A 72089-nucleotide genomic window follows, 5' to 3' on the forward strand; every position below is an offset into this window, starting at 1 on the left:
AGGATTGTGAAACAAAACCCATTCAAAAATGTGGGGGAGATTCACAAAGAGTGGACTGCAGCTGGAGTCAGTGCTTCAAGAACCACCACGCACAGACGTATGCAAGACATGGGTTTCAGCTGTCGCATTCCTTGTGTCAAGCCACTCTTGAACAAGAGACGGCGTCAGAAGCGTCTCGCCTGGGCTAAAGACAAAAAGGACTAGACTGCTGCTGAGTGGTCCAAAGTTATGTTCTCTGATGAAAGTAAATTTTGCATTTCCTTTGGAAATCAAGGTCCCAGAGTCTGGAGGAAGAGAGGAGAGGCACAGAAACCACGTTGCGTGAGGTCCAGTGTAAAGTTTCCACAGTCAGTGATGGTTTGGGGTGCAATGTCATCTGCTGGTGTTGGTCCATTGTGTTTTCTGAGGTCCAAAGTCAACGCAGCCGTCTACCAGGAAGTTTTAGAGCACTTCATGCTTCCTGCTGCTGACGAACTTCATGGAGATGAAGATTTCATTTTCCAACAGGACCTGGCACCTGCACACAGTGCCAAAGCTACCAGTACCTGGTTTAAGGACCATGGCTTCCCTGTTCTTGATTGGCCAGCAAACTCGCCTGACCTTAACCCCATAGCAAATCTATGGGGTATTGTGAAGAGGAAGATACAAAACGCCAGACCCAACAATACAGAAGAGCTGAAGGCCACTATCAGAGCAACATGGGCTCTCAGAACACCTGAGCAGTGCCACAGACTGATCGACTCCATGCCACGCCGCATTGCTGCAGTAATCCAGGCCAAAGGAGCCCCAACTAAATATTGAGTGCTGAACATGCTCATACTTTTCATGTTCATACCTTTCAGTTGGCCAACATTTCTAAAAATCCTTTTTTTGCATTGGTCTTAATTGATATTCTAATTTTCTGAGATACTGAATTTGGGACATTCATTAGTTGTCAGTTATAATCATCAACATTAAAAGAAATAAACATTTGAAATACATCAGTCTGTGTGTAATGAATGAATCTAATATACAAGTTTCACTTTTTGAATGGAATTACTGAAATAAATCAACTTTGTCATGATATTCTAATTTTATGACCAGCACCTGTATATGTAATTCTGCTTTAAATGTTTTTTTTATTATTAACTATTTAAATTGAGGCCTGATGTATTTTCACATTTGCTCAATCACAATCAAAGGAATTATCAAACCAGACAATTATCTAAAAACATTATTCTAGTCTTAGTACTTTTAAAGCTGAATGTAAAATGATAAACAGTTATTAATGTTTTCTAATTTTTTTTTCAAAGTCCAGAAGTCACACACTTTGCTATGCTGAGCCCCAATTTAACTTTGCTTAGTCAGAAAGGAGTATTTGATGGTAGTCTGCAGAGACATTTTGCCAAAAAGAAAAAAAGAAAAAAAAGTTTTTCTTTTGCCCTCTTGAATATATTCTGTGCTGATGACAACTATTCAGGACTTAAATTGTTCAAGACTCACTTCTGAGCTCACCAACCTAAAAGGCCCACCAATATTCTCATCAGGCTGATCCTATATTAGGGAAAAAATAAAATCAGATTTCTGGCCTTTTTCTCTATTTGTTCTGAAGCCACAACTGACCTGTTTAAATCAAAACCAAATTCTGGGGCAGGGCTTATTATCGCAAACAGTTGTAATATTTGTGCTTTGATTATGATTTTGTATTTGGTAAGATAGTAGGACATCTTTTTCACATATACAGTATATGTTCCTATAACATTACATAAAAATGTTAAGATGGTTCTATTAATTTCAACCAAATGAGAAGTCAAGCGAAAGGACACCTTTTATTGCCTAACTAAAAAGATTACAATATGCAAGCTTTCGAGGCAACTCAGGCCCCTTCTTCAGGCAAGATGTAATCATTTTAATTTCAACCAGTAATCTTTCATTGTGTGACTTGTACAATAACGGTAATAATTATTAGGTGTCTGACAGAAAAGTGAGGATTCATTTCAGATATATTAAGAATAGCCAGCTTAATGTTGGATAGGATAACACTTTTTATTCTGGATTTATGAGAAAACAACAAAAATATTTTTTCAGCAGTAAAACATTTACTTTAAATGTCAAAAATCTTATGAGAAGTTATATGCCAAACTACTAGCAACAAGCTTTCAGTGTATGATATACAGATGGCTGCTAGAAACAGAAAAAGTAATGGTTTACGGAGAAAAGATCATTTTCTGAATTATGAAAGGGGTCACATGTATCAGTGATGTGCCACTTTTCTGTTCAGATAACATGAATGATTTTGTTTCAAATGTTAACTTTACTGAAGATATTATTAACCCTTTGCACACAAATATTATCTGTAAAATGGCAAAATCAATTGTTTTAAAACTAGTGAAGAGTTTTGTTATTGGGAAGGACCAAGAGAAGATGCAATTCTGAGTATCGACCGAAAAAAGATTGTGGAACTGTTCGTCTTTTATTCTAGCCATTTCTGTTTAATTTAAAGTAAAACACTTACATACTTTGAGTATTAGCATATAAATCAATCACCTTGACCAATGTTGGCTCCACCATCACTTACATTCCTGAAGTAAAGTGGATGGGTGAATGGATGGATGGATAGATAGAGACAGGCAGGCAGATGGCCGGGATGCCCCTGCAGCATATGTTCCGGGGCAGCAAGCATGGGAGACCCAATACCTCCCCCTGGATGCTAGTTGGCAGCCTCTCTAGGTTGCAGCGGTGCCTCACACTCCCACAGGGCTTCATGAGAGTTGGAGTTTGGTGCAGCCCTGTTGGGTTCCGCAGGCTCCGCCAGGGGGTGCTGCAGTGGCAGCTGCTGGGCCCTTGTGGGCAGTAGTTTCGCCACTCCCGGAAGTCGGCAATCAAGCACTTGGAGCACTTCTGGGTGCCTAATAAAAGGAGCCAGCAACCACCACTCAGCAGCCAGAGTCGGGAGGGAGAAGATGAAGCTGCCTAGGAGGAGTGGAGGATATTTTGTATCTTTATTGGTGTTTGCTGTGCTTGGGACTATGTACTGCCTGTGGGACATGGGGAAGACGCGCTGTGCTTGGGACTATGTACTGCCTGTGGGACATGGGGAAGACGTGTGCCCACAGGTGAAGAAAAATAAATAATAGTTTTATTTTTACGTATGCCTCCGTGTCCAGTCTGTGTCGGGTGCCTATATACTGCCTTTCCCAATAGACAGATAGATAAAGCAATTACAGGAGATAAACATAATGCTTAAAAAATAGATTTTTCCTGTTTTTTTCCCCCAAGTCAAATGCAAAACAATGATTACATATGTATTTTGTACATAAAAGAATAAATGAACAGTTTGTCTCTTAGAAAGCCCTGTGGTACCCTGAATAATTCAAACCATCTTGCAATACCTTTAAACATATTTTTTTACCCCACTTATTAACAATTGTCTTTTCAAAAACAGAATCACAAGTGCCCCTAAATGAGAAGAAAGTCCAAACTTAACAATGCGGATGACCATAACATAAAAATGTTATATTGTACAACTAAAAATTGAGCAATTAAAAATAGCCATTTATTTGAAGCCATTTATTTATTTATTTGTATATATAGTGTAGTGAAAGCGTGCACGTGCAACTTTTTCAACAGTTCAACTCCACTCAGAGGTCTTGGACATAACATAAGCAGCACACATACAGTATGAGGGCAGCTAAAGTCATGATGTTTTGAACATTTTAATCTTCATGCGTTATATATATATTTTTTTACCACTATATAAAGACAAACATTCAGATCCTCTTAATACTAATTTGATTTCTCTGCCTAGTGACAAAGCTCTCAGCACTCCAACTACGCTACTGAGCTCAACTCACACCGTTAATGGAACAGAACAAGGACTGAAATATCACGGACTATCAGGTCATTCTAAAATATACTAAAGAAATCTATTCCATGTAAGAACTTTTGATACGGAGACACTGGACTCTGGAATGCCCACTCACTCTGTGCAATGCCAAGTCCATGATGCAGACTTATACTTTTGTGAAAACAGGACAACAGCGCAGACTATTTATAAATTGAGCCTTTGTTATTGATACTAATCTGTCCTGTTCAATTTGGCTGCTCTATGGGCGTATATGTGTCAGTTTAACACACAACCAACTAGTTCGAAATGGGATGCACTGGCAGTAGTTTAAGGAGAAAGGAAGGTGCAGCCAACCTACTGTATGACTAAAAAATGCAACTTTCTTTAGCTTCGTAAGTGTGGTTTGAGAGAACGATAAAACGGCATCCTTTATGCATGTATATACTGGGACATTTTACTTCTCTTATATGCCTTTCAACAATTATCGTAAATTGTGAAATACATTTTCTACTGCACCCATTTATGGCGTATGTGTAAAATGGGAAACAATTTACCTTGTGAATGAGAATAAATAATGTGAATAATGTGAATTTCCCATTGGGATTAATAAAGTATCTATCTATCTATCTATCTAAACAGCAACCTAATACAAATGAATGGCACACTTATACATTTCTTAAATTTTACAACAATCATACTGGAAGTAAGATGCTAATGCTACATTCGTCTAACATTTTACCACACGGTAAGATAGCTTCTTGGAGGAGACAGAAGAAAATACTTACGTTCCTCATACTGCACCTTGCCAGGCGGACGATAGCAACAAACTGTAGGTAAAGGTCGAGATGTCACTCCTTGGGCAACCCTACAGTTTACAACGGATCCCACCTGCTTTAAATACAGTGCTGGATAAAACATCCTCCTTAGCAGCATGGTCAATCATGAGGCGAACGAGATGTTACAGAAAGTGTACTTCAGACAGTAAACGAACTAATACGTATGAAAATACATCACAGATTAACACGCGGTAGCCATGCTTTTTCAGACCCGACTGCCGCACACAGATTACATCGACACGCACGCGCACGCGAATCAGACTCAACTGTGCAGAGAACACGATGAGCGGATGACGTCAGAGACTTGCCTGCGAAAAGGTGGGTGAAGGACGTTAGGCTCCCTTGTCATCTTTGATGATTTTACTTAACTGTATGTAGTTTTAGTGTAGTTATTCTACTTTTATTAATTTAGGAAAATAATTATCCCAGCATAATTATCCCATAAAATATGATATAATTTTTACAATGAAAAAGGATAAATTGCTAATTATAAACAATAAATATGGATTTGAAAGAACAGGCTAAACGAATCTTGCTAAATATTATTTTAAAGCCAATAATGATATAAACAAGTGATTTTATCTATGCATTTTATAAAACTTGTTAACACATAGAGCTTCAAATAGACAGAACTATTGTAGAAAATTAATCAGTAGCCCCGCATCAGCACATCACCTGATAAGCAAAAGCATTGTCAAATTACAATCTTATAGATGTAATAGTTTCATATTTAATTGAAATATAAAACAACAACTGCCAATGCATTGTGTACTGTGTTTGGTCATAACAGTCCAGAAACTATAATTATTTTCACTTGCACAATTTACTGGGTAGCACTGCCACCTCCCAGATCCGATGTGCTCAGTTCATCAGTTCAGATCCCATGCCTGAATGTTGACTGTGCAGAGTTTGTGTATTCTCAGGCTGTCTGAACGGGATTTCTTCTTCCATCATCAAAAGGTATGCATGTTAGGTTAATTTGCGATTTGAAATTGTTCCTGTTAAATGTGAGTGTGGGCATGTGCAAAAGTGACTGGCTGGAACTGGCACCCTGTCCCAGCCTAGTTCCTGCTACCGTTGCTAAGATGGGCTTTGGCCTCCTTACAACCCTGAAATAAATTAAATGGTTTGGGGAATGTTATGTTATTTAGTTTAATACTAGTCTTTTCAGATGAATGGTTTGGTTATCTTCAGTTTTGTTAATATGTTCATTTTTTTCAGGTTAAAGTTGAGTTTACAGGATATTGGCTGTGTGTTACTATCCACTACCCTACCCTACCTTACCCTATCCACTGCGTGTTACTCAGAAAGTAATCTCTAAATATTTTAATGAATTTACATGGCTCTTCCGGTCTCCGGGCCAAGACTGAAGCGTAAAAGGAGAAAGATGAAGCAGAGGTCCAAGTAAATTCATGCCATTCTACCCTGTTTGCAGGGCCTGATTAACCTCTGGTTTTAAAAGCTTATGAAACTCTGACCCTTTGATTTCATTCCTTTACAAAATGTTCAGTCTTTGGGTATTAATTTGATATGCCACAATAAAAATGTATTGTACCAACTCTGAAGGAGGAAAAAACATTTTAATTAATATTTTAGACATTAATTGATTGTCGCAGTCTCACTCCTGAATACCTGCAATTTTTAAGTTTTGCCATTGGTATCAGATTTGCATATTTTAAATTTGGGATGACTGGTTGATGTAAAAAGGTACCAGTTTAGTTATTCTGTTATCATTATAATGTTGCATGTGCAAGATCCTTAATATGATCCTTCATTTTTAAAGGCAAAATGCAGTTTTCCAAAACCTATCCTGGAAGCATCAAACACCACTCACAAAGCAGCCTATTGTCTATTGTGAGGCACTCATGAACAGTGTTTTTATTATTCTTTAGTTTTTCCTAAAAAGTTTAATTTGTATCAACATAGCATTCTCAAACTTGCTGATTTCAATTTAACCTTGTAGATTGCCAGAGCCTATCTTGGTAGCAGTGTGCACAATGCAGGAAAATAGTTAGCATTCTGCAACAGTGTAATAGTCTACAGAGGAGCTGAAATCAAAAGTTATAAGTACTATTTATTGGCAGTAATTTTTTATTGCAGTATATCCTTTCTATGTAATGGTCGCACCTCTTAGTTGTGATATGTTGCAGTGAGAACAAAAACAAATCATACAACCAATATAACTATTAAAATTAGCAAATTGAATGGTCAGCACGGTGGCTGCTGCTGCCTCGCAGTAAGGAGACCTGGGTTCGCTTCCTGGGTACTCCCTGCGTGGAGTTTGCATGTTCTCCCCGTGTCTGCGTGGGTTTCCTTCGGGTGCTCCGGTTTCCTCCCACAGTCCAAAGACATGCAGGTTAGGTGCATTGGCGATCCTAAATTGTCCCTAGTGTGTGCTTGGTGTGTGTGTGCCCTGCGGTGGGCTGGCACCCTGCCCGGGGATTTGTTCCTGCCTTGTGCCCTGTGTTGGCTGGGATTGGGTCGAGCAGACCCCCGTGACCCTGTAGTTAGGATATAGCGGGTTGGAAAATGACTGACTGACTGACTGAAATTGAATGTAATGGCTGACAGTGGGAATATTATATGAAGGATTTTGAAAGTACAGTTGCAGCAGATCTACAGTCTTCACTTTCCCATATGTGTTTACATCTTTCTGGTAGGTCTTTAAATACACTATTTTGTAGTTTGGGCTTGATTTTCAAGTAAGTGTTTAGTTTTCCAATATTATCTTTCTCATTTTACTTACATTAGCTCAAAATTACATTCCTCCCTCAATTCATTATTTAAAAAGCATTTTTTACTTTTAAGACTGCAAACTCTACTGCTGACCTTCCTCTGACTATGTCTAGCAACCACTTAACAGGATTTATAGTTCTATTTCAAAACTGAAAATTATTCCTACCTACTGAACTGAATACAGAGTATTTACCATATTTGCCATTAGACCCATTTATGACTTTGACTTTTAGCTATTTAATATAGTTAAGCGCAATTTGCTTAATTTTATTGTAAATATATCCTCTAGAGAGTAAGATATTTACTCGTCACTATGGACCCATGGATAGTGTACAGTTTTATTATTTTGTAGCTGGATTGCTAGATTTCTATGTTTCAAAATACACTGTCAGTAAGCAACAGGATTATGAAAACTCTTCGTTGTCCCCACTGATTTGACTTCCTGCCCAACAGAGAATCTTCCTCAAGTTTCAGTTACATTCTCACTTAGTTCAAGCTTACCAAATCTATGTGACAGTTGAGGTTTAAGCAATTTTTTAACTTTTCACATTGAATACTCTTTCCATTGTGGACTGTAGAGGGTGCTCATGACCCATCTCAGAATTCTACTAATGCTACAGGAGGCCAAAATACAACAGAAAGAGTAATTACAGTAAGAGAAACTGGAGAACACAAAAGGATAAAATAACAAAGGCCTATGCCCCTAGGTTCACCTACAGGAATAAGTGTCCCTATCCACCCCATAGGGAGGCTGGACCTCTAACTCACTGCATATTCTCACTCTGCCTGCAAACCTTTCCAGAAAAAAAAACAAAAACCACTCTAATCAACTTTACCTTTCAACTCCTAATTCACCAGCCATGTGGAGCCTCTTACCACCTTCAAGGACCTGGATGAGATCACAAAGCTTAGTTCAGTGAGGGTAAAATCCATCTACCGGCATCTGAAGTTTCCTCATCAGGGATATTTTGTGGGAAAGCCTAGATAGGCTGTCACTGACAGTGTCCTCTAGGAAACACAATATTTTATGTTGGAGACACAAAACATGATCTTGTGGCTTGGGGAAACTATCAGAAGTTCCAATATTTAATCTATAGCACCCCATAAGTCGCACCTCTTGTTGACCGGACTGTTACCTGTCTTTACACCACTCATTCAGATTATCATGCCCACTACATGCAATGAAAATCATTTTGATGTGCGTCTAAAACTACAGGCTAAAGAAACATTGCATTGTAAAAAACTGTTCTTCAATCTGATATACTTACTTTCTTTTGATCTTGCTTTTATGTTACACTGCACAACAATTTTTTTGAATAGTCTTGCTTCCTGAAAAGTTTTTGCTGATTGTGACAGGTTCCTACTGGATATGCACCAAAAAAATGTAGTTTTGGTTTTACTGCATCATGTAGGAACTCTGAGAAATAGATATTTATATGTTTACTGACAATAAAGTATTTAGTCACGTTTATGTTTTGCATAATCTATTAAATTCAACAGAATTAAAAGTGTTTTGCTCCTGATTTTCTTTTGTATTGAATGTCTGGTGCGGCGGCACGGTGGCACTGTGGGTAGCGCTGCTGCCTTGCAGTTAAGAGACCTGGGTTCGCTTCCTGGGTCTTGCCTGCGTGGAGTTTGCAAGTTTTCCCCGTGTCTGTGTGGATTTCCTCCAGGTACTCCGGTTTCCTCCCACAGTCCAAAGACATGCAGGTTAGGTGCATTGGCGATTCTAAATTGTCCCTAGTATGTGTGTCTGTCCTGTGGTGGGCTGTCCTGCCTTGCACCCTGTGTTGGCTGGGATTGGCTCCTGCAGACCCCTGTGACCTTGTAGTTAGGATATAGCGGGTTGGATAATGGATGGGTGTCTGGTGCATTACGTTGCAGTGTCCAACAGTAGTCAGCAAGCATTGACGGATTCCAGTTTCCAGCATTGACTGGTATCGTTTCTCCATCGTAGCAATGTCCTGGTGAAACCTTTCACCGTGTTCATCACTGACAGCACCAAGATTTGCGGGAGAAGAAGTCCAAGTGTGAGTGGAGGAAATGAATCTTGAGTGACATGTTGCACTTCATTGTCTTGTATGCTTTGAGAAGTTTGTCTACCTGCTGAATGTAGTTTGGGGCTCTGTAATTGCCCAGAAAATTGTCAACAATGTCTTTGAAGTCTTTCCAGGCAATTTTTTCCGGACCAACTAACAGATCTTCAAACCGCTTGTCATAACTTGTCTGATCTGGGGGCCAACAAAAATGCCCTCTTTGATCTTGGCATCAGTTATTCTTGGGAACATCTGTCTTAAATAACGAAAACCTTCACCTTCCTTGTTCAGTGCTTTCACGAAATTCTTCATGAGTCCCAGTTTTATGTGAAGAGGAGGCAAAAATATCTTTGCCAGGTCGACAAGCGATTCATGTGCCACATTTTCTGTCCTGGAACTAACTTTTTACAGAATGACCAGTTCTGTCAAGAATAGTGTGACTCTTTGGCACGGCTGTCCCATTCACAGAAGAAACAACAGTACTTTGTATAGCCGAGCTGCAGTCCTAGTAACAGAGCAACGACTTTAAGATCTCCACAGATATTCCAGTTGTACCTGCTATACTGGACGTGCTTCAGCAACAGTTCCATATTCTCATACGTTTCTTTCATGTGTGCTGCATAGCCTACAGGTACTGAAGGATAAATGTTGCCATTTTGTAGCAGAACAGCTTTCAGGCTTAACATTGACGAATCAATGAAGAGACGCCACTCTTCCGGGTTGTGATCACAACCCAAGGCCAAGAACAATCCTTCAATGTCACAACAGAAACAGAGACTGTTGACTTGTGCAAAAAATTTGGTTATATCATGATGTCCGCCTCGAAACACAGACATTTTCGTACCTGGTGACAGCAAACACCATTCCTGCAGTCTCAAACCCAGAAGCTCAGCTTTCGCTTTTGACAGACCCAAATCTCTGACCAAATCGTTCAATTTCAGACTGTGTTATCAGATATGGATCGCCTGATGAGAACGGTTTAAAATCCGGGTCAATGTCACTGTCAGTACCCTGCATTGCATTGGTGGTTTCAGAATTGGAAGACTGTTGTCATGTGGCACGGGTCTCATTGCTGAAGGCAGATTAGGATATTCAATTGACTTCTTGTTTTTGGCAGAGAAACCAGACACATTAGTCAAACAGAAGTAACAGTCCGTCACATGGTCTTTCTCTTCTTGCTATATCATTGGAACAGCAAACGGCATCGTCTTTCGAATGCCTCTGAGCCAGGCTCTCAGACTGACAGAACATGTCGCACAGCAAATGTGAGGTGCCCATTCCTTGTCTTGATCACCAATTTTGCAGCTGAAATACAGATGATAAGCTTTCTTCACAAGAGCAGTCATCCAACGTCTCTCAGGCGCAAGTGTATATTTTCCACAGATATAGCAGATTGTATCGCGGCTGTTATGACATTGACGAGACATATCGCCCAACACTAAAACGTCTATAGCATCAAGCTTACTTACTGTTATATTGTTACAGATACTATACTTTACTATACTGATACTATACATACACACTGACTATCTATATTAACCAAATGAGCAGGATCGGTGTATGCAAGCCACCTTTATAGCATGCTGAGACAGCGTCAAGCTCGATCAGACCTGCCCAGGATGTCAACTTCCACAGAACAGCTTCCAACCTGGCCTGATTCCATACCTGAACATGCCCAGACTGCACAAACCGTTGTTGATAAGTCACTAACGGAAGCGAAAATGTTTGGATACAAATATAAGAAAAAATCATGACAAAACTGAAACGGTACATGATGGGTAAATTTTGATGTGATATTCATGATCAGCACCCAAAAATCTATAAGAAACACTCAACAGTGTTCAAGAAGCAAAAACTCTGTTGTGCAGTGTTACCTTTGTCTTCATTGAGCGACTATCCCATTACTGTTTATATCTTTTTTATGTACTTGTTCTGTATTTGTAATTGCTGTAGAAAACTTTACAAACTCAGGTAAAATATTGGACCAAACCAAATGTAAAATGTACACTCAAGTGTATTTAAAATGTTGAATTTATTGCATATATCACAAAACACACTGTTCACAGAAAATAAAAAGCTTGCCAGGCTTCTACATGAGAACTGAGTAATTTAGTCGACATGTGCCAGGTTTTTTTACACAACAGATGGCAAGCAGTTTTACTGTTTCCATAACAGCCTGTTCAATTTGCAACTTAAAAGAAAAGCATCACAATGCAACGCCATTATTACTGAATAAAATGCAACATTAATTAATGGAACATAATTATTGAAGCAAACAATATACAGTGTATAAAAACTCCTTGAGTTTTTATTCCTGCCCCATAGAGGAATTCACAATAATTGACAATGAAGCACAATTAAAATAACACAGCACACAATTGAAGCAAATATTAAGAATTCCATTGTTTTAATAGGGAAGTTAACCATTTCTGATGTACAGTCTCATTAAAATACTCAGCAAGGCTTGTACTGATAGTTCAAACTGTATTATGTAGATTTTCAATATATGGTTATGTTTCCTGGCAAAAAAAGTCTCACCCATTGATATCCATTTTCAATACCACTCTATTTAAAATGTTCCAAAAGTTTGCATTACATTTACATTTTTCCTCTTTTTAAAATCTAAATTGTTTCAAGAAATATACTGACATGAGGGCAAACTGGGTTTCCAATGAAGGAAATAGCAAGTCGATTGATAGTATGCACTCCAAAGGGCGTCATATACAGTAGCTTTTTACTTTTGAACACATTTAATGCAATCTTAACATTGTCTGGAACAGGGGACTATTGTGGCAGCATTGGGCATAAGTTAGGAACCAAATAAAAAATTGGGGTGGAATTTCTTTACAGATTATACCTACGTGCACACACACACACACACACACACACACACACACACACACACACACACACACACACACACACACACACACACACACACAGTAGGCTAATTAAGAGTGACTATAGTCTATCACAAATGTCTTGGGGATGTTGTTTAGAAATTAGAATACTCATACAAAAATTCTTTCAGAGCATAACAGAACTGAGACGTGAATCCAGCAGTGCCATTAACTGCTGCACCACTTTTCTACCCTGCTAAATACATTTACAAACTGTAACGAGTAAATATGAACGAAGTAAATTTTGAACTGCTGAAATGGTTCATGAGAAAAAAATTACCAATTTACAAGACTTATGCAGCCACAAGGGAGAATTAGATTTGTGTATGTTGTATGTAAAATTCATTTTGATATTTTATGGCTTTCTATGAGAAACAAAGAGAAACTTATTTAAGTATTTTATGTATTTTGTTTTACAGGCAGTGTGTGTATACAGTAAGTGCTGGTAAGTTTTTATTACGAGTCCATATAATCAAAATGGTCATCTGTCCCTGTAGATAATAATATTTTTAAAAATATACATTGAAAAGAAGCATTTTCTTAACTGTATTGATTCATTTACCAATAAATGTAATGCCTCAGACAAAAACAATGATCATCCTCAACCAATATTCCAATGCAATGCATTGTTGTGGTCTGTGTATTCAATAAGCTTTGCACTCTTATAACCTGCTTATGAATATTATTTTTTCATGTACAATATATACAATACTATTTACTACTATTACTACTTACTATTATCATTACTATAATATGTTATTGTAATTGCTTATGTTTTTATTATTTATTATAAATGCTTTATTCTTCTTTCTTATTAAACATTCCTACTTTTTGTTTTATTTATAATGATTTATCAGTCTTTGAGAAAAGTTATTTCTTGGGCTCTGCCAAGGGAAACACTAAGGAAGCACCACATCTGTTGACTTCTCTTTCCTAAGACTTTTGAATATCTGGCCCTCCATAACCTTCTACCATCCAGACTTCTGCACCTGGAGAATATAACAGCACCAAGAGCATGTCACCTAAATGCTGCGTTTTTGTCTGTCCATTTTTAGCGGAGTTCTTCTGGAAGAACCTGACTGTGGATTTTATACTGAAAGACTCTTTTAGGTAACCTAAGTATAAACTTATTATTTGTGCAGTGATTGATATTTGTTGTTGCTGTTTTTTTGTTGATTTGAGGTGGTACTATAAGCTGACTTAACATTCCACAGTGAAGTTTCCAGCTAATACTCCCTGCTGGACAGAGTTACTCTTGTCTTAAATTTAAAAAATGCATATGGAGGTCTTTGATGTGAATGAAAGAGACACATTTATGCTCTTACTATGTTTAAATGTTTTATTTTAGACCCACAGTCCAAACCCAGGTGCCAGGTTATCCCTCCCTAATCATTAATCAATCATGTTGAGAACTTAGGAAACTTCCAAGTTAACCATCCAAGGAAGTTTGTAGGATTTGGTTTTTGACACCTTTCAGAATGACCTAGTGTTTTTCCTGTAGGCTAGTGCTCATATACGGAAAGTCTCATCCCAGGTAAACAGTCATGAAATTTATACAGAAATTGCACAGAGCTCTTGGGATCCCCTTTTCCATCCACTTTTACAAGTGGAAAATGAGGCTATAAAATGAAGCAAATGGGGCATAAACCCATGCAGTTTAAAAAACATACCTCACTTAAATAGAGATATTCCAGACCCAATTCCATTTCTTGTTACTTTTCTAATCAGAACCACTGTCAAAAAATGTTCACTAAATCAGTAAAACTTTGTCATAGTTATTTACCATTGCACTATTCTCTCCCTTGATGTCAAGTTGTTTTATGCATATGTGTTGTGACACGTGGCTCTTGTCAGCAATTTCATGGTCTTGGATGAATTGTGTGTTGAAAATTGGAAGTTGTCTCATGCTTAAACTGGCTTAATCCAATGTAACATTACTGGATTTCAGAGCATATTCCAGACACACTGGGAACAAGGTATGAAACAACTCTGGACAGAGTGCCAGCCCATTGCAGGGCCTGCTTACAAACACAGGCCAGTTTGAATTTGTCAATTAACCTAACACACACACCTTTTGCACGTGGAAGGTAAAACAAACTAAATCTCACTCAGACATGGAAAAAACATGCAACTCCATATGGAAAATGTCTAGGTGTTAGATGTGAACTCAGAACACTGGATCTCAGAGGGAGGAATGTTACCCACTACACCAAGGTGCCAATTCTAAAAATCAGGCATCGATAATCATTTACTACAGTTAAATAAAGTAAGAATGTTACTGGGAATATTAAAGTAGAAAAAGTGCTCTTAATGAAAATCATCCTGCTTAATGACTTATAGTACTGCTTGATGACTTAAATAATGGGATAGTCTCATATAGTACAGTTAGTCACGATTCTGATGAATGTCTTCTCAAGACAAATCTGGTAAAATGTTTTCCTTTTTTCTACACTTCTTTCCCATTTTATTAATCTTAGTTCATGCACCACATTTCTTATCAAAGTAAAAATGTTCACCTAGTTTTGCTGTATTTCATAACTGTTGTCTTCCATATACGCCTACAAAAAAACTCCCTTTATTCTGTATGTTTAATTATATTTATGGCACTTGAAACAAAAATTGAGAATTTGCATTGGTTTTTCAGGGACTGGCAGTAGCTATCCCACCTTAGAATGTGTTTATTAATTTACCTTTCAGATAATTAACAGCTAAACAGTAGCACCATTTACAAATGCAACATTCTTTAGAATTTTGTTATGATATACTTTCTTGGCCATATTCTTTAGTTGTGAGGCCACGGAGAAGTGGAAAGTCTTCCCAAGTTAACTCAGGATCTGTCAGTGAGTTTCGCTCATCTGCACAGGCGGTGAAGGCAGATACTTCTCTGGTGTCATGGAACCACATGTTTTCATAATGATTTGGGCTTGTCGGCACGTCTTGCAGCAGAGGCTGTGTTGAGTCACTTCTCGTGTAGGAAGGTTGGAAGGCGTTCTGTCCTTTGTACCCATTGAAGATTACTGTTGCATATTGTATCACACCAGAGTTGTTATCGGAATCCAGACTTGTAACTTTAAAAGCGTTGTTCAGTATCATTTCATCTTGACCACAGCCGTGGCTCTCAGACTGGAGAGCTTTGTCTTGTACTGTGCTTTCAGTCGCTTTTGTAGAAACATCTAAGAAGCTTAGTTTTGATAAATTCATAGAATTGTTATCTTGCAGTTTAGTCTGGTTAGTGTCAACCTAATGGGAGAAAATGACATCTGTTACAGCTTAGAAAACACAATTTGACTTGTAAAGACGATTTCTTCTTCTTTCCAACGTATTTAATTAAAAGAAATTTCATAATAATTTGAATGCTCTGTGTTATTCCTTACAGTGAGTCAATAGCTGATTGTGAAATTTTATCTTCTGTTAAAATTTTACATTACTGTTTCACAGTGATACTTTACCTTTTAGTTAATTTACTGTAGTCTTTGTGGAAATGTATTTCTGTAAAATTCATAAACACATTTACTATCCTTATATCCTGCTGCTAAACACAATTAAATTCCTCAGCTGGCCTGATTAGATAAACTCTTATTTTTCATAATCTTTTAGTTTTGCCTCCTTGTATTATCATGCTTTAACATATAATGTTTTATTCAAGCCGAGATTTTAAATCCTGAACTCATTTTAACAGCTGAAAAGATTATTTAGGTGGTAAATGTGTTTTGCTTATTAAATTAATTTTTACCAGTTCTAATATTTTGTGTGATTAATTTGTTAGCAATAATTTGCCAAGATTTTGATGAAAAGATGTTTAACAGGATGTTAGATGAATTTATTAACAATATTTGATTCAATTTCTGCAGTATGGCAAACACACTAAAACAGATGCATGTTGTTTGCTCATTTACCATTGCGCACAATGTTTAGGATAGCACAGTGGTACAATGGTTAGTACCAGGAATAAGAGAAACAATTGAGTTTTATTTCACATAGCATAGCGAAACACCTGTTTATTAAAACGATACAGTGGTACAATGTCAGTGCGTCTGTTTCGATCACAGTATGTGTTTAGGATCCTTTGTTCACCGGATATACCTCTCTTTCGCTGTGCGTCATGCTGCTTTTCTTCATTGGACATTCTATCCCTTATATTCCTCTGTCTTTGTGCTTTGTTTTGCTTTTGTTCATCAGACATTGCAGCCCTCTTGTGCACGCCAGATACTTTGTCATTTTATATAGATAGACCAGGAACTCGCTGTGCTACCCATCTTAGATTGGTTGAAATCTGAGTAATCAGTGTACACCTCAGCATTTACATTTGCCGTGCACCATGTAATACATATGTCTCTGTTATATGAAATTTGGTATGGGATTCATAAGCATTGTTAATGTTTTTGATGCACCATTATTTCCTTAGAACTAGGGTAACAGAAAAACTGCAACATTCAGCACAATACAGATTAAATTTGAACATGGCAGATAAGGACAATTACAAAAACAAATGACTTAAATTGATGTGGCTGTGAGGACATAATAAAGACAACATAGATAGGAGAAAACATATCTGAGGTGCCCCTCATCCCTTAATGCCCTAAGCACATGCTTATTTTACTTAATGGTTAATCCAAGGATGAGGAACTTAATATCACATGGGTAATGTTCTGAACCGAAATAATCTTTCGGTGCCACTGCTAACCATAGTAAAAAAAGAAAAGAAAATGGCAGGTATGTAAAATTAATATGTTTAAAGTAAAAATGATTAAAATTACCCTCTGTTCAGTAGGGGTCCATTTGGAAATGTTACTGTTTGCTGGATCTGGTACAGTAGGCCAAAAACTCAGTTTTAACCTGGAGAAAATACACATAGTAGCAGAACTGTAGATTACTGAATGACATACAATATATGAGAAGACTAGACGTTAAACTAAATAACATAACAATCTATTTTTGGAAGTCTTTTTTCTATAACCGTCTTGAGCTCATAGTGCTGAGGATCAATGAAGCTTCTGGCCCCAATATCAGGAAATGACTTTCAGTCATCAGTCTTATGGTTGACTGGCTGTCTGGTTGTCAGTGACAAAGGGAACTCATCCTCCTTCGTGCCTTTTTGCTTACAGTCTGGCTGTGGTCGACTGCCCTTTCAATTATGTCATGCAGGCTTCATTTATTCATTGCTCATGTTTTGTATTTTATTGTTCCTCAAAGAGCATTTGGAGGTGTTTTTATTTTTTAATTATATACATCATGTTTCTGTATCCATTTTATTTATTTTTTTCAATAGAATTTTGATCAAAAAAACATCCTGAAATTCTGGTGTTGGCTGGGGTCAGAGCCTAATCTGACAGCACTACATTTAAAGTAGGAAACAGCCCTGGACAGGACATTACAGGGTCAAGTTTTGCACACACTCACGCTCATCATGGGACAAATAGGAATTGCTAATCAATCTAACTAACCAGCACACCTTTGGGCATGTTAGAGGAAAAATGGAATAGGATTTATTTCCAGGGTGATGGATCTTTAAGGTGGCTGTGATACCAAATGAGCCACCCGGAAAATTAAACATGATTAAAAAATTATTTTGTAAATGGTAATGTGTCCATTTAGTATCAGTGGGAGAGCTATGTAAATGTTACAGCTTTTGAGACACTTCTATTTTGCATTGCACATAGATGTACTGTACTTTGATTAATCTATGTTCTCAAATATTATTTGATAAAATTTTCATGAACTTACTGTCTGTGATTTATGAGGCAAGCAGATGCCGCAATTATAAGGAGCAGTACAACTGCTATGCACACAGGTATAATTGTGATCAAAATGCTCCCATGATCTAGAAAAAAAAAGGCAATGAAGAAAATGAAATTTAGACTAATAAGAACAATTCAAAAATGTTTCTATATTTTGCAGAAAGGCCCTCCCTTATCAATATTACCCTTGGCTAGTACTCTTTTTATCAATCATAGATCAGACAAAGCCAATGCCAGCCCTTTAACCATGTTACCTTTTATCATACTTTCCTGTGCTCTTTCTCTCTCCTGTTTGGGGATATGGCAGATTTGCATTAAGATTACTGTACATAACCATAATTGGCTCACTAATGTATAAATTGTGCATTGTGAAAATCAATAAAAAGGCAAACTACACATGTTTTCGGCTTTCTGTATCTTTCAATAATGTGCTTAAGGAAAATTATTACAACATTCAAAAAACAAAACAATACATTCATCTTTGATTTTAAATTTTCTTTATAGATTTGTAGAGAAATGAGGCAAGTTTCAGGATGAAATGGTACATGGCAGGAATCGACTCTAGATAAGACAAGCAGTTCAGTAACTAACTAACAAACACACACACACACGCACACACACACACACACACTACTCATCTGTGGGCAGTTTAATGTCACTAGTTGATCCAGTGGCATGACTTTTGTCTGTATTAGGAAACTCACTCGGACACTGGGAGAACATGCCTCATCCACACAGAAGACATCCAAGCTCTGAACTGAACCAGAGTCCAAGTATTGTGAGAATGAAATGCTGTCTTTTTGTCAATAGATAAGACTTCAAATGTATTTTATTTAAGCATTCATTAAAGAACCATACATGAGTTCAATATCCTAAATAGTACAATATTAAATAATCCATTTAATTAATTTAAACTTCGTAAGTAATTGTTTAGCATGATTAATATTGTAAACGTGGTCCTTTTCTTAATTAACCACATCTAAGTGAGACAGAAGACTTTGCTTGCTTGACTTGATTCAGGACAATCACTTACCAAGCATATTTGTGTTTATTGATTTTATGGTCCCATTAATGCTTCCTTCAACTGTGCTTGCCATTATGAAAACCTGGTATACTGAGGAACTGTTCAGATTCTTAATGATCAGACTCCTTTTGGAACCATCAACAGTCACATCTAAAAATTAGAATGGAATAAGGACATTTATTAACTAAGAAATCATTGTTAAAGACTTGTTTATCTAAGGGATACCGGTCTTTTGATGCATAAGGGTACAGATAAGGATATATTTTTGATTAGTCTTCTGTAGAATATACCTGCTATTCTTACTTGTTTAAATGTACAAATGGAAATGTTATTTGAAATTTGATAAATTCAGGTGATTAAAACCACTGATCTTTAACTTATACTCGATGACAGATATGTTGTATTGTTCAAAATAGCTTTTACTCACGTGACCATTTGCCGTTTTCTGCCCAGTAGAATATGGTGTAGGTCTGGATAAAACCATTACGGTCATCAAGTGGTATTTCTTCCCAGATTAGTTCTGCATGAGATTTCCCAATTTCACCCACTTTTAAATCCGGGGCTATCGACGGGGCTGCAATTGAAAAATATTAAAACACATTAACCTTTGATTTAGGCAGCAGATCCCACCTGTCTTGTGTTAGAGGTCACAGTATGTGTACAGTATATGTGATTTATAATATTATGCTTATCTATCTATCTATCTATCTATCTATCTATCTATCTATCTATCTATCTATCTATCTATCTGTCTGTCTGTCTGTCTGTCTGTCTGTCTGTCTGTCTGTCTGTCTGTCTGTCTGTCTGTCTGTCTGTCTGTCTATCTATCTATCTATCTATCTATCTATCTATCTATCAAACATAATGTAGCAGCACTGAGAGGTTGAAGGAGTTTCAATTTAAGCAGAGATTAAGTGGTGACATGACTGAAGCGTTTAAATTTATAAAGAGAATAAGTAGGTTCATAGGGTCCTTAAAGTCATTTGTACAGAACACAGTGAAATTCTTACATGCATGTGCAAAGTAGCTTGCAACATATCAGAATGGCTTCCTCCTATTACTTTAAAACAGATGCGTGTTACTTCAGGACATCCTAACCAAAAAAAAATTGGGCAAGCTAAAGGGTGTGTGATCCGTAATGTGCGCAGTATGTACATAGAGGAAGCGCTGTTTAGTGCTTTTATTATCTATATATCTCTCTGGTGGCAAAATCAAGTATTTCTTATGAACAGAAAACACACTGTATAAAAGCCAAAGACCCATCCCAACATATGGTTAACATTTCTTTTGGTTTTTCCATCTATAATATTTTGTGTTAATGGTGCTCTTCTGATTCACTGCATAAATTATATGGATCACTCTTGAGTTGGAATACTGGAGCATTAAACTGAATGCATTCAGAAGTATAATTAATCATACAAAGGCCATTTTCAGTGTGAATGTGCCAGAAAAGTTAATGCATGTGACAAAAGCGTAATACATAATTAAGCAAATATTAAGCAAAGAAATATTAAGCAAATAACTAAATCTAATGCGGCTCATATTCGTCATATAGTATGCAATGCCAGTGTCACAGAAGTACTAGGCTGAAATCGGCATTAATAGGGTAATTTGGGTGTCTGTCTCTAGGGGGCAATGACACAATATTCTGTTTAGTTGGATTTATTTTTAAACAGGCAGACTTCATAAGAGTCCGTGTTTTATGGTTCTTTAGAAAAAAGTTCATGATAGAGCATGGCTTAAATATTCAACAATAAAGATGAAGTTAATTCCACTGCAAGGTGGATGGCCTCCCATTTTGTCTTTAGTTTTGCACCAGTGCTGCAGGTCAGGGATATTGTAACATAACTTGGTCAGACCCCATTCTTGTTCCTGCCACAAAAACCCTTGAAGAGAGACATATCAGTTTGTCTCCCGCAGAGTCCTAATGAGTTACAGTTTAGGAGATCAAATGAATAAGCAGGTGTTCTTCTGGTTCATTATGCCATTTGGATAAAGGTAACTGAACAAATAAAGTAGATGGACATGAGTTATGTTGAAAACACTATATATACATAAACTGCACCACTGTGCACTGCACTACAGTATAGTACACAAAGCTGCATTTTCAGATAATATCGCTGACTCACTACATATGCCTTAGCCCACCTCTTTTTAAACCATATCCTGGATATTATTGTTAAAGATAAATTATTTATAGCATGCTGATTTTATTAAATAAAGGAAAAATGAAATAAAGAGCTGAGAGGAAAATTTACATGAGACACTAACACCAATTTCCCCAATACAGTACTGTAGTTAGCAACCTAACTCTCTTTCTCTCCTCTCCTCTCCTCAAAAAATTAAAATAAAATATATTTTTTACATTCTTAATCCCACCCATCTTTTGTCTGAGCCTGCTTGTCAGAGATATTGGGGTCTATCTCAGACACATTAGGCTCAAAATAGCCCTCAATCTTTCGTCCAGTATAGGGTACATACAAAAACACACTCACATTCAGTGATACAAGGTCAATCTAGATTTGCCCACCAACTTCATATCTGTGGTTTTGAGATGTTCCACCAAGAGAAAACTCATCTGAATACAGGCAGAGATCAGGCATGAGCTTGAACCAAGGACACTAGAGTTTGGAGGAAGCGATGCCTCCACATCATCCTAAATTCAAAATGTGCTCTTTTCATTGCAGAGGCTGAATGGCACATAGTGCTTTCTTGGCAATATTAAGTGCAAGGTAAGAAACGCCCCTGAAATTGGTGCCAGTCCATTGTAGGGCACAGCCCAATTTGCTCCCTCTGTGCAAATTTTGAGTTGAGCAACTTAATCTGCACATCTTTGAGGCCACTTTGAGACAGGCACATGCAAACTCAAGGAGAACATGCAAATACCATGAAAACGTCTGGTCCCCTGAGCTGTCACATGTCAGTCCTGTAAACTTTGTACACATTTCCATTGAATTTCTTTTTGCTTTAAATGCAAATGTCAAATACATTAGATATGAGCTTGTTTCTTTTAAAACTAACATATTTATATTATAGAGAAGCTAGAGACCATATGAAATTTGGAAACATTTTGTAAAGAATGAAAGTCTGAAAATGCAAACGTATCCGATGGTCATTTCTTATTATAAATCTGAAGCAAAATAAAAGGTAATTTCATGGACGTGAATGAAAATGTAGGCAATCAAGTTAGCAAATTCAATATGAAAAATTGGAAGTTGCTATCCAGTGTTTCAGTCAGGTTTAAACCTACCCCTTTGTTTGAAGTAAGCATCTACAAACTGAGGGCATCCATACCCTTCCATGTATTGAGGATAAACTGCAACACGGTAAAGTTTAAATGGTTCCAGATTTCCTAGTAGAAAAGAGAAGAAAGATGTTAGGTACTGTTTTTTAACAGCAATTTGAAAGGCAACCTCACTGCCATCAAATATCGAAGTGTCATTTAAGCTGCTTTACATTAATGTAACAACATACCAGTTATATCCAGCTCTGTGACATTGGGGCCCACTAGTTTAAAATTGTTGGTGGCAGGAAATTTTTTAGACACTATCCACCATTCAATGACATAACCAGTTACAGGAAAGGACTTGGGGGAAGCCCAGTTAACCTTCAGGCCATGCTGTTCATTGATTGAGATTCTGATGCTTTCTGCCGGTTCCAGATCTGTTATAAGATAAAACAAAATTATGTTAGATATGTTAAGATGATAAGAAGCATTGTTAATTGCTCATAATGCTAACAACCCAGACAAATGACAAGCAACCATATTTTGGTTACACACTGTGACAGGAGGCGAACGTGATGTTAGTCCATCAGAGGTCCTAAGGTGCAATATTTGTGAAGACTCACATAAAACCTGCATTCAAGTCAGTGGTCATTTGCAGGGAAATGAGGTGGCGGAGTGGTGGCTCTGAGGCTGGGGATCTGCACTGGCAATCGGAAGGTTGCCGGTTTGAATCCTGTAAATGCCAAAAGGGACTCTGCTCTGTTGGGTCCTTGAGCAAGGCCCTTACCCTGCAATTGCTGAGCGCTTTGAGTAGTGAGAAAAGCGCTATATAAATGCAAAAAATTATTATTATTATTAAAAAATTGCATTGTTATACATTTTTTGTTCTGCAATTCTAAATTGGATTACAAGGGTCTGTTATGTTAAACTGTATATTATTTTTTGTAGGTGAATCTTACACATGATACGTGACTTACCCAGGGTCATAGTGTACCAAAGGGAGAGAATGAATCAGCAAACTTTGTGGTTTAGAGTCGAGTAGTGTAGCTGCTAGGCAGCAAAGTAAACCTAGATGTTAGGGAGTTGCGTATGGCCCATCTCCTAAAATGAATTAAGAGCACAATGGGCCACTCTGGCTGAGCTCCAGAGAACCTGGGTGGAGATGGAAGAAACTTCCAAAAGGACAACTATCACTGCAACACTCCACCAATATGGGCATTATGAGAAAGTGGCCATAGAGATGCATCTCCTCAGTAAAGGGTACATTGAAGCCCACTTGGGGTTTTCTAAAAGGCACCTAAAGGACTCTCAGACTTTGAGAAAGATTCTGTGGTCTGAAGTCAAGACTGGCATCATGTCTGGAGGAAACAAGACACTAGTCATCACCATTCCATACCACCAACAGTGACGTATGGTAGTGATAGCATCATGCTCTGGGGTTGTTTTTCAGCAGAAGGGACTGAGAGACTAAACAGGCTTAAGAGAATGATGAACAGAGTGAAGTACAATGAAAACCTGCACCAGGACATTCTGGACCATAGACTGGGTTGAAGGTTCACTTACCAACAGGACACAAAGCAAAGAAAACACAGGAGTGACTAAGGAACATTTCTGGTACCAATAGGAAGTAAACAAAAAAGCATATTAGGTATAGTGTTCCTGTTTGCATGATATATTAATGTATAAAAGCTGATTTGATAAACAATACATCTATGGCGTGTTTATTGATACACAAATAAGTAGCAAGTCTTGTCCAGATGCATGCCAGAACAAACCATTTAATTATAAACCTTTGCACTAATATGGTGAACTGTTATTAATACTTTGGTATTTTCATTAACATATTTTCCCTGTTATATAATTTTATTTACTTCAAAAGTTCAGTAAAATGAAGGAGTGTCCTTGAGTTGCCCAGCCATAGTTCAGGCATGGGCTCAATCAAACATCTCTGGGAGACCTGAACATGGACTGACAATTCCCATACAACCTTACACAGCTTCAGAGGATCTGCAGTGGGGAATTGCAGAAAATCCCCAAATCAAGGGGTACAGAGCTTGTTTCATCATACCCAAGAAGAGTCCAGGCTACAAAAGGGGCTTCAACCAAGTACTGAGTAAATAATTAGCAAAAATTTCTAAAAATCCTGTTGTTGCTTTGCTGTTCTCAGGTGTTGAGTGTTGCTTGGTGTAAGGAAAAAAATTAATTGAAATAATTTTAGCACAAGGCTTCAATATAGCAAAATATGAAAAAAAATGAAGGTGTGTGAATGCTTGTCTGAATCCACTGTATATGACTAAAGGCGGTAATTCAAATTTCCTAATTTTTTTATGATTGCTTCACAAAATAAGTAAATGCTCTTGTGTCATTTGCAACAGATGGTCTTTCTATTGAGTGTGGAACAACCAAGTATGCCAATTTGGGTCAAGCAATCCTGAAAAAAATGGCATTTAACTTGATTACATGCTTCACATTACAGTACTTTATATGGGGCTGCTGGTAGTGGACACATTGTTCTTGTATGTACTCAATTTTACTACTATTTCTGTAGCTTGTTATCATTATCATTATTACCTATTTTTACTAATAGTATTTGTTGTTGTGTTATATTTTCTTTGCTTTTTCTATTTGTAAATTCAGAATATAATTTGGTATTTTTATGGATGCCTAAGAAAACAATTACCCACAGTATATAATATTAACATAGGTCATATAATCTGGATACCATGATTACTTTGACACCTCTTTACTGAAAGATTAAGCTATAAATTGGCAGCTTTGATTTAGATGTCAGCAATTGGTACCAATAGGAAGTAAAAGAAGCATATTAGGTATAGTGGTCCTGTTTGCATGATATATTAATGTATAAAAGCTGATATGATAGATAGATAGATAGATAGATAGATAGATAGATAGATAGATAGATAGATAGATAGATAGATAGATAGATAGATAGATAGATAGATCCTTTTTTAATCCCAAGGGGAAATTCACATAAAGGAAATAAACGATAAATCTATGGCGTGTTTATTGACACACAAATAAGTAGCAAATCTTGTCCAGGTGCATGCCAGAACAAACCATTTAATTATAAACCTTTGCACTAATATGGTGAACTGTTATTAATCATTTGGTATTTTTATTATCATCTTTTCCTTGTTATATAATTTTAATTACTTCAAAGGTTCATTAAAATGTACAAATTGTGGGTTAATAAAGCAAATGGTATTACATTTTAATCATTTAATTAGAACAGACACATTTAGGGATCCTTTCAACTAAGTATTTAATTCATTAACATCTTTGATCAAAAGGATTGACCAAATAATTTGCAGAAAATATGTGTATATCCCCTAATTGCTATATACTCTCAGGGAGCTGCCTGGCAGGAATGAGATGGCAATGGATTGGCAGATTAGGAGGCTAAGATTCTGAAACCTACATGTTGTTTATAGTCAGTATGTAAAGCCAAAGAATTCTTGAAAGGACTCTAAGCCGAATCAATAAGTAAGTTCATGGGGAAAAAGCTGGTGACCACTGCAACAATTCTTTAGCAAAAGGCAGCAACAGTGAGATCCAACATGAGGTATACACCAGATATTCCAGTTTTAAATTCAAGTTTCCCTCCTCCTCCTTCTTCTTCTTCTATCTTCAGTTTAGATTGTTTCCCAGGACTTGTGGAGTGACTTTCTCTTATCTGCTCCCCTTCATTCTGTCATAGATTTTTCCTTTTCCCTCTCACTTTATAAAAATCCAGTCTTCTATTTTTATGCTGCACTAAACAAAGCCTCCTTAGAACCCACTTGTTTAAATTCAATATTGCTAATTTAACTGTATCTCGTGCATCGATTATATATCATCCCCACAAAGGCTTTGCTATGGGCCTTTCTTCTAATCTTTTCTGTAAGATCTGCATCTCTAAAGCCCTTGTCATACTTCTAGACATATGCTGCAGCTGCTCTTCCATTTCTCAATTCTGGTCTCATCTCTTTGCTCAATGCTGGCTATACACATACCTTTTCCTACATATGTTTATCTCCTGCTGGACTTTCTTCCATCACTATCACCTCTCTCCAGCAGAAAATTCTCTCTGTAGACCTTCAGTTGCCAGATCGGCTCTTGTTGAATCTATGGAATTCTTTCATGTAAGAAAGAACATTTTCATTTTTGAACTATACCTGAGAGAATCAGTGGAACTGTTCCTCTGTCTTATCTCATATCAGAAATTTTATGACCTTATAGCATTATTTAAATCAGCAGTCTCAAACTCTGGTCCTGGAGGGCCACAGTGGCTGCAGGTTTTCATTCTAGCCCTTTTCTTAATTAATGACCTGTTTTGCTGCTAATTAACTTCTTTTGAATTAATTTTAATTGACTAGCACTTGAAGACTCAGACCCCTTGTTTCTTTTTCCTTAATTAGCAGCCAAACAATAATAAGATACAAAATGGGCCAAAATATGACCAGCAAACTGTGTCCATCATACAATATCTGAAACTAAAGAAAGATGGAGGTCTCAAGAATGTTGATCTACTCAGGTTGCCAGAACGTTTTAACAGTGCTCTTAGAAAAGAGAAAATCAACAATTTTGGAAATGTATGGTATTGCACAATGAGTGCAGCAACAAGCCATGGAATTAAAGAACGGATTTAATTAACAAAACGAATCAGTGCCTAATTAAGCAACTGGTTGGAGTTGAAGGGCCTGATTTAGTTGGTCTTCTGTTAACTCACTCATGTCACATTTCATTTCTGCTTGGGTGCCATTTAAAGAAAGAAATGAAGCAATTCAGAGGAACGATCAGGGGAACAAGTCTTAAAAAAGAAGTCAATAAAAATAAAACAAAAAGGAGTTTTATTAGCAGCAAAAACTGATCACCAATTAAGAATAGGGTTAGAATGAAAACCTGCAGCCACTGCGGCCATCCAGGACTGGAGTTTGAGACCACTGATTTAAATGGCAATCTACCTGCACACAAAGGCTTTGAGATTAAAATTGGGATCCCATTATTTTGGCTTCTTCTTTATTTTTGGTTTTCTTGGGCCTTTCTTCATTTTCTTCCAGTATTTTTTTTTTGTGAATATGTTATCTAAAAATGTCTTTATACCATTTTGTAGGGATGCACCGACACAGAAACGGGTATCTGGTATCGGCCTTGATACCACATTTTCTAAAGTACTCGTACTCGTTAAAAGTCCCCCGATACCGGGGACCAATACCACGGTCTGAGAAATATCTATGTTTGAGCGGCGTGTAAGGGGTTAATCACAGGCGCCGAGTGCCCGCCCCCAGGCTCCGGCTGCAGCTCAGAGCGGGGAGAAGGCGAGGCGAGACACGTCAGCCGTGTGGAACTATTTCAAAGTGAATGAAGACGACAAAACAAAGGCGGACTGCAAATTGTGCTCAGCGAAATTGTCCAGAGGAGGCTCAAAAGGTAGCGCATTTAACACAAGTAATTTAATCAAGCACCTAAAATCCCAACACGACAACGAGTACAAAGAGTTTACCCATGCTTCTAAGCCAACACAACCCACGCTGCAGCAAACTCTTGCAAGACGAGAGAAAATGTCCAGAGACAATCCACGTGCTGTGAAAATAACACAGGCAATTATCGAGTACATTGCATTGAGTGACCAGCCACTCTCGGAGGTAGAAAATGTGGGATTCCTGCGTCTCCTCCATGTTCTGGAGCCCAGATATGATGTCCCAAGCCGCCGCTACATGACTGACATGGAGCTGCCTAAACTGCACGACTCCGTGAAAAAACATATCCACAGCCTACTGCAAGCCTCCTCTGCGTTTAGTTTCACCACGGATATTTGGACAAGCAGTGTTAGCCCCGTGTCGCTAATTAGCCTAACCTCCCAGTGGATAGACGAGAGTTTCTTGTTTTTTTTGTTAAATTATATGACTAAAGCTGTTACCTGTAAATTTAAATCATGTTTTTATTAAGTACTCGGTATCGGCAAGTACTCGGTATCGGCGAGTACTGAAATGCAAGTACTCGTACTCGTACTCGTTTTCCAAAAAAGTGGTATCAGTGCATCCCTACCATTTTGTGCTGTAAATGTTTTACTTTCTGTCTATTTCATAACACAATGAGATATGTGCAATTCTGCTACTCTAATAATAGGTAGCTCCCTTGGCTCTTTAAGGGATGCAAGGACATTAGGGCCTCTAGGCTGGTGGCTGTGTATCCATTTTGGTCACTACTGTCCCCAGACTCAGCGCTGGGATGGGATTTAAAGACTGCTACTTGTGAGTGTTTCGGAAAGCAAGTTACAATAAACATTAAGTGCCAAGAGACAAAGAGAGATCCAGATGAGAGGTGAGAGGTTGAGTGCTGTTGTGGGATTTTTGTACAAGGAAATTTCTGGAAGCCATCCAATATAGCAGACAATGATAAAGAAGCCTGTACATTGTAGGTAAGCCAAGAGCAATGGCCATTTTTAATACTTACTTTTCTCCCTTGATTTATCTCTCCATTGAATTTTGTAAAAATGAAACACCTGTGTATAATAACTCACTCATCTCATTGGAGTTCTTCCCTGCTGGGCCTGTGTCCAGAGAGCTAGCTGCTATTTACAGTATAATCACCAGAATTAAGAGTAAATATCAACTTAAATTGAACAGATGGTAATATGGCAGGAGACTTTGGACATTATTTATTCAGGTCTGAATTCTAAAAATCGAAAACAGGGTTAGTGCATTCTGGCTGCCAAGTTGATTTTACCATGTTGATAACAAGATGGTGTCTTACTTAGTTTTAATGCTTATGTCAGTTTAGCACAAGTTAACAAAAAAAAAACACTTGTTTTCTCTATTGGTTTTAGAGACCATCTTGCATTTGCTGCATTTATATTTGTATTTACCACTTTTCTTTTGATGGTTTCTTTGTTTGTTTGAAGAGATAAGGAAATATACAAAAAGTATTGAGAGCCTAGTAGAATAATGTCTTTATGCAAAGCATAGGGAAAAAAGGCAAAACCCATGCAAATAGAATTTAAAACACTGGAATGAAGGGGAAGTTGGAGATGGTAAAATCAAAACCCATACCTCTTCTTTTATCAAGGTTGACTTCGGTGGCAGCTGTGCTCCCTGCTGAATTGGAGGCTATGATATACACTTTGTTAGGCTTATTTTTTCGGTCAAAAAAGCAATTCAGATAAGATGTGTTGCAGATAATGGTCTCTGATTGCCCACTTCCTCTTGAAGGTTTAAAGTATACTCTGTAGGAGAAGTGCTTGTTTTCTGTTTCAATTCCTGGAGGAGGCTATCAAATAAAAGACAGAAAAATGCAGAAACGTTTTGCATCTAACCTCAATCAACAGATTAAACACAAATTATTAGAAGTGAAAATGTAATCTACCTGTTTACTTAACCCACTTATTTTGTTACACAGTTGTGAAGTTCTGGAGCCCAAACTGGCAGCAGTTTGGACCGTTAAATGGGATGCAACACACATTCACTCATTTTGGACCAAATCTTGGAAGAGTAACAGGGAGGTCCACATAGATAGGGGTCCATCTGACAATCAAACTTGAGGTCCGGAGATGTGAAGCAGTGTTTTGTCATGGTGTGTAAAGTTAAATAGTTTAACCCAAGGACTATTTTAATCTGTCACCTCAAGTCACCTGGTTTGCAAAACAACATTTTTGCTCCCAAAATTACATGATTTTGTACAAAAAGAATTTGAGCTTGTATATTCCAGTGGTTGAGACAAATAAATTTGTAGTACTACTGATTTCAAGGTTATAGAGTGTATGTATATATATATATATATATATATATATATATATATATATATATATATATATTGTGGAAGTCCAGCCCCGGACACAGACAGGCACACACCGATAGTTGCATAAAGCACACATTTTATTATAAATAATGTCCACAGCACACAGTGCCCTTGCACCAATCACCCACTTCTTTAAGTCTTCACTGCCTCCACTCATCTCTGCCGAGCTCTGTCTTCTTCCTCCCAACTGCAGCTAACGAATGGAGGAAGGCGGCCCCTTTTATTCCCCACATGGATGTGCTCCAGGTGCCTCCTGATGAGCTCCCTGCTGCACTTCCTGGTGTGGCGGAAGTACCACACGAGCACTTGGAAGCTTCCGTGCTCCATTCCTGTGGTCCCCATACAAACCAGGGCGGCTGTCCTCTTGTGGTCCGGAGGAGGAGTAGTCCCTCTCCTGGTCCTTCTAGGCGTCCCAGCTGGGCACAGCCCCCAGCCACCAACCACAATATATATGTGTGTATATATATATATATATATATATATATATATATATATATATATATATATATATATATATATATATATATATACATATATACATATATACATATATATATATATATATACATATATACATATATACATATATATATATATATATACATATATACATATATACATATATATATATATATATATATATATATATATATATACATATATACATATATATATATATACATATATATATATATATATATATATATATATATATATATATATATATATATATATATATATATATATATATATATATATATTGTCACACTTGGGTCACAGATTTGCACAAAAACACAGGAGGTTGTAGAGACAGGAACTTTATTCAAACACTGCAAACAAACATATGTCTCTTTTTCAAATGTTTAAACTTGCTCCTTGGCAAGACGGAGATGACAGTTCCGTCTCAGAATTAAAAGAATGCAAACATATCTTCCTCTTCAAAGGAGTGCGCGTCAGGAGCAGAGAAAGAGAGAGAGAGAGAGAGAGAAAAGCAAACAATCAAAAACTGACAGGTGCTGTTCGGACTTTTAAGTATGCAAAGTACCGCGTGGATTGCACGATAGATTGGCTGCAAGTAAGCCCAGCAAGCAAGGGAGCAATGTGAAGGTAGTCTTCTATTGTTCTGTTCTGTGTACTGCATTGTATTGTATTGACCCCCCTTATTTTGAGACCCACTGCACGCCCAACCTACCTGGAAAGGGGTCTCTCTTTGAACTGCCTTTCCCAAGGTTTCTTCCATTTTTTCCCTACAAGGTTTTTTTTGGGAGTTTTTCCTTGTCTTCTTAGAGAGTCAAGGCTGGGGGGCTGTCAAGAGGCAGGGCCCTGTTAAAGCCCATTGCGGCACTTCCTGTGTGATTTTGGGCTATACAAAAATAAACTGTATTGTATAGTCTTCTAGCATTTTTTTAACCTGTAGGGGTGAGATCAGCCCCCCAGCTCACAATATATATATATATATATATATATATATATATATGTATATATATATATATATATATATATATATATATATATATATATATATATATATATATACTAGCAAAATACCCGCGCTTCGCAGCGGCGAAGTACTGCTTTAAAATTTTTATTAAGAAGAAAAATAAACATTTTTAAACTGAGGGAAAATATACCTCCAGTTGTAATATGACCAAGCTGTGCGCTGAGCTTACTCTTGAGCATGCAACGTATAGTTGGCCATGTGAAAAGCAATCTTGCCTCAAATCAATGCCAACCTTTAGTAGGGTCTGTCCCTGAGACTTATTAATTGTCATTGCGAAGCAGAGCCTTACTGGAAATTGGAGGCGTTTGAATTGAAATGCGAGATCAGAGGGTATAACGGGGATGCGAGGAATAAAAACTCTCTCCCCTAAGCCACTGCCAGTAAAAGTAGTTGCCTCAATTAGGTTCTTTTGCAGGCATGTGACCTGAAGTCTCGTGCCATTACAAAGTTTCGGTGGCTGTAAGTTTCTCAGTAACATTCAAAATTAGATTATGCTCAGGAGTGCCTGGAGGATTCAGAGTGTGGAGAAACTCTACCGGATAGTGCACCGCGTCTTCCACTTCTACCACTGAATCCACGTGAATACTGTGGCGAAGCAAGGAAGGGAATGAAGAGACCGGAGCGACGGACGGCCTTACGTGGGAGGCGTGGGGATGGGGGACCCAATGCCGCCTCACACGGTGACCGAGCTGCAGGCTATGGACGTATATATGTACGTATATATGTACGTAAGTAGGATTCAGTTAGCGTTGGGAACCCGCGTACCAAATTTCTTGAAGATGGGCCCATAAGTAACAAAGACCGTTGGAAAGTTCAATATGGCGGCCGACAGTGGTGTCATACCACCGAAATAAGTACGTACATCAGTTTCGGTTAGCGCAGGGAAGCTGCCTACCAAATTTCGTGAAGAATGGGCCATAAATAAGAAAGTTTAACATGGCGGACGTTGTCGACTGTTATGACCGTTACGTGTAGAATTTTGAAATGAAACCTGCTTAACTTTTGTAAGTAAGCTATAAGGAATGAGCCTGCCTAATTTCAGCCTTCTACCTACACGGGAAGTTGGAGAATTAGTGATGAGTGAGTCAGTCAGTCAGTGAGTCAGTCAGTGAGGGCTTTGCCTTTTATTAGTATAGATGTAAGCTTATAAGTACTGCCTTACTTCTCTTTAAGAAAGGAAGATGTAATGATACTTGATTTAAACGATTCCATGTCTTGTTGGGTTTGCGTAGCTTATTGTCAATATCTTTACACCTGTTTTTTAAGACTTATTGACTGAAACGGGCTTTCACGAAAAAATTTAGGGCTTTGCTACAGGATACACCCTCCACAAGTTAAGGAAGTAAAAATAAAGGTGTATATTTCTGTTTTATTTAAACCTTTTAAGTTCATATGCATAGCCCCATTTGGCTGTTTTAGTTTTTTTTTTTTCTTTCTTCAGTAATATTTAATCTCCTTAAAGAAAAAGAACATATGCATTTTACTTTTTTTGTATCTCTTTAGTAATATTTTAGTGTAAAAGGATAACCAGTATTTAAACCTTTTATGTTACTTTATAAAGTTATTTTACTCAATGTTGAAAAATTAATAAGAAAGCTACATATTTTGGCAGCTGCTGCTTTAATTTTCAATGAAATGAAAAAAGCTCTCCAAGAGAAAACCTCAAAAAAAACCCTCATTTATAAATGTTTGCTGCAGATGACTTAACTGAAAATAAATAAATAGTTCCTATGTGTATAATACATATTTATCTATTTTACTTATGTCTTTATTCCAGCAATTTGCAACATCTGAGGTACAATTTGTTACATTACTTTTGTTTTTTGCAGCACAGGCAGGTGAAGTGACTTCCTCAGGGTCACACAGTGGTGTCAGTACCAGGATTTGAACTGACAAGCTCCGGGTTTGCTGAAATATTACTGAAGAAAGAAAAAAAAACGAAAACGGGCAAATAGGGCTATGCATACAAATGTCCATCCATCCATTATCCAACCCGCTATATCCTAAATACAGGAGCCAATCCCTGCCAACACAGGGCACAAGGCAGGAAACAAACCCCGGGCAAGGTGCCGCAGGGCACACACACCCACACACCACGGACAATTTAGAATCGCCAATGCACCTAACCTGCATGTCTTTGGACTGTGGGAGGAAACCGGAGTACCCGGAGGAAACCCAGACAGACACAGGGAGAACATTCAAACTCCACGCAGGGAAGCGAACCCGGGTCTCCTAACTGGCACCTTTCACTGCGCCACCATGCCGCCCGCATACAAACTTAAAAGGTTTAAATAAAAACAGAAATATATACCTTTATTTTTACTTCCTTAACTTGTGGAGGGTGTATCCTGTAGCAAAGCCCTAAGTTTTTTCATGAAAGCCCCTTTCAGTCAATAAGCCTTAAAAACAGGTATAAAGCTAAACTTGCCGCACCGCTATTCAATTACACTTACCTAATGCCACTCCTAAGGGGAGATACTGTGGGATCTGGACATCCGTCAAAGCACCAATCACAGGCCCGATTACAAAGCGGGAAGCTGTGATTTGTCGTCTCCCTCCCATGTAACAATCACAGCCCGTGTTACAACACACTATGTATATATGTATATATGAAGAGGATGGATGGATGGATGGATGGATGGATGTATATGTGTGTGTTTATGTATGTGTGTATATATATATATGAATATATATGTGGATGTGTATATGTATATACTGTTTATATATATATGTATATATGTATATATAGATATGTGTATATATGTATATATGTATATGTATATATATGTTTACATAACCTTTTTAACACACTACTTCTCCGCTGCGAAGCGTGGGTATTTTGCTATATATATATATATATATGTCAATGTATGTATGTATATATGTATGTCTATGTTTATATATATATATATATGTGTATATGTATATATATGTGTATATATATATGTACATATGTATATATATATGTAGATGTGTAAATTTGTATTTGTATATATATGTATATGTGGATGTGTATATGTATGTATATATATGTATATGTAGATATGTGTATATGTAGATATGTACTGTATATGTATTTATATGTTTACATAACCTCTTTAACACACTACTTCTCCGCTGCAAAGCGCAGGTATTTTGCTAGTATATATATATATATATAAACTTGTATCTCGCGAATATGGTATTGCAAACGGCAGCGGGAGCGTTTCTATAAACTTAATTTAAACTTACGGTTTAAATCGTGCTTTGTTTCCGCAGTAGCGAAGTGATCACTCCTGCTGCGTTCAGTCAGTTCACGTGAGCCGCTCTCTTGTGTGATGTTGCGATGTCCACGGCTTTATTTAATGTCAGCTAAGACCCGGCACTTCAAAGTTTCTCGCTACAGCAATTTTAACTCCGTTACAAAGTGATCCAAATGTCGTTTATACCTCATGTCTTCTCATTAAAATTGTATCTCGCGAATATGGTATTGCAAACGGCAGCGGGAGCGTTTCTATAAACTTAATTTAAACTTACGGTTTACACCGTGCTTTGTTTCCGCAGTAGTGAAGTGATCACTCCTGCTGCGTTCAGTCAGTTCACGTGAGCCGCTCTCTTGTGTGATGTTGCGATGTCCATGGCTTTATTTAATGTTAGCTAAGACCCGGCACTTCAAAGTTTCTCGCTACAGCAATTTTAACTTTGTTACAAAGTGATCCAAATGTCGTTTATACATCATGTCTTCTCATTAAAGTTGTATCTCGCGAATATGGTATTGCAAACGGCAGCGGGAGCATTTCTATAAACTTAATTTAAACTTAGGGTTTACACCGTGCTTCGCTTCTTATTGTTTCACTGCCTTCTCAATTGTGTAATGAATGTTTTCTTCAGCGCTCTTTGGGGCTCTTCCTTGTTTTGTACGTACTGCGTTCACAGTCAGTTCACGTGATTACGTGGGAGGCGTGATGACGCGATACGCAACTCCGGCTCCCACGGCCAGCGAGCTGCAGTCCATTACAGTATATGGACAAAAAAGAGGTTCCAGTTATGACTGTTACGCTTTGAATTTCGAAATGAAACCTGCCTAACTTTTGTAAGTAAGCTGTAAGGAATGAGCCTGCCAAATTTCAGCCTTCCACCTACACGGGAAGTTGGAGAATTAGTGATGAGTCAGTCAGTCAGTCAGTCAGTCAGTGAGGGCTTTGCCTTTTATTAGTATAGATATAAACAAAGGAATTTATCTTTTTACAGAAGCTAAATACATAAAGTAAAAAAAAAAGGATTGGTTCCAATATAAACATATTGATCTAGATACATTGAAACATTGCTTTGCATAGATCTGTTCACTTGAGATGCATCCCTCTGGATATATACATCAGTTCAGATATACAGTATATACATTGACTTGAACAGATCACTTTGGATGTACAGGCAGGTATAGCTCGGCCACCCAAGCGTAGCACCTCAGTTTCGTTTTATCATTCCCAGAACATCCTTGTCAATTTTTTACGTTTTATTAAAAAATTACATACCTGTCTGGTGTATTTTATTTTGAAAGTCTTTTTGGTTTGGGGGTCCTCCTTTAGAGTTCACTCTTATTTTTTAACAAATCACACAGATCCTTTCCTCTTTGCTCACTCGGTCCTGTCCCTTTAAATTCAGTCTATTGCTGTTTTTCTCTGTCCTCTCTCATCTCAAATCCTTATCAGTTTTATCTTACACACAAAACAGAATGCAATTGATACTTCAGATGACATTAAAAGAGATGCAATTGCACTGTACCATTCTCTCTTGGTCCATATATTTACTTTCAAAAGTAGTCTTTATAACATGTAGTGTGAGTGTCATTAAATAAAGTTGTCATTGGTAAAATAAACGCTGGAAACACTAGATCACTAGAAGAAATCATGTATAGAATATATTCAACTACAAATGACAATCATAAGGTTTTCAGCCTGAAAGGAGTATTCTACAGCACTGATTTTACAAATGGCCAACGATTAGGTCCAGCATATTAAAATATGTGAATGACAAGTTTCTAGCATTTGAGGTTCATATAGTGTACATTTCATGTTTCCTGAACCAAGTCAACATAGAATCTAAAAACTGCAAATTCAGTATTGTGTAATTATTGTATTTCTAACATTAGAGAGAAATATTTGTTCATAGAGTCATTCTTGACTAGTTAACATGTTCCAGGACCAGTTCCCTTTATATCCCAGTGAATGACAAATGCTTGATACTTGGTTATACTGTTTTTGATGTCCACATTGACTTCATACTGAAACAAGTGACATATACTATAAAGCACAAATGCTAGAAACTTGTAATCCACATACTGTATTAGTAGTGCAAAAATACCCCTTTCAATTTAAAAGATTAGTCTGTCACCTCATAGCTTCCAGCCTAGGAGCACAGAGGAAGCCCGTGGGCTGGACTGGGGACTCTAAGTGCCTCAAAGAGTGTTCTCTATTTTTGTTAGGTGCACCCTGGAAGTTGTGGTAGAATGGATAGGGTGAAGACTTGCCCCAAAAGGTCCACAGAAGGGTACCCTAAGGCAACTGGAAGGGGAGAAATCATATCATTTAACACTCATCTGCATTCAGAAAAGGAATATTGCACTTTAGAGGGTTTATCTGTTGTGGAATCAAGCCCATAAAGAGCTGAAGAACAAACACAGACTAGCTAAAATTACTTTTTATATTTGCTATGTAGATATATTTACATATATATGTATATATGTATATATATATATATATATATATATATATATATATATATATATATATATAAATATATATATATTAGAGAGAGAGAGAGATAGAGAGGAAGGATAAAATACATCCCTGCTGGGAACATGGAGGATTCATTACCCAGACAGGAGGCTGAAGCAAAACAAATGCATTGTGCCCGGCTGATATCATTTAACAGATGGACTAGCAGAAGTTGAGAATCAGGAGCTGTTCTATTCTCCATATGCAAAATGGCAGTGGTCCTCATATGGGAACCCAGTCAGGACACCTGCAGGTGTACTTGGGCTATGGATTGTGAATTTCCCATTGGGATTAATAAAGTATCTATCTATCTATCTATCTATCTATCTATCTATCTATCTATCTATCTATCTATCTATCTATCTATCTATCTATCTATCTATCTATCTATCTATCTATCTATCTATCTATCTACTATCTATCTATCTATCTACAGAAATGCAGCCCTGTCAAGGTCCCAATGTACCAATAAAGGGCATTGTCGGAGAAGGACCTCTCCACTTATGGCCCAGAAGTGTTTCCCAAAGGATATGATGGAAGCACTCCCAGGTCCAGCATTAAAGAGTGATTGATGCTTCATATCATTGTCAGAGTCAGGATGCAGCCGGTAAAACTCAGGCGGTAATAAGGAGGAAGAATTTGTTTTGTTTTGTATAATTGTGGGTGATATTGAAGAGGTGTTTGTAAAAGAAATGCTTGTGCGAATAAATAACGTGTATTTTATTCTAAAAACATCTGGTGCTTTACTATGCCTTGGGTTTAGGACTCACTGGTGCCCTTTGTGATTACTATATACATATATGCACACACACACACATATACAGTACTGTACATATGTGATGAAGCAAATGATGTCATGGTTGAGATGGGTCTTACCTGGCCAAGAAGCCAAATTAACGGATAGTCAGGAAGTGACAGTATTCCCTGTGTGTCTCAGGAGGTGGACATGGAGGGACGCTTTGGCAGTAAGTACCCTGAGCTGCCATTCAGCAGCTGTGGATGGACATGTTAGATGGGGAAGCAATCCGGCTGGTGTGGTTGGCAGTCCCTTTCCTCATCGGGGGGCAGAAATATGGGACAGTCCAAGACTGCCTGCTAATGGGCAGATTACTTCCCTATACACTAGGTGGCAGCATCCCTTTTGGTGGGTCCCGGTATAAACACAGTCAAGCATGGGAGTTGCAATCCAATAGGGCTTCCCTGTCATATTCTCTGGCAGCTACCAGAGGGAGATGTCAGGAATTAACTGCTGAGCAACCTGCGTGGTTCTGCCTATCCCAGAAGTGTTTCCGGAAGAGAATTGATTGAGCATAACAAGTACTCCCAGGTTGGGTGTTATAAGAGAGAGTCCTCCACTTGGCCAAGCAAATCAGGAGCAAATTAGGACACTTGTTTGGGGAAGAGTGATCGAGTAAAGAGAAAAGGAGAAAGAAAAGGAAAAGAAAATGATTTGTTTATATAAAGACAGAGAGGTGTAAGTATTAAGGTATAAGATGAATATTTCAAATGGCCTTCATAGGAGTTCTACACAAAGATCTACAATGATATATATATATATATATATATATATATATATATATATATATATACAGTATATATATATTACACATTTGTTATCTAACCAACAGAAAATAAGCCACACTGCGTATTGCTGCATGTATTTCTTTTACCTTCCAGAATAGCTGTATTTCACCATTTCTTTCATTTTCCACCTTGAACCAGTAATCAAGCTTTCCAGTGGGAGCTAGAACAAAAGAATAGAAAGCAGATCATACTGTGTTAAATGTACCATCTGACCTCTTTAACTAAGTCTTTATAAGTATCTCCTTAATACTAAAAAGTAATATGATTTGTGATTTTCAAAATAGTAGACTTTTGCAATATTTTACATATATATATATATATATAAGAAATAATCTTACGCCTTATCAAGGTGTTTCCAGTTTTTTCATTGCTCCATTCGCTCCAATATTCAGAGGATGATTTGAGACGCATCTGTAATCGATATGTGGTACTGGGTGCAAGTCCGCACAGCTTAATAGTCGCATGCACAATGGCACTCTTAACCTGAAGCAGATAATAGCATATAAAACCATCTGATATCTTTCTTGCATTTTTGTTTGTTTAGAATGATTATTTGAAATGACTATTGTCAACCCTTGCTTTGACAGTCTGATTAGAAATGAGATTAAAGAGTAATATGGAGAATATCAATTACTAAGAAGAATCGGTTAATTTCTTTCTAACAATGTGCCTGTGTTTCTGTATAGAAACTTATTCCTGCCACTCAAAAAATAATGTTTAACTGCATTTTTTCATAAAGGTATTACCTGATGTGGTCAATATCTTTATACAGGCACATGGTCTGGATATTCTGTGCCTGTGATGGCTAGAGAAGGATAGATTAAGTCAAGTAACAAAAACTGAACAAAAGCTATAGGTATAGGTATATTTTAAATCATGCATATGCTGAGGGGTAAATTTAATCCAGTTTAGAGTCACAGGTGATTATCTCAGAAGCACTGGGTGTAAGGAAAGAAGCAGATGTGATAGATGATACCATAGTCCTTTGCAGGACCCAGTCACACAGCCAATCAGAAAAGGGTGTGTTGTGAATTTTTTGATATTTTGAAACAGTGTGGTCTGGTGGGGCAGTGGTTAGTATTCATACCTCGAACACTCTGGGGCTCAGGTTGGGGATGGAAAAAGGGGATGAATGTTATTTACTTCATAGCACATAAAGGACTAAACATTTTTTCTTAATTGAGAAGTATTCCTTACACATTTCCAGTATTCAAAGATCATGCAGACCTCATGGAGACCCTGGAACCATGAGTCAGGAATGCTAGCTAACAGTCTGCCAATGTTAGGCCTCAGCGCAGGCAGAGTTAATGTGGGTCCTATAACATCTGCTCAGTTCTTGTCACTTGATTGCAAGCTATGCACGTCCAATATCTTTGCAAATCAATGCAACAATTTTGTGAAATAACGCAGTATGTTTGCAAAATTTCAACTCTACAATACTTTTACAAAATAATTGTTTTACAAAATAATGTAATACATTTTTGCAAAATAACACAATTGTTTTACAAAATAGCGCAATACTTTTGCAAAATAATGCAGTACTTTTACAAAATAACAAAATAATTTTACGAAATAATGCAAAATGTTTAGAAAATAGTGAAATACTTGATTGAAGTAATTCAATAATTTTTGCAAAATAACACAATCCTTTGCAAAATAACAATATAAAAAGATTTCTTGTGTGGCGGGAGTTAGCTTCTGATATTTCTCACTCAAATTAGGAAAGTAAGTAAGTCTGAATCACAGTTAAAAATTGGAAAAAAAAGGCTTAATTGAATGTAAAGGCAATGTAGTTTATCAAAAACCTGAGGATAAATATGATTCATGTTAATCTACAGAAAGGCCATTGAAAAATGATTTGCCTGTGTACCTCTCTCATTTGCCATGTTTGTCCACCTTCGGTCATGTAGCGAACTTCACCTCTTAAGTCGTCGAGCCAGTGCAGGAATTCTGGAATCATCCAGTGGAGGTTCAAACAATTACCAAGCCCAGTGTCGGTTTCAACTGAGTGGATGACTGGTGGATCTAATTTTACTAAGAAAGATAAGAGAGGAACAAACACAATTTATAGCATAGACAGGAGTAATTATCCATAGTTCAAGATAAATTACATTGTGACAGCGCATCTTTCTTTATCTCCAGCTTTTCTTACTTCTGTGTGGCTACAATGTGTTTGACCAAAGCAAGAGAGTGTCTGCTATGGTATCCAGACCAAGCCTTAGTTACTGCCAAGGAGCAGACACAAAAACCACCTCATCCTCAGAATTACAGTCATCTCTCTGTCATCTGGTCCTTATTTTATACAGAAGTCGTGCTGTCACTGCACCATAACAGACACACACACCTAACACTTCTGCAATGTGAAAATGCTGATGAAGTTCGCTGGGATTAGCCTATATGTGCTGGATGTAATGAAAAGTGGTCAATGAACTATACTATATCAAAATCAAATAAAATACTGATAGAAGAAGACACTAAAAATCACTAAAATAGCCAAATAAATTAACAAAATGATAATTATTTACCAGCATCCAAGGGATCAAGGCACAGACTTTCTGAAGTTTGGCGTCCTAGAGTATTGTTCACAGTGATGTAAATATTAATTTCAGAGCCCAAACGAAAGTCTGCACGTGGAAATGTGCACTTGTTGGCTCCTATTTCTGGAATGCAGATACGTTCCTTCTCAGAGCATTTGGGCCTGCATTTTCCATTGCTAAATAGACGAAGAAAAGAAAAATGGATATTCACATATAATGCTTACTTTGTCATTTGATTATAAGTAATAATTCTGTATTCTCATGTTCCTCAGCCTTCAGCTTGCATATCCTCTGCTTGTGTCTCACTGATAAGGGTGAGCCTGGTAAAAAAAAAACATCTTCTTGCTTTACTGTAAGTGAACCTGTTACACAGTAACATACAATGAATTTGCTTGTTTCCCTTGGCGGTACATATGTAGGGTTTCAGTTAAACATGTAGGGTTTGCAAATTACCCTTTGCAGATAGAAATCAGATAAAAATGCAAAAAAAAATAAAACAAACAAACAGATTGTGACTGCTGATAACAAATATTGAATCTAAGAGATCAAGTGCAAGGAACTCCTTTTGATAATGCACATTAACTGAAAACTTCTGAATTTTATTTATTTTTCATTATTTTCTGTAATGACTGTAATTTGCTAATTGAAGTATATTTGTCATTGTTATACGTTACGTAGAGGTCGGGACCACAGAGTCTGAATGGACCCCTGCTAAAGATATTAGTAGTAAAGGCAGCTGCATAGAGCTATGACCATTATGGTGCCAACCTGATGATAGACACCAGTGACATTGGAAGCTGCCAGGTCCAAATTAGAGGGTCCCTATATTTGATTGAGAAGCTAAAAAGCTTAAGGCTATAGCAGTGGAGTGGTGAAAATTTATATGTGGGTGAACTTTCATAAGGCCGTGTAAAATGATTAGCATTAAATAGTTTCTGGTAAAGCATTCTGTGACACAGAAAGTGTAGTTCAGACTGTATTGAGGCTATCTCAGGAAATGTTGACCTCAGCTGGGGATGTTGTCTTTGAGGAACTTTGAGGAACTCAAAAACCTGTCAGACGCATCCTCTTTGAAGGCCACAGTGACAGAGGCATTGGTTGGAGTTGAGTCAGTCTATTTGGCTGTGATGATTTAAGAACTCAACAGAGTTAAGCCTGCAGGGGTGGATGGGAACTAATTGAAAACCATGACAGCACTAGAAGGTATGGGAGTGTTCTGGCTAATATGGCACCTCAATGTTGTTTGGAAGATGCTGACCAAAGCCATCTCAAAAGGTGAAGTGGCCCACATTCCACAATCTGCAGTCCCCCCCTCACACATACATAAAAATACAAATACACACAAATAATTTAATGCCGCAACACAGACAACTTGAATTTTTATTCATGATGAATTATAAAGTTATTAAGAGAGCAGATGCTTTGTTCAGAACTGGAGGCAAGTGTATCTTACATCAACTACCTCATTAGGTGCAAACTAAAAGTTATTGGAGAGTGCAGAAGGCATGAGAAGAGAATAACAAAGCAGATCAGGGAGAATGCAAATGTGCAAAAAAAAATGCTAGTGAAACACCTGAAGGTATCAATAGCATTAACAGCTTCGCAGACCAGCTAGGTAGCAATTTCATTACATCAATGCTATTCCCTGCTGCCACCACTCAACACAAGAATCCCATGAGAACACATAGCATAAATCCTGCCAAGGACACCGCTCACTTCTTGAGAAAGCCCCGGCACTGACAGTGCCTCAGGACTGTTGGACTGGAATGGTAATCCCCATTTTCTAAAAAAGGAGGGAGAAAATGTTGTGATCCAACTACAGAGAAATCACAGAGTCCCTTGAAAAACCTATACCAAAGTACTGGAATTGAGACTCTGTCTGGTTGATGACTCTTATAGTCACAAGAAATAATGTGGATTTATAATTGAGACTCTGTCTGGTTGATGACTCTTATAGTCACAAGAAATAATGTGGATTTTTCTCTGATGAAGCCAAGAAGATAACTCCATCCATCAAAAGCAAATGTTCAAGTGTTAGGTTCACAAATTGGATACTCTGAAATCCTCAGTCACACCTTGATGTTTCTTCCATGAAAATGAAAATCTTGAATATTCTGCCACAAGGACGAGAAAGGGCAAAGTAAAAATTAAAACCATTAGTACCAGAAGATGAGAGAACATGAAGTCAAAAAACAAGCACAGGAAAAAACTAGGAGATGCGAAAATGCCAAAGCGTGACTGTCAAATTGTTAAACTAGTATCATAGTCAAGAAATACGCAAAAGGCTTAACTCCCTAAGAAGATGTTCCCTAGCTAATGAGGAATGGTTTAGAATCACAATTCGAAACACCACCATCTTAAATAGCAGTGACACAATAATGTCACATGTTTCATTTGGCTGCCACATGGGTAGCATTAGACACCATTACTGACAACAGTATGGCTGCAGCTATCAGAAAATGCATGGAATGGAGGTAACTGTAGTAGAAAATCAAATAACAAAATGGTGGTGCAAAAAAATAAACATTTAAAAAATATTCCCAACCTCAAAATGAAGGGTAAAAACTACAAAATACATGCAAACATATATTCTGGACATTCCGAAATGATGGAATTACAACACACATATATAGGTGAAAAACCACTTTTGGTCCACACTGAATCGATCCATCGTAATGACAATATGTGAACACAACTCTCATGCCACAAAATACAGGGAGCAAATGGCTGATCATTGGTCCTGAATCCACATAATCTTGCAGCACCTTCTGCTAGATGCTAGGGTTGAAGACGTTAAGCTTTTTCCAAGTCTTCAAAGCACAAACAGACAAGAGTGTCAAAATGCCTTGACCCCTGAAATATATGTGTAAGGCCAAAGAGTTGGCTGACTGTTTCTCAGCTAGACTGTGATCTTCAGCTTGCATTGGAAAGGTTTGTGTGTGATGCAGTTGGGATGAGAATTAAGGCCTCTAAATTCAAGGTCATGGTCCTTTCCTTGAAAAAAGAGGCAGTTTTTTTCACTTCTGGTAAGGAGTAAATAACTACCCCATTTGCCCCAGGAACTTGTTCATGAGTGAGGGTAAAGATAATCATGAATCGGCACAACAGTAGCAGTTTTGAGGACGTTGAACCAGAGCGAATGTATAGCTGAGTGCTCATACAAAACTTGAGATTTACCAGTTGGTCTTCATTCCTATCCTCAGTTATGGGCAGGAGCTTTGGATATTACTGAAAAAATGTCATTACAAGTTCAGGCGGTCATACTGTGGGGCCATTGTAGGGCTGTTCAGTTATTCCTCGTGATAGAGTGAGAAGCTCAACTGAAGGAGATATATCTCCCCAGCAGCAGTTGGAAGGCATTTAAGAGCATAGGGTGGTCTGGTCTGTCAGAATATTACTACTGAGACCCTCTCTAACACAAGTGGAATAGAAAAGAAGGTTTATGAGGAGGAAGTTCCCTAAATGTTCTATTTATTTGTGGCATTTGTCAAGAAAAAATGTTAACCTTATACTTCATTGTTTTAAAAAGAAAGTAAGTCCTTTCTAAAAAGTAAACCAATCATACAAATTGGTGTCTAGTCCAAAATACGAACTGCTAAAAACACAGGTTCACAGGTTCCAACATTTCTAAAACCCCAACTTTGATAAAGTAGACATGGAATGGGTTATATTGGATTGGCCTCTGCAATGCATGTAGATGTGAATCAAACTTCATGTACTGTAAACTTGAACTGAGCAGCTTAGGACAACTCAATTACCATAGTGAAGCATGCAGGACTACGTCTATTGGAATAAACGTGTTGCTGTCCAGATCCCACCAGCAGGAAAGTGTCCTGGGTTCTGTCAGATTTGTCATGCAGGCAAGGTTTTGAGGTTCAGAAGGTGGACCTAAAAAACATTACCAAAGGCAAAAGAATTATAGAATTAACAATAAACCAAACTGCAAAATACAGAAAATGTCATGTCTTACTTTCAATTGAAGAAGTAGACTATTAGTCACTTTAAAGAATTTTTGTCTGATTTATCAGGGTGTGTTTTGATTATTATCTGACTCGTCAACATAATACTTTAAAACTTGACATTTTTCATTACAGTGCTGAGCAAATCTGAAATTTCCTAGAACTTTAGTGTAATACTGTTTAAATTTAGTTAGAAACATTTACGAACTGCATGTTTATATAATAAGCATTTATATGAAACATACTGTAGATAGATATCCCTTATGCTTTACAAGGCAAAACAGATTTCTTTGTAATTTTTTAACTTTTGGGAAGGTTAGAAGAATTGGATTGTTACCAAGACTCCATTTTGTCTGCAGATCTTTCACTTCAAAGTAAGTATATTAGTCTCCAATGGTGCAGGTTGCTGTCACTAATGATCCCAAAGCAACCATTTTTGAATTATTTGACACATTGCCCCATTGAGAAAGCTCTGACTTATTTAAAGATTCAAAAATAATATGGAAATGGAGAAACATATTCACAGGTTAGACAGATTTCTGGATTGGGATGATCACATTAAGACAAGAGCGCAGATTATTTCAGAAGGTTTACCTTCAGCATTACGGTCTCAGTTTTGTGCTGCAATAAAGGAGCAGCACTAGATATTTTGATTGAGATTCTTTAGTTTTTTCTGGGCTAAGGCCTCTCAACTCAGTTGAGCCTGCAGAGAATTTGGGGTTTTATTGCAGTTAGTCACTTAATCAGTGGTTCATTTTTATGTTTAATTGCACACGTTTTTGAATTGGATCTTTTGATTCCCATTTTCAGGCTGAAGATTCAGAATAAGTGTGCATGTTGGGTTTTGTTTATTTAGTAAAACTGAGTTTTGTTAAAGAAAATTAATTTATAGAGCCACATTTTGCCTCTTTTGTGTGTCTATTACCTTCTTTGCCTAAACAATTTTTAAATGCGGCGATAAAATTTAAATAAACCAGTATGGGAACCTGTGACAAACTATAAAGAGGAGCTGTAACTCAGTGTCATTGGTACCTGAGCATGTTTGAGGCAATTTAACCAAAGTTTTGGAAAACAAACTATAGGAAGAAGGCTGAGATAATCCCTTTGAGGGCCTGTGTTGCTGACCAAACTTTCTGATCCACTGTTTAGTAGTTAAAGATAGTTAGGGTGGTGTCCACCTTTAACTGACCTTAGCATATCTCCCAGCAGTAAGAGGTGTATGGTGCCAAAGGCTCTTGAGATTGCAAAAAAACATTATTTTGGCGTAGCTGTTTGTCTTACCTGGAAGTATAGCAGATGGATAAGAACATAGGAATGACAAGAGCAAGCCATTCAGCCCAACCTAACTCATCAATGTCTAGTTACATAATATTTACAATATATTGTTGGGTCAAGTTTTTAAGGTCCTCAAAGTAGAAGCACAGCCTAAGAATAGCCTCCTGTGATTTGTTCTCATGCTATGTAAACTAATATCCCATTAGCTCCTTAATTGCTTCTGTACACTGTCTGAATGTGGACAGCGATGAGCCATTCACTTCTATGTTCTTCTTATAAGGTGCTTAAGTTAAGTTAAAGTTAGTCTCTTAAATTTAGATTCCAATTTATGTATTGAAACCTAACATTTTTACTTCCTATATATAATAGTTCATAATTTCATCTGCCACATATCTGAACAAGTCTGAATTCTGTCCAGGTCCTTAGGAAATGATTCTGCTGATTTAAGAATATTTGTCATTATTACTAGTTTAGTGTCATCAGCAGACTTTAGCAGCTTGGTAGTTACAGTTTAATTAAGATAATTTGCATAAATTAAAAAGAGCAATGGCTCTGGGTATTGATCTGTGAACGTCACCATCTACAACATTACCTAAATCAGGAAATATTTCTTTCACCATAACACTCTGTTTTCTGTATTTGAGCCAGTTTTACACCTAATGTGACTTTGTCTGCTTGAAACCAGCCATGAACCTGCCTCAGATGTTTATTTTCTATACTGGAGTTTTTGTTTTCCTTTTTTTCAGTGTAAACTGGAAGTTTAAGCTTCAATGTTAATAAACTTATTGTCATAATTAGTTGGTCTCATTGAAATTACTCTCTTTTACTGTGTATTTATCCTCATTTGTAAGTCCATGTATGTGAATTGTGAATAGTTTAATCATTTCTGTTGTTGCATTGTAGCTGAAAGTACCAACTGACATCAGAAGATGGAGTGTAAATAATAATCAGGTAGACAAGATTTAGTAATCACAGCCCAGGATGTGAGATAAGAATCGTAAATAAAGAAACTTAGCCAGAGTGTCAGAAACAAAAACAGCTGAATAAGCCAAGGCCAAACAATTAAGACCTAAATCTTAGTCGAGGGTCTGAAAGGAGCTCAACACCAGAGATTTTTTAAATGCTCAGACGGTAACGCTAATTATTAGATTGTATCCAGAAACATGACAATGAGCGCCTTTGTGCTGCTGGCTTATAAATTGTTGTGCTAATGGTGTCACTGACTGTGGGTGATCAACATGACAGCACCCATAATGAAAACAAGAGAACACCATGGGAGACTGTGATTCATTTTTAACACCATTAGAATTTCACCTGATTCAAAAATCAATGTGATGCTCAGATTCATTGGCCTAAAATCAGCAAAATGAAATCTGAATTATATTTACAGGCCTAAAATCTTAAAATAAACATCAAATCATGACGTATTCTTGCTCAAGCACTCTGAGCCTGTAATCAGTAACATGTGTTACACAAAATAAATTAAACTGAATTGGACTTAGCCATGTTCAGTGACTGAAGCAGCCAGTAGGGTCCAATAGCTGAAGCATACCTTGTGTCATCTAACTGTTGGTCCCTTGGAGTCTAAGGTTAGTTTCATAATACACTCCCATAGCAGTGTTTGAAATGTTTGGGTGTATTCAAGATTTTTATAAACATGAAAACAAGATGTCAGACTAACAATGGATCCCAATTATATAAAACATTGTCCTCCAATTAAAACATTTTCTACAGTGAAAACCAAAAACTACATGCCCTTGGAATAAGCTAAGTAACCATTTAGCAGCTTTACAGCCCTGAGATATAACATTATATGCTGTAGTGAAAAGGACCTGCAGTAACCTAAAAAAATAGAATGTTCTGTGACTGAGCTACATACAGGAACAAAATATTTACTTTGTAGCATACCATTTTTTCGCTCCAATGCCAACGACTAATAGCTGAGCTTGAAGAAGTCAGCTCTCGAAGCACACTTACTTTTTCCTAGTTTTAGAAGTGAAGCCAAGGCCACCAGTATCTTTAGACTCTGCAGAGATGACATAGTCCTTCCTGTGGAAGACCTGAATGAAAACAGACAAAAACGATTTATTATGTAAATATTCAGAAAAGTAGAGAACTGGGCATATCTCTGATGACAATGGACCCTGGAGACTCCATGCTTTGCAGTCCTACTTGATTATTCTTTCTCCCCCAACTCAGATGCTTTTTAAAATACAAATTGTTCTTCTGTCCTCCCCACTTACATTTATTTTGCTCTGTAGATTCTGCTCCTCATGACTTTTACTTCAAGAACTGTGCCTGCTTTACATGTGATGTTACGTACGGGTTTCTACCAGCCTTTGGCAGTCCATTTGAAAATGAAATCTTCCATTTTCTCTCCACATTTCATGGAATTTACTGTTCAAGAATTTTACTCTAAGAAAAATCTCAACCATTAAAATGTACAGGTAGAATGTGTACATCACTTATCTGTCACCCCTCATAAGCACTATGCCATGGGGGGCTTTCTGGACTCTTACTGCCATTTATGTCAAGCTAAAACCCTGGAAACCTTTCTCCAGATATTTTAAGAATGTCCCCAATATGTATATGCTAGTTTGCAATTTCTAACTTTCTATCATCCAATCTATCCAGTAATATCTACTGTAAGTCCTGCCTCTTTTGGACGTCTCTTCTTTTCCCGTTAATCTATTTCAGAGTAGTACAGCCAATACCAGCAGGCCATCTATCATATCTTTGTTGGCTTTAAGGAAACATTTGATGGGGTGTGGCATGTGGGCTACTGTAAAAAGTACAACCTGGGGCCAAAAGCTGAACCACACCATCCACCAACTGCAAGCAAAGGCTAGCAGTGTTCATGGCTCAATAGGAGAGTGACTCCACATTTCAGTTGGCTGTATTTTATCACCTATGCTCTTTAACATCTCTCTTGAGAGTATCATGACTTTTTCCCTCAAAGATCACCAGGGTACCATGAGCATAGGAGGACACACCATCACAAACCTCTTATTTTCAGATGACACCAATAGGCTGGCAGGATGTGAAACTGAGTTTGCATATGTGGTGAAATGCATGGAGGAAGCAGCATCGAAATATGACATGGCGATCAATGCTGAAAACACCAAGCTGATGACAAATGGTAGAAAACACAATGAAGATGACAGTTAGTGGCTTGATTTAGAGACTGTTAGCCAGTTCAAGTGCCAGGGTTCTATTATCAGCTGAAAGGGCTCAAAAACTGAAGCCAATGGACAACACCTGCCTTAGACAAAGTGAAACCAATCTTGAGAGAAAAACAGATCAGTCTTAAGGGCAAGTTAAAATTATTGTGTCTATTGGTTCTGTCAGTCTTTTTAAATGCATGTGAATCCTGTATCTTGACAGAAGAACTACATTAAAAACTCCAAGTGATGAAGATGAGGTGCTAGAGAACTGTTCAGGGGATTTCATACTTCAACCACATCACAAATCACAAGATTCTTTGCATCATTCAACAGCAATCAGGCCATAATGAAGACCTCCTCATGATGGTAAGTAGAAAGAAGGTAAAGTGATATGCTCATGCCTTAAGAGCTTCTGAGAGCTTCTCCAAGATAATCTTGCAAGGAACAATCCAGGGAAAAGGGAGAAAAGGCAGGTAAAGAAAAAAGTGTATGAACAACATCACTGAATGAACCCCGATAATGTTTTCTGATACTCAAATGCTGATACATAACTGGCAACTGTGGCGACAACTGGCTGAATGTTCAACTGCATTGTTCCCCCATGACCACACTTGGTCAAGACACCAGACCAGACCAATCTCTAATCTACTGATAGAAATCCTTTGGGATATTATCCTTTAAATTTTGGAAGTCTTCCCTTTTTGACCTGTTCCTTCCTGCGCTCTCTACAACAATGATTAACTGATCATCTTGACGTAGTACTGCTAAGTGGCAAGAGCTGGTGTAGCTCGAGACTAGAATGCAAGTAGTTGATCTCGTGCTTCTCTAATCACTAACCTTCAAGGTCTTCAATAGGTCTTTTACAGTATCTCACATGTCCCAAATAAATATACAGTAAACAGATGAAACTAGAGGTAAAATAAATCAGATATATATATCAATCCATAGGTCTGATTATGGTGACATCCGAAGTGAGTACACCTGACGAGCCCCAATTAGGGTGAAACAAGTGTTGTGTACTCTTTGTACTATTTGACAGGTACCGTATAACATATACCGTATAACATATATATATATACTTTATGTATCGTATATATGTAAATATATATAATTTTTATACATATCTGCTTTATTTTAGTCCCAGGTTCATCTGTTTACAATACTTCGTTGGGATATGTGAGACACTGTATTTCTATAATTTCTTCATATTATTGATCAATAATAAAAAAAATGATCAAAAAAAGAAACCAATTGACTGATCTCCTGTCCAGGGTTGTTTTCTGCCTTGTACCCTATACTACAGGGTCAGGCTCTGGCCCTGACAGGACTAAGCAGATTTGAGAAAGTTATGTTCTGTTCAGAAAAAGGAGCATAAATTGGGATAATTACAAAGATTTGACTAGTCCTTGCTAGAAAAACCTTACAATGCAAGATCAGTACCAAATCAAACTAATGCATTTTTGTGGGTGCCTCCTCTCAGCATTTCACTACCCCATGCCATCACATTGCCCTCTTCTGTCCCTCATGATTGAAACAAATCTTATCACATTAAGTCGATCTCTGTGTTCTCACTCTCTTTTCACAGTAAGCAAATATTCAAATGCAGAGATAATCAACATCTTTCTTCTATGTAGCTCTGATAGTACATACTTATTTTGTCATTAACTCAACCATAACATTTCCACTTTATTTTTAGCAAAGCACTGATATTACTGGTGGCACACTGAATTCATGGTATAGCTGTTGTGGCACTCAGAGATTGTTTGTTAAAATGTTAACCACGTTGCATGTTTGTTTTTTTTTGAAATGGAAAGTTTTGCAAAGTCCTCTTATCTTTTCACCAGTCATGTCTCTCTTTCTCAGATACAACAACACACATATTAAAATTGCATATTAAAAACAGTCTACTACTGTGTATTTTTGTAGTCACTGACAATAAGGCATTCTGTGTTCCTCACCTGATAGGGAGCCATGCAGCTGTCTGTCTGCTTCTTTCGGCTTTCAATGGGCAAACGTCTATAATAGGTTTAAATTTTCATTCTTTTTCTAGTGCCATCTTTCGGTTCTATCTTCATTACAATGTGTAACTGTCTTTCTTGCAACATTTCAGATTTCAGTTAGTTACAATCAATAGTAGACTAATAAAATTGTAAAAAAGAGGCATTTTTCAGATTGTTAATATTCATTCTTGTTAGTCATTAGCATTTCTTTCTTTACTAGACAGGATGAATACTTGGTGTGCCTGTCATTCATGGCAAAACAGGTTAGATCACAGAGTGTATAATGCTTATCTGTCTTGAACATAATTTCCATATCCCAAAGTACATGGTGCCACCTATGGAGTACTTAAAGACAACTCCCCAGTTCCTTAACTTGTAATAAGAAAATGGAACCCCTTCAGTCTTGTTTCAGGGCTCAGCACCGCTGTAAAACTGCTCTGCATTGAGTAACGATGATTTGCTTATGGCTGCAGACTATGGGAAAACCAGCATATTCATTCCGTTAGACCTCAGTGCAGCATCATTTGTGACTGTCCAACATGACATTCTACTTTCTGGAGTGGAGAGCATTCTGGGTATCTCTGGGACACCAGTGGTTTACATAACATAACTGATAGGTAAGAGTTTATGAGTCTTGGCAACAGCGCATCCAGTTCACAGCCCGTCATACTAGGAGCTCCTCAAGGCTCCGTCCTTGGCCCTCTACTCTTCTGTAACTACCTGCTGCCCCTTGCCCATATTCCTAGTTTTGGACTAGGTTATCATTTCAATGTGGACGATACTCAGATCTGTTTCAATGTTATAAGTGAAAGTCAAAGCTTTCTCAGTTCACAACTTGCCTCAGTGAAATCAATACCTAGATGGAACATAACCCTTTAATATGAAACTTTAACAAAATTAAAGTCATGCTAATTGGCACTAAAGCTCAATTTAAGAATATAATCTCCTTCTCAATCACCCTTCATGATCATACTGTATCATCAGACATTCTTCCTCTTAAAGGAATCATGGAGTCGTTTTTGACTCCTACCTTTCTTATTCTACAAACATTCATCACATTAACAAACATTTTTACTTCCACCTCCATAACATATCCTATGTTCAGTGCTGAGAAACTTGTCCATGCTGTTATCACATCACACATCGACTGCTGTAACTCCATACTGGCAGGTGCCCCTTCTAATCTGTTGTTGCAGCTCCAGTCGAATCAGAACTCTTCAGCAAGAGGATATCACACACATTCTTATAGAATTGAACATAAAATTCAATGATTAACCTATAAAACTTTAAATGGCTTTGTACCAGATCACAGCACTAGCCTCCTCTATTACTCTGTTCCTGTCCACCCACTAAGGTCCGCTGATTCTGTCAATCTTGTTATGCCCCAAGCTAACCTGCGTTTTATGGGTGACAGAGCCTTCGGCTCTCCAGCTCCCAGACTTTGGAATGAACTCCATAAATTAATGAAATCAGCTGACTCAATTTATTATTTAAAAAAAAACAACTTAAAACTCATCTGTTCAGGAAGGTGTTTAATTTACCCTGACTTTATGGCCATTCTTTCAGTTTTCCCTCCCTGTTCAGATGTTTTTTTTTTTAATTTTACCAGTTTTTCATCATTTATATACAAATTTGGCGAAATGCTGTTTTTAGTGATTTGGCGATATTGGCTCAGTGGATAAAGTGTTGGGCTTTTCTAAGAATGATTGAAGGTTCGATTCTCCTATAGACAAACACACATTTCCAGTACATCATGCATGCAATGTTAGGATTTTCTGAAATGAGAAATGAACATGAATGAATGTTACATTTCACTTTAAGATTGTAGATTCGATTCCACTCTGTCACTAAAATAATTTCTGTCAAATCACCTTCCTACCAAAGTCAAGGTTTTTGTAACATGCCGAGGACTGTGTGGCAGTAGAGTGGCTAAAAATACATAAAAAAAAAAGACTTTTAAGTGACATGATTTTATTAAAAAATGCACAAAAAAGTAAAAATGCATAGATTCCTTAAATGATTACAAAAAATAACTTACAATTTGAAAAATTCTCCAATTATAACCATTATCCTACATACTTCGTACAATCAACGTTTATATGATGTGTCATTTTCTTTCCATAGTTAAGCTGGTTAGAAATATCACTTTAATGAATCTATGGATTTCAGTTGAATTAAATTAATTGTTTTATGGGTGCCCCACAATTTTATTTTTAGTCACATATGACCAACAAAATGTTAGTCCAAGAAAAAAAAATTTTTTTTTACTCTTTAGTACATTTTTGAATAAAATTGTGTCACTACTCAATACATCCATATGGATAATGGCCTAAAGCCTTCATTTGTACAAATAATACAGAAGACATTTTGACACTTTGTTGTAGGCCGTATGACAAAACAAGGATGCCCTCTACCCCTTTGCCTCCTGCTGTTGAGTCACTCTCTGACTTTGTAACCATGTACAGGTAGAAGTCTAAGAACTCAAAGGGGAAGCTGAAAACAAAGGGTCTCATGAGATCTCTGGACCTGGACCTGTGAGCTGCGCCCTTCACGTCATTATTTATGACTTAAGGACAAATACAAGTAAAATATATATATAAGAAAAGCCCAACACTTTACCTGTATGTAAGGTATTTTTTCTGTATTCACTTTTTGATCCAAACTGAAACTCTTTCCTTCATAGTGCCATTTACAAGTTTAAAGGCTAAAACTATACAAACCTTCAAATTTTCTTTTTAAATCAGTTATTTCATTTTGGAGAGCATTAAGCAGGATCACTTCAATCTATTCCATACATGGCACAAGAGTCAGCAATTAAAAGTGCCAATGCAGTGTCACAGGAGTCTGGGGGACAGACCCAGCCGGGGCGCCTGGAAGGACCAGGAGGTGGCGTTTACGTCCTCCGGGCCACGAGGGGGGCAACCGCCCTGGATCTGGAGAGGACCACGGGAGAGGAGCAAGGAGGCTCAAGCCCGTTGGGGCCTGAGGCCACTGCCAGGGGGCGCCCCGAGCCTCAGAGAGCCTGGGAAACATTCACTTCCGCCACACCTGGGAAGATGGAGAAAGAGCCTTCCAGGGATGCCCAGAGTGCTTCTGGGTGCAAGAGCAGCACTTCCACAACACCGGGAAGTGCTGCCGGAAGAACATCATCGAGCATCTGGGGCACATCCGGGTGAACATAAAAGGGGCCGCCTTCCTACAGTCGGGGAGCTAGAGTCGGGAGTGGCAGCAGGACGAAGCTCCCGTGGAGAAAGGAAAGGCGGTACAAGGACATTGGGGAAGAGGCCCGTGTTAGTGGTGGTTAGTGTTGGGTGCACTGTGTGCTGTGTGCTACTTAGAAGAAATAAACGTATGCTTTTTATAAAGATGTGGTCTCAGTCTGGTGGTGTCTGGGCATGTCTCACAGCAGTCAAAAGCTGTAGTTTTCCAAATGTCTTTTATTTTTATCAAGGTTCTGTATTCTAGTAACTAAGTACATCTATTATATTTTATGCTGAGTCATGTTAGTTAAGTTGAGTTGATGTTTACTTGGATTAAGAAAAGTCCGGTTTTACAAGTACTGCATTCTTAAAATCATCTCAATGAATACATAAAAAATTTCCAATTTTAAGTAGAAATGCTGGGCCGAATATTGAACATTTACGTCCAAATGTGAAAGAAAAACTCCAAAAAACAGAATTTTCCTCATTGTATGCAAGTCACAGATTGATAAAGTTTAAAAAGACACGCTATTCATCATTTATCAAGCTCACATAATACAATTCAAGGTTCCTGAGACCAGAGCCTTCTGCTTCTCTTATGCCCTTCACCACATATTTTGGGTTTGCCCTCAACTTAAAGTGTAGTGACGGCCATTTTTACATAGCTGTTTAATGGTCTTTATGGTTACATACAGTAGGTTCAGTAAATATGAAAAATGCGAAAAAGGAACATCACACAACATAAAACATGCACATACACAAGGTGAGAGTCTGAAATAAAGGGACCAATTACAAAAATGACTTAATCAATCATTTAATCAGCATGTTGTGCCCTTCAAAATAGTATGAATTGGAAGAAAAACACCCTGATCAGTATGAGCTCTAACAGTTTCAGTCCACCAAAGTAAAGTGTAAGAGAGTTCCATTTAACTTCCCACTGTCTTTAAGGGTGTCTTCAGTTTGGTAAATCTACACCGAAAAAATGAGTGGAATACCAAGCAGATTTAAAAATTCAAGACTTGTTTTTTTCTTTTTTAGTCTCACAAGAAATGTTTATTGTTTACTCATTTTGTAAAGTTTTTATTAAGCATTGGAAGGAAAAATGTATGAAAAAAATGAATTACTTGGTTCTTGAGTTAACTTGAATCTACTTAAATAGCTACGGTAATATAAAATAGACGGATGACAGCTGACTTTCTTCAAATGGTTTTGATGAAGTAATATTTTTCTTGCAATGTCTAAAATCCATTAGTATTATATTAATTAAAGTGAAGACTGCATTTAAATACATTTTTTGTTAATGGTGGTGCCAGGGAGTGGCAATTTGTTGGATGTTGGTCAGAATTCCACCATTATCTGTATAGTAGAACATTAGGACAATCTAGATGAGAAAAGGTCACTCAGCCCAACAAAGCTCGCTAGTCCAATTCATTTAATTTGTCTAAAATAACATTAAGTTGAGTTTTGATAAAGTCCTACTGTCTGTCACATTATTTGGTCACTTATACCATGTGCCTATGGTTCTCTGTATAAAGAAAAAAAATAATATATAATATATATATACTAATTTTAAACACTTCAATCGTGTCTCCTCTTAAACTTCTTTTGCTTAAACTGGAAAAGCTCTGTATTTTTTATTCTTTCTTCATAATTCATACCCTGTAGCCCTGGAATCAGCCTAGTTGATCTTTTCTGGACTTTTTCCAGCACTGCTATGTCCTTTTTGTAGGCTGGATACCAAAACTACACACAGTACTCCAGATGAAACGTAACTAGTGCGTTATAAAGCTTTTAAATATATGTAACTGCTACTTTTTTCTTAAGGAGTGAGTTAAACACGTACAGTGTGTGTGTTTGATGTTAAATAGGCTTTTGTAGAGATCATCTTTGTGTACAAACAAGAGATATAAAAAAGGTTTCATAGCACTGACATGGACTCCAGTATCTCAGTGAAGATGAGAGTTCCCTTTTAAGATTAGATGTTACAGATAGGAAGTTTATAATACAAAGAATGCATTTCAAATAAGTAATTGTTACCACAACTTTTGCTAGTGTAAATTGTTCTATTGTGGTCTGCCTTCTCTTTGTGAAAACCTGCTAAACATAATGGTGAACGAAGTCAGCGAAGTTCAATGCTTGGCATCAGGGCTGTTAACACTTTGGGGCAGTGGTCCTGGGGGACCCCTGCAGCCATTTATTTTTATTCCAAATAAATTCACAATCATCACTCTTATTTTTAATTCTTCTCATTTTTTAGTGAGTGACCCTTGTTTTAGTCTCTTGTTTTAAGAAATTCTCAAATAGCTGTATTTTTACCAAAGATTTAACATTTCCCTTGTTATTGCCCTTTTAATTCATCCCTTTCCAGAGAGTTTGCACCCTTAAATTGAAGCCCAAACACTTCCAACCCTGAGTGCTAAAGTGGAGCCATCACTGCAGTGACATTTGAGCGACTTTCGCCTGTGGCTGTTCTGCTCATTGATAATCAGCAGCATATGAAATACAATTAAGTTGGTGAACCCTCCAGAAAAGGATATATTAAAAAGAAAACAGCAAAATAAGCCTAGGAAGTTCTTAGAAATATTTGCTAGCCACATAACTAAACAATGAAATCAATTAGAAGTAAGAATGTGAAACAGGCTGATAGAAAAACCTGCAGCCACGAGGGGCCCCAGAACTAAACCACTGCATTACACAATTCAGGATGCTGAACCAAGCAAAAACAAGTGATCCTTATCTACAAATAAAATATTTTATATAAGTAAGAAATAAAGGGTCCTTGTCAAAAAGACTTGAAAGATAAATTAATATTATCACCAAGTGTTCTTGAGCTATTTGCTTTTCTGCTTTCCTTCCAAAGAATTTTTTGGGTGACATTCTAAACGTAAACACGTAAAATGCCTGAAAGCCTGGGAGAGGCTGAAAATGAAAGACTCAATAAGGTCTAAATGAACGTTATAACACTTTGATGCTAAGTCAGACCAAAAAGCTCCATGAGTTAGTTAGTTAGTTAGTTAGTTAGTTAGCCACACTTCTACCGTTTCAACTTTACGGTACCCCAAGTCATCATGCACTATAGGATGTGCTGTATATACGTACACTTATAGCTGATATCCAAATATGCAGCAACAGTGGACGGTGTAATCTGTCGTTCCTCTCTGATGAAGGCGCTCACCATGTCGATATGAGCTTATATGTTGATTCAGTATGGAAGTGAGAATAGCCTGACTCATCAACAGGTTTTTGGATGAGTGGAAAGGTTTTTTAAATCAGGGAAAACAAGTCTAACCGATGAAGCTCAATCTGGTCGACCATCAACATCGCTCACATAAGCCCACATCGACATGGCGAATGCCTTCATCAGAGAAGACTGACAGATTATATTGTCCACTGTTGCTGTACATTTGGATATTGGCTATTAATCTGCACATGTCATAATGCATAATGACTTAATGGGGTACGGTAAAGTTTGCACAAGATGGGTACCCAAACAGTTTACTGATCTGCCACAAGCCAACATCCTTTAATTAATTTCAGCATCTTAAAATCCCTCTGCACAAAATAACCTCACTACAGTGCGTACAATCCTGCAGCAGACCATCCATGTTCAGTTGACCCTGGCTTCAACTAGACTAATGACAGAGTGCTGTGCGCATTCAAACTACCCATAAGCCATTGCGAACATGGTGTATTGCATCAACTTCTATCCATTGCTATTACTGTATAATTCTCAACTTGCCTTTTTGATCTACCCTTGTCCTTTTTCTGCTATTTCTTAATAGATCTTATTTTGTCTCACGTCCAACCTGGCTTCATTCACATCTCTTGGATCCTTTGGGCACATTCTATGAATGTTGAGAGTGTGTTTTAATATTTAGCTGGAAAAAGTTTAGGTGAACGATCATGCAGCTGACACTGCCCCTGTGGAATGGAATGCCTAGATGAGGTTCCCGTAGTCATCTTTGCTCAGTAATAAAGACATCAAGTTTCCTTAACAATAAAGACAGCATATCACTTAGAGAAAGAAACAGCAGTAGTGGAATTTAAAGGTAATGAACTTTATCCAGAAATTGTTTATTAATCTATTTCTGATTTCTGACATAATACAGAAGAAAATGTGAGGTCTTCACTTTATCTTTTTCATTCACTGTCTCTCATTTTCTCCTGCCAACTGCGTGACTTATTATAGACATCCACATCTTATGTTTCCTACAAGCACCTTCATCGTTTTTTGAATATGTGTTTGATTGTTTAGCCAGAAGAAATTCAAGTGAAAGAAAATTTACTTGTAGACTTTAGTGGGTGATTATGAGCTGATCTTGAACCCAACTTATAAGTAACCACAAAAAGGGGCTTTTATTAACTAAAGAATGAAGTGTAACAGTGAGTATGGAACACAAAATGGTTAAAACAGAAAAACCTAAGCCCTCAGGACCTTACTAATCAATACTAGACCATATCTACCCTGCAACTCTCATACACACATTTCTTCTGTCCTCTTTGGTCTTCCTTCCTCCTGCCAATTGAATGCTTGTTATTAACTACCTCCTATCTCCAGACTTAATGGTTGGTGTACCAACAGGGGCTTTTATGCCTATTTCTGCTTCTGAGTACATTGAGGCTGTTCCTTCTAAAGCCCTACTTGATGTAAAAGAGTCCTGAATCCTCCTGTATGGCATCCCCCCAAGGTCCCAAGATATTCCTCTGTTTTCAAGTTTGGGTCGCCACAGGCATACCATGTTGGGACCCAGAAGCTGTCCTGGAGGAGCCTCGCTATAGCCTGGTGTTGTTCCACATTTCCGCCTAGCACATTGGTGTAGCTCCTGATATTTCATAGTTCCCAACTGCCCTGAACTATTTCATCTAGAACAATTGCCCAAGGCTGAGAAGTTCAGGTACCTCAAATCTTATCCACGACTGATGGAAGAAGAGAAAGTGACATCAACAAGTGGATTGAAGTGGCAGCAGCTGTTCTGTGTGGGCTGTACTGGTTCATGCCTGAGTCTAAAGATGAACATTTTCTTTTACCAGTTGATCTATAGTATTGTCCTCATCTATAATCATGAGCTGTGGGGACAGAAAGAAATTAGCTTGTGAATGCAAGCAGCAGAAATGAGGAATCTTTGCAGAGTCGCTGGCCTGACATTCTGTGATAGGGTGAGAAACTCAGTGATTCAGGAGAACCTCAGAATAGAATATCAAGGATGTCCCAGGACGGGTCCCCCTGGAGCCACTACGGGCATGTCCCACTGGGAACAGACCCTGTGGCAGACCAGAACATGCTGGGCCAGCATGGAAATGCCTGGGAAATGTCTGAGAGTAGCTGGAATCTGTAGATGGGGACAGGGAGGGCTGGGCTGATCTGCTTGGCCTGCTGCCACTGGGAGCTTCAAGAAAGAAAAGCAGTTTGAAAAGATGAGACGATGAGAAGGTTTGTGATGTTCTTTTGTAGTGCACCCGCCCACTCTTCCTAGGACACTGCCTTTATTTTCATCTTTTTCTCACTTGTTGTTGCCAAAATGTCTTATGTTAGCTTTTTTCTGCTGAGAAATTCGCATTTGGATGTACATCCAGGACTGACTCTGTGGGATTTGAAAGCATAAACAGTCAAGGATTGCTGAATTCTGTAAATATTTCTGATGAAATCATAGTGGAGAAAATGACATGAACAACATTAACTATTCCAGCAAAATCCTGACCTCCTCATATGAATGTTTCTTCAGATTTCTCTCACCAGATTTCCAGTTGTGTGCTTCTTTTGTTAACTTAATAAAACAACAGACTTGACAGCTGCTGTAGATTCATGCAAAAGCATTTTTTCGCTTTTCTTTTCCACACAAGTTTTAATGGAAAAAATAAATATATCCGCACCAGCAGGAAAGTAAAGCTTGCACATCAATGTGCAGAGATTAGAAGAATTATCATTACATTATTACATTCCGAGTTTGTTTTACTTAATTAATATCCCAAGAAACATATGGTAAATAAAATGAGAAATGCAGCATTGTTGCTGAATTCATTTGTTCAATACCTTCAATACAGCTACAAAGAATTTCTGAAAGTCAAATTTAAATGTAGTGGTGTTGTTAGGAGGGGATTCAAGGGTTTGATTCTCTGATCTTTGAGGGTCTTCCCCCAAAATGGACATAGGAGCCCAGCCCTTCTTCCTGCGTTCTGACGTTGCTGGTTGACTGTGCTGAAACTCCATGGGGGAAAAATTCATTGAATGAATGGAAACGCCACAGGGCTATTGTCCCTTCACACACCATATTTTAAACAGCACAAAAATTCCATGGCTGTGGTGGGTTGGCACCCTGCCCGGGATTGGTTCCTGCCTTGTGCCCTGTGTTGGCTGGGATTGGCTCCAGCAGACCCCCGTGACCCTGTGTATGATTCAGCGGGTTGGGAAATGGATGGATGGATGGAAAAATTCCATGGTGGACACATGTTGAATTAACAGCATTTACAGAAAGTGCTGACACCCCTAGTGAAGTGTATAACAAACCGCCATATTCATTCCCTGTAGTAATTTCTCAGCACTTGTCATTTAAAAAATATGAAATATGTGCCAGTGATGGACTGGCACCCCGTCTTATGCCCAGAGTTGCAGGGGTAGGCTCCAGTTGTGATCTGAACTTGATTAATCAGGTTGGAAAAGGGATTAGTTGATAGATGTTGAGAGGGAATTTCCCTTCATAGGATACAGTGGTAATTAATAGCTTGTAATTATAAAACCTTATTCAACCTGAAGGCAGGAGACATTAAACCTGACCTGACCTGACCCCATACCTCATACAAGGCAACCTAAAGTAGTAATTGTACTTGTGGTGACACCAAGTTCTATAGAGATTTTTTATCCTCTGAACAAACTGTTTAATTTCCATGGAGCTCTTTAGTGTAACATTGCGACCATTGAGGTTCTTGTCCTATGTACAGTACTGTGCAAAACTTTGAGGCAGGTGTGAAAAAATGCTGTAAACAAAGAATGCTTTCAAAAATGGAAGTGTTAATCATTTATTTTCATCAATCAACAAAATGCAGTGAATGAACAAAAGAGAAATCTAAATCAAATCAATATTTGGTGTGACCACCCTTTGCCTTCAAAACAGCATCAATTCTTCTAGGTACACTTGCACACAGTTTTTGAAGGAACTCGGCTGGTAGGTTGTTCCAGACATCTTGGAGAACTAACCAGAGATCTTCTGTGGATGTAGGCTTCCTCACATCCTTCTGTCTCTTCATGTAATCCCAGACACACTCGATGATGTTGAGATCAGGGCTCAGTGGGGGCCATACCATCACTTCCAGGACTTCTTGTTCTTCTTTATGCTGAAGATAGTTCTTAATGACTTTGGCTGTATGTTTGGGGTTGTTGTCCTGCTGTAGAATAAATTTGGGACCAATCATATGCCTCCCTGATGGTACTGCATGATGGATAAGTATCTGCCTGTATTTCTCAGCATTGAGAACATCATTAATCCTGACCAAATCTCCAACTCCATTTGCAGAAATGCAGCCCCAAACGTTCAAGGAACCTCCACCATGCTTCACTGTTGCCTGCAGACACTCATTATTGTATCGCTCTCCAGCCCTTCGACGAACAAACTGCCTTCTGCTACAACCAAATATTTCAAATTTTGACTCATCAGTCCAGAGCACCTGCTGCCATTTTTCTACACCGCAGTTCCTATGTTTTCGTGCATACTTGAGTTGCTTGGCCTTGTTTCCACATCGGAGGTATGGCTTTTTGGCTGCAACTCTTCCATGAAGACCACTTCTGGCCAGACTTCTCCGGACAGTAGATGGGTGTACCTGGGTCCCACTGGTTTCTGCCAGTTCTGAGCTGATGGCACTGCTGGACATCGTCTGATTTCGAAGGGTAATAAGCTTGATGTGTCTTTCATCTGCTGCACTAAGTTTTCTTGGCTGACCACTGCGTCTACGATCCTCAACGTTGCCCGTTTCTTTGTGCTTCTTCAAAAGAGCTTGAACAGCACATCTTGAAACCCCAGTCTGCTTTGAAATCTTTGTCTGGGAGAGACCTTGCTGATGCAGTATAACTACCTTGTGTCTTGTTGCTGTGCTCAATCTTGCCATGACATGAAACTGTCTTCCACAACCTCACCTTGGTAGCAGAGTTTGGCTGTTCCTCACCCAGTTTTAAGCCACCTACACAGCTGTTTCTGTTTCAGTTAATGACTGTGTTTCAACCTACGTGTGACATTGATGATCATTAGCACCTGTTTGGTATAATTGGTTGAGCAGACACCTGGTTTGAAGGCAAAAGGTAGTAACACCAAATATTGAATTGATTTAGATTTGTCTTTTGTTTGCTCACTTTGCATTTTGTAAATTGATAACAATAAACAATCATTATTTATATTTCCGAAAGCATTCTTTGTTTACAGAATTTTTTCACACTTGCCTAAAACTTTTGCACAGTACTATAGGTATAGAATTTGGAGTTTTTGGAACCTTTATAGTAGTTTTCTGGTTGCCTAAAATTTTTATTGTTGTTTATTCATCACATCACCATTTTGCTTTTTTGTAGTCTCTACCATTTTTGGTTTGGCAGCTATTATGTTGTCAGACATGCTTTTATTGCTACGACATGATGCTTTGTGACGTTTACACAATATTTAGGATATTTAAGATGGCAGTGCACTATTTAGGCATTTTGGATTGCAAAAAACCTTTCCAGCGCTAGCTATTGATTTTTTATTTCTTTAGTGATATTCAGATATGAGAACAACTTTTTGACTAACAATTTTTGATTAACATTTAGTGATTTTCTGTTTTGACCTCTGCATTTTCTTGACTCTTCTTTTGTCTTTTCATCTCCTTTTTTATACTGCTTAGGTAGTACAGTACATTGCTCAGTATGATGGAACAGAATGTTTTAAGAAAAGTCTGGAAGACATCTTTGTTTATTTAATTATGGTACTGTCACTGTACTACTAGGAACCTCCAACAGCCAAATGTTTATATACAGAAACCCAGTTCTTCTACCATCAAGTGGAACAAAAATAATAATAATTCATTACATTTATATAGTGCTTTTTCTCAGTACTCAAAGTGCTATCCACACAGGGAGGAACCAGGAAGCGAACCCACAATCTTCCACAGTCTCCTTACTGCAAAGCAACAGCACTACCACTACACCACCTGGTCTTTATCTGTTGTTCCAATAAGTTGGTAAAGGAACGTCATACAGGAAAAAAAAAGAAAGGGACTGGAAGAAAGATGTATTTTACAATAACCAAGCCAAAGTCAATCATAGAAAGTCAGAGAAACCTGGTTCCAAAGCCAAATCAAAATACTTAATCTAATAAAAAAGGCAGTTGTATACACACAATATTGTGAACATATTCATAATTGATTTTGATAGTATCCGCAATCTTGGACAACCTGAAAGCATCTGATGCTTACCTTTTATACTGTCATATGTCAAGTAAGAGTGAAAAATCCTGACAACCACTAAATACAAAATGGCATTGTGGGAAGATGTAAAAATATTTCACCACTTTTAAAATGAAGGCCTATTAAAAAAACAATAAATAAAAAATTGGATTCAGTGCTCCAATGGAAGTTAGAAATCATGACACAATCCTACAGAGCACTCACTGATGTGTCCAAAATAACATTAAGTCAAGGTACATTTCCACATTTCACACTCATATCAATCCCAGAGGTTATTCTGCTTAGTCTTCATGAAGACTCAGATAGCATATCAATAATTTACTGTATAAAAATGCTTCAAAGAGTCTACCCGTCAAAGATCACAGGGAATGGTGGAAAAAGGACCTTTCAATTGGCATCTCAGACAAGGAGTGGAAGTCAGCCATACATTGAATACACTCCAGTTCTATATGTGCCTAGTATTAAATAATTCAACTAATGATCTTTTATCAGTCATATTTACCTCATTTGTCCAAAATGTACTCAGGGCAAGACATAACCTGCGAGCCCTACTGTCTAACTCCACCATCACTAGGCCACATGTTTTGCAAATGCACTAAATTAACATCATTTTGGATTCAATTCTCAGAGTTCTCAGATAGCTTTGGTGTCACATGTTTGGTATACCCCCAGATGCCATCAAAACACTTAGGGATAGGGTGACTGTGATAGTCCATACCACACTAGTAACGCGCACATTTATCCTGCTCAGCTGGAAGAATCCCAGTCTTTCTATAACTCAGTGGGTAAGTGATATCTCAAATTCTCTGTAACAAATTTTTAAAACATGGCAAGAATTCATTCATATTATTTTAAAATAAGTATGCTAAGTATACTGGTCCTGTGACTGACACTCTTATGCTATAAATTGTTCTATTCTATTTTTAAAGGTTAGATTTTTTTCTGTTTGTGTCCCTCTTCTTTTTCTCTTTCTTTAAAGTGGGGTTTAAATCTTTATTTATTTAATTTTTTTGGATGTATGCATTTCTATTTTTTCTTTGTTTTCTCTGTATTTACTTTGAAGTACTTTGCTTGTATTTGTTATGTTATTATTACATATTTGATAGAGTAGCATGTCATGGTAATTATCTGGTTTTCAAAAATAAAATAAAACCATGTACCAATTATGTCTGCTGCACATTAAATTCTTAACAAAAAGATGACACAATTACAGAATGTACAGAATATTATTCTCTCAGAATGTAATTTATCCATCTATCATGCATCCATTTATTTCAGTGTAGGGCTAGATAGATAGATAGATAGATAGATAGATAGATAGATAGATAGATAGATAGATAGATAGATAGATAGATAGATAGATAGATAGATAGATAGATAGATACTTTATTAATCCCAAGGGGAAATTCACATACTCCAGCAGCAGCATACTGATACAAAAAACAATATTAAATTAGAGACTGATAACAATGCAGGTAAAAACAGACAATAACTTTATATAATGTTAACGTTTACCCCCCCGGGTGGAATTGAAAAGTCGCATAGTTTGGGGGAGGAACGATCTCCTCAGTCTGTCAGTGGAGCAGGACAGTGACAGCAGTCTGTCGCTGAAACTGCTCCTCTGTCTGGAGATGATCCTGTTTAGTGGATGCAGTGGATTCTCCATGATTGACAGGAGCCTGCTGAGCACCCGTCGCTCTACCACAGATGTCAAGCTGTCCAGCTCCATGCCAACAATAGAGCCTGCCTTCCTCACCAGTTTGTCCAGGCGTGAGGCATCCTTCTTCTTAATACTGCCTCCCCAACACACCACCACCGCATAGAAGAGGGCGCTCGCCACAACCGTCTAATAGAACATCTGTTGCATCTTATTGCAGATTTTGAAGGCTACGCCACAGAAACTAAGCCTCAATGGTAAGCCAGTGCATCGGATGGCACATTAAGGTGTCAGCTGAAAATCTGCAGGAGACCCAAACAAGACAAGCTTCTGCCAGGCTCTATCACATTACATGTGTTTTGCAGCAATTTTCAGTTGCAGATTTTATTTACATAATCTTAACGAGTCTGACGTACCCATTGACTCAATCCAACCAGTCTGTGACTTGATGCGAGGTCTGAAGTTGTAGTTGCAGTCTTGTGTGAATGTGGGAGTTGACACCCAATGAGTGCTCAGTCAGAAATACCATGCTTATAATGCAGCTATGTGGCACTATTGAACCTCGAGAGGCAAGTCTGTCTGACATCTCATATTTTATAGAACATGACAAATTAGAAAAAAAACAAAAGGTCAGAGATTGCAGCAGAATTCACTTTAGAGTACAGCCACAGCCCTGACGGGCAGCTCATTATTGGGATCAGCAACAGCAGTCATTAAGTCTGACATCTCCTCCGACTAGAAGTCTTGTAATATATCACCGGTTTTAACAGTCATTTTTGGTGAAGTCAAAGACTTTGATGAAGTCTTTGCAGTGAAAGAAAATTTTCAAAAAAATGTAATTCACCTGTTGACAATGTTGTTTGTAATTTCTTTGCAAAGCACAACTGATTTCTTTCTACCTGCACTTTCTTGCTTATTATTTGTCTGCCTGCTTGCTTCCCTTGTGATCATTCCCCCTGACTACAATAGCTCCATTCTTGTGTTCCTCCTCTTACTGTTGACCCCACCCTCTAAAGTGTAAAGCGGGATTCTATTGAAAATGCAGTGTCATATATCATATTTTAAATGATCTCTTCATCCTGGATTTACGTGTTTCCTAAAGGCTTTTCTGTAACGACTTTAATAAAAATAAAAGGAGACAGCTGGAATACATGACAGAATGATGGCATTAGCAAATGGGGCTTCTCTTATGATAAACAAAACAGTAATAAAAAAACAAGATTGTACTACCCATTAGGCAAATGCCAAAGGGGCTTGAAAGAAAAATAAAGCTGCATTATATTGAATGTCTCCCTGGAGAATAACATTTAAATAATTAGGCTTTTACAAAGGTGCCAGTTGCATATTGATAGAGTGAGATGAAGAGACACAGTCTGCAGGTATTATGGAAATTCTCAAACAATGTTGTACTTCTTTGTGTTTACCGCACGATCTCAATTTGTTCTTGTTGATAAAATCAGCATTGTTCACAGAGGCAGGAAAACAAAACACACACCCTGTGTCTAGCACACTATTCAAGGAAGATGCAGCTTTGAGCTTTATAGTTTTATTAAATTATTTGTGAGTGCAGCATTGGTGTGAGTTGTACTTTGCTTTTCGGATTTCAACCTTTATGGTTAACTTCTCAATGATGCCTCAAAGTTCATCAAATCAGATCTTCATAGTTTTTCCTTCTTGTCTTCATTAATAGGGAAAATAGTAACAGGTCACTCAGTTAATAAGGTCATTATTTTCATAAGTGATGTCCTTGTCTTTACTCTGATGGTGGGCTGTGGTAAGATGTTTTAATTGATTTAACAAGAAATGATACTCAGAAAGATAATCAAATGTGAGTGACCACCAGTGGGAGAGGCACCGGGACGTTGGAAAGGGCAGCGTCGGTCTGGCTGACCATCTTTGAAAGGGTTAGACTGAGTGCTGTGTTGGCTCAGAGGAGTGGTAGGGCCTGCGTCATTTGAGCTGTGGAGCTGGATGGAGGAAGGAGGCTTAAAGAAGCCGGATGGAGTGACAAGGCCTGGTCATTCTGGCCTCCTAATCACCCCCTGTCTCCAACTGGCTCTTCACCACGTAGCAACTAATGTGTGGTGAGCATACTGGGGCAAAAATGGCTGCTGTCGCATCATTCAGGTCAATGCTGCATATTGATGGTGGCTGAAATGGTTCCCCCCGTCTTTATGTAATCGACTCTCAAGACGATATACAAATGCATTGCCTTCTTCTTTTTCTAAAGTGTCTTGGCATCGTGAGATGAACAGTTCGCCCCGGGAGCTGTGAGGATGCCATTGCAGGCAAGGAAAGGGATGGATCAAGGATGTGATGGTCTACACTGGGGAAGGAGCCCAGCGCAGCAGCATCGTTATATGGGCAGGGTGCCCTGGGAATCTAGGAGGCCATGAATGGTGCAGTTCTGACCTGGATGGTAGGTGGAGGATATCACACGCTGCGACTTTAAAGTCCCCTTATGAGGAGAGGAAGAGAATGTGAATGTCTGTAAAAGGTTCAACTTCTCCACTTTGGGAAATTTCTTTGGATCGGATGGTTTTAAACACCGTTCAACACTGAATTTGATTTTATGGCATGGATTTCAAGAATTATTTGAACTATTTATTTGTTGACTGCAATTGTTTTTTGCACGTTTTACACTGTTAATGCTCTGTTAATAAACTGTCAAGAACCGATTACAAAATCTTGTTTTGTCTGCCTTGCTTGTCATTAGTTCATCTTAGTCTGTGACTAGTAAGGTCCTAGGGTACAGGACGATGCCAGGCTGCAGACACCTCGGGCATCAGAATAACTTTGTTTTTCTGTTCTAACCCACTTTTCAGTCTTTTATAGCCCTACAGGACACTCATTTTTCACTCATTTTATTTCACTAAAATCAAGATATACGTATTGAGATTTTGCAGGAATTTTAGGAATCTTGCACTTCTATCATTGGATTCATGCTTTAATGTGCACAAAAGAAAGCCTAGAATAATGAAGTAATTAAAGTAATTACCCAGCAGTCACTCAAGGCCATTACAGCAAAAGCACATAAACAGATGACATAGAAACGCTGGCACCACTCTCTGTGACAAAGCCTACCGCTATCCTTCAACAGCTAACTGAAACATTTGAGCAATACCAAGATGCAACATCACTTCCTTTGCAGTAAAGGTCGGGACAAGCACTTGCATACTTCCATGACAACAGCCACAAAGAGAGAAGTCATGGCAAAGATAAAGCTGCTGACTGTGAGAGAAGGATTTGAAAAGCAAAATCTCAAGTTTTGAAAGAAAGACGCTTTGTCCTTTTCAACTGACAGAATAGAACACTACATATAAAAGGGTTCTTTTTAATTCAGGATTGCTTCATTACAACATATTACAGATTTTCCAAAATTGGCATTGGTACTCTAATCTATACTGTAGAAATAAAATCATAATCTGTTTGTTTGTCTGTGATCACGTTAAAATGTCTTAGGTGATTTTCATGAAATTTTGGATTTACATTGCTGTTGGTCCAATTTCAAGTATCAGGGTGAAGGGCTGTAATGCAGGGGGGTAACCCAAAAACCAGTGCCAATGCAGGGATCACAATTCCCATTAGGCAGCAGGAGTCTGCTGGGGCTGATGGGAGGATGCCCTTGTGAGCGTGAAGTGGGATCACATCTAATTACTGCAGGCACAGTGCTTTCTTCTCAACTAATTAGGATAACCATTTCATTGTCTCGCTTGATTATAGCTTCTGTCTAAGAATAGGTCTTTTTGTCCCATCAAGGGTTGTGTTTAGCTTTGTTCAATTTTCCAAAGACAGTTTTTCCTTCGCTGAGAAATACACATGGCCTAAAGAAGTATACGGTATCAACAATGCTTAAGGAACAATATTGCTTTCTTTCTACCCCCAAAATAACTTTTAAAACTTCAGAACACCCTTTTACATTTACAAAATCACATTTGAAACAAAGTTTAGCGTCAATGTAGGAAAAGTGTATTTGAAGTGATACTTGGCTGTTTTACTCACCACTGACTATTATTTTGTAATATTGCATTTTATATAATCTACAGCAGGACAAGGACATGGGCAGCATGGTGTGTGTTGGTCAACCATATAGATTGGAATTTCATCGCACTGGGTACACATGACAATACATCTGAAATGACTCTAATTTTTTTTATCAAAACAAATCCTTACATTTAAAAAAGGCCAACGCTGTTGTATATCTGCATTCTATTATTAAGTCCGATAGAGATCAGCCAGGATGAAGCAGAATTCATATATTTAGTGCAATGTGACTTGCTGTTCAGAATATGGTAGAAGGAGAATGACCAAGGACAACATTAACAACTTCTGTTTCTTGGTGGTAGACATATACTTAAGTCAAGTATTCAAGTATGATGAGGCTCTTATAACTTTGGATTTTATGCCAATAAAACATTGATATTCACAGTCATGTAAAATCAATGTTGAATGAACTGTGAATCATATTTATAACATTATCGAATGCTGCCACTGGTGCTCACTCATGTAAAAACAGTTTTAAATTATTAAGTTTAATTTACTTCAAAAAGGCCAATTAAGGTAAAACAGCTAAACCTTCTAAAAAGGAGATTTTACACAAAATATTTTTCTTCTATGAAACTTGACAATCTGTGGAACCAGCTATGTGTATTTTTTATTAAATGTAGTGCCTTGTGGATCCTTAAGACATTACACTATATTGTTTAGAAAACTTTGTATAAATACAATTTGATAAGATATGCTAGATATTCTAGGAAAAGCTCGGGTTGCTGCTGGAAGAAGTGTTGGTGAGACCTGCATGGGGTGCTGACCCTGTGGTCTGTGTGTTGATCCCAATGCCACATTACAATAACTGGGACATTGTGCTATAAATATGGCGCTGTCATTCAGATCAGACGTAAAACCAAGGTCCTGACTCTCTGTGATCATTAAAGATCCCTGGGCACCCTTCACAAAGAGCAGGATGTATCCCGATGTTCTGGCTGATTTGCCCATTACAACCTAGTCATTCTGGCACCTTAATCATCCCCTGTCTCTAATTGGCCATGTGTCTCACTCCTTTACCACCTAACAGCTAATGTGTGGTGGGCACACTGGTGCAATAATGGCTGCCATTGCATCATCCAGGTGGGTGCTACACATTGGTGGTGGTTGAAGTGGTTCCCCTCCGTCTATGTAAAGTGCTTTGAGTAGCAAGAAAAGCACTATATACATGTAATTAATAATTATTTTTATTTAGTTTGATATTCTACAATGAATTGGTTTTGCCCTTTTCTTTTAAAAATACTTCATATATATATAGATATATATATTTGTTTAATTTAAATCATATTTGGGGGTGACCCAACCCCATCCCACCACCACCATCATGTACATTGGGGTAACCAAACCTGGGTGTGTTGGCAGACCATTTTAGGCCTTCACCTCCACAAAGGACCAGTTGAGAATCGCCAGATGACCTAACACCCTAATCTTAGAGATGTGGTAGGATTATTGAAGTATCCAGAAAAACAACATGGACACGCTGCGAGAATTGTTGGTAGTTCTGCAGTATGTTTGGATCTCACCTAAGATTTGGTGTAATCTTCTGCTTTACACCTGCCATGTCAGGCTCTAGGGTATTATAAATTGCCTACAGGGGGAAAAAAAATGGGATTCTCTTTTCAAAATAAAGTTGACTCTTCGTAGTTCATCACTCTTGTCTGCAGTACGATGAATCCACCTATAATCTGGATGTTTTCTTTGGCACAAATACAATTTTTTGTTAATATTGCAAAAGAAAAGTGATTTTTTTTAAATATGGAGGATATAGAAAAGCTAGTTACTGTAAATATAATTTTAGTGCTGCAATGATTTGCTGTTCAAATTGTCCTATTAATGCTCTAGAGTTCACTCACAGTACCATAACAAACTAAAACTA

General features: G+C 37.8%; 2 protein-coding genes across 2 annotated transcripts in view; both read right to left on the reverse strand.

Moving 5' to 3' along the window:
- Positions 1–4903, reverse strand: part of mrps15 (mitochondrial ribosomal protein S15) — a 14994-nt gene extending 10091 nt beyond the window's left edge. The window contains exon 1 of the mRNA XM_028819239.2: positions 4612–4903. Within this exon, the coding sequence (XP_028675072.1) occupies positions 4612–4759 (148 nt within the window). The 5' untranslated portion in view covers positions 4760–4903. The remainder of the gene's footprint in view (positions 1–4611) is intronic.
- Positions 4904–14750: 9847 nt separating this feature from the next.
- LOC114664917 (granulocyte colony-stimulating factor receptor-like) lies at positions 14751–48784 on the reverse strand. The gene is made up of 14 exons (XM_028819236.2): positions 48706–48784; positions 45253–45382; positions 41483–41670; positions 40828–40991; positions 39296–39440; positions 39044–39117; positions 29375–29591; positions 22571–22759; positions 22347–22448; positions 19524–19670; positions 19106–19246; positions 18059–18155; positions 17092–17170; positions 14751–15574 (listed from the first exon to the last, which is right to left on the reverse strand). The coding sequence occupies exons 1-14, from the start codon at positions 48767–48769 to the stop codon at positions 15089–15091; spliced, it is 2223 nt and encodes a 740-aa protein (XP_028675069.1). The 5' UTR covers positions 48770–48784; the 3' UTR covers positions 14751–15088.
- Positions 48785–72089: the final 23305 nt, after the last annotated feature.

The sequence above is a fragment of the Erpetoichthys calabaricus genome, chromosome 14, assembly GCF_900747795.2.
Source record: "Erpetoichthys calabaricus chromosome 14, fErpCal1.3, whole genome shotgun sequence".
In the NCBI taxonomy this organism is placed as follows: Eukaryota; Metazoa; Chordata; class Cladistia; order Polypteriformes; family Polypteridae; genus Erpetoichthys; species Erpetoichthys calabaricus.

Coding starts and splice junctions, on each gene's coding strand:
- LOC114664917 (XM_028819236.2), bottom strand. CDS start 48,769: ATGTCATCTCTGCAGAGTCTAAAGATACTGGTGGCCTTGGCTTCACTT. Junction 40,992..41,482: donor CCTTGATCCCTTGGATGCTG/GTAAATAATTAT, acceptor TATCTTTCTTAG/TAAAATTAGATCCACCAGTC. Junction 39,441..40,827: donor AAACATGGCAAATGAGAGAG/GTACACAGGCAA, acceptor TATCTGCTTCAG/GTTAAGAGTGCCATTGTGCA.